This window comes from Oncorhynchus tshawytscha, linkage group LG28 (assembly GCF_018296145.1).
Source record: "Oncorhynchus tshawytscha isolate Ot180627B linkage group LG28, Otsh_v2.0, whole genome shotgun sequence".
NCBI lineage: Eukaryota > Metazoa > Chordata > Actinopteri > Salmoniformes > Salmonidae > Oncorhynchus > Oncorhynchus tshawytscha.
Window position 1 is genome coordinate 31,448,758 of NC_056456.1, and position 67,442 is coordinate 31,516,199.

The 67,442-nt window shown below is 41.3% G+C and overlaps 2 protein-coding genes across 6 annotated transcripts in view; both read right to left on the bottom strand.

The window, feature by feature from the left end:
* Positions 1-220: 220 nt before the first annotated feature.
* LOC112244626 (phosphatidylinositol 3-kinase regulatory subunit gamma) lies at positions 221-56,010 on the bottom strand. 4 transcript variants are annotated; one of them, XM_024412354.1, is made up of 16 exons: positions 55,770-56,010; positions 47,130-47,891; positions 30,469-30,561; positions 18,006-18,080; positions 17,517-17,654; positions 16,859-17,078; positions 16,119-16,204; positions 15,691-15,790; positions 15,308-15,406; positions 14,881-15,061; positions 14,157-14,282; positions 13,546-13,688; positions 13,162-13,338; positions 9,538-9,609; positions 8,092-8,265; positions 221-7,378 (listed from the first exon to the last, which is right to left on the bottom strand). In XM_024412354.1, exons 2-16 carry the CDS (start codon positions 47,446-47,448, stop codon positions 7,195-7,197), a joined length of 2,187 nt encoding a protein of 728 aa, XP_024268122.1. In that variant the 5' UTR covers positions 47,449-47,891; positions 55,770-56,010; the 3' UTR covers positions 221-7,194. The 4 variants fall into 4 exon arrangements, with proteins under 4 accessions (XP_024268122.1, XP_042164271.1, XP_042164272.1 ...); XM_042308337.1 differs by having other exon boundaries at positions 17,421-17,654; XM_042308338.1 differs by lacking the exon at positions 55,770-56,010 and adding an exon at positions 52,239-52,369 and having other exon boundaries at positions 17,421-17,654.
* Positions 56,011-60,161: 4,151 nt separating this feature from the next.
* Positions 60,162-67,442, bottom strand: part of LOC112244659 (microtubule-associated serine/threonine-protein kinase 3-like) — a 58,667-nt gene continuing 51,386 nt past the window's right edge. For both annotated transcript variants that reach the window (XM_042307900.1, XM_042307898.1), the window contains one exon: positions 60,162-63,880. In XM_042307900.1, coding sequence (XP_042163834.1) covers positions 63,075-63,880 — 806 coding nt within the window. In that variant the 3' untranslated portion in view covers positions 60,162-63,074. The remainder of the gene's footprint in view (positions 63,881-67,442) is intronic.

Below are 67,442 nucleotides of genomic sequence, written 5' to 3' on the forward strand. Positions count from 1 at the left end.
AGTGAATGGAATGGTACAAACACAAGGAAATTGTGTATGTGTGATGTGTCAGTGCCATTCCATTCGTTCCATTTCAGCCACTACTAGGAAACCGTCCTCCCGAATTAAGGTTCCACCAGCTACCTGTGCTGCAGCTCTATCCCCATTTATTCTCATCATAGGTTTGACTGAACTCATGGCTACATGTCAAACTTACTGAAAAAATACACATGGAGACCTCTTTCTTTTTCTTACATATTTTATTATTATTTTTTTTAAATCATTGCATCATCCTAAGGAAAGAACCGTACAGAAGTAAGAGTACCTGTTTGAGACAACTCCGAAGCAAGCTGTACACAGAAAACAAAATAAAAAATGTTGCATCTGAATTATCTAAGACAAACTGGAAAAAGATGAGAAGAAGAATAATCTTCCATACATATAGATTGTGCACACCACAACCAGGAGAGAAGACTCCCACTGGTTCACCAACAGTGCTCCCTCTGAGTTCAATTGCACTTTGGTGTAGAGTAGCTTTATCAGACAGTCTGGTTCATGTCCATTTTACCATTTTGAAAAAAGGGGAAAACATGACGCCAAATCTCGCTACAATAAGAATCATATTATCACACTGTACTTTGATTTCTCCAAAGCAAATAAAGGCTTGTCAAAATGTACTGTACCGGACGTGCATTCTACAACTGTCACATGATCACAAACACCACCTAGGATGAAATCTACATTGAAGGGTTGCAGAGATAACAGAAGTAAACGAAAGCATCATTTTTAATTGAGTCTGTTTTGAATGACAGAGAGCAAGTCAACGAATGTACTGCATTTCTCCATCTTAGTGAGACGAGGATGACCTCTTAGTGCAAAATTGAAACCCATGCCTCTTCTCATTTCCAATTTCCAAATTAAAATGTACTAGTTGGCTAAACCTCTCTCTCACTCTTGAAAAGTAGTCTGAAAACTAAAGCCTCCCAAATCATCTATGGTGTAATCTACAGCCAAAACCTAACTTGAGATTTGCGACTAACTCCAAAAAATGAATGTATTATTATAATTTTTTAAATCTCCCATTGATATCAATGCATGATGTGCAAAAACGCTAAATTAAGATTGTCTAAAGTTAGGATTTGTGTCATCAATATGTGTCAGAAACATTTATTCTAATGTCAAAATTTACAACAAAGTGTAAATAGGATAATTTTTGTCATAGGGTCAGTCTGGTCTAAAACAGAGTTCGGAACATCCGTGTGTCACAACAGGTAAATTAATGTTGGGTTTTGATTCGACAATGTCCATTTACCCACTAACATGGGATGAATAGCTGCGGTGATTTCTCTCTATCCAATAGCATAGACAGTAAGGCAGACGTGCTCAGCAGCTCAGACTTTGTTAACGTAAGACAATGCGTCTCGGATTTTTTTAAACTTGAGAAATACTGCACCAAACACCTTAGTCAGATTTCTAATTTTGCAACTAAAACATCCTCGGCCAAAAAGTCTAAATGAATGACAGATTTCTTCTTATCCTAGATTCATTCTGGGATTTTGAGGAGGGGAAATAGGCTTCCAGTCTCTAATGGGGGACAAACATTATTAACCAAATGAGGAATCGGTCAGGAAACACACCTCCAAGACTGAAATCTACCTTTTGTCATGAGAAACAGAAAAACACATGCATACCGGCCTATTCAGCATCTCCTTAATGATTCTAAGCCACCCAGGGACCATTCTGCCCTGGGTGCCTTTAAAAAAAGAAAGAAAAATATTTTGTTCTAAGCAGACGATGGTAACAATTCTTCTTTTGTCATATTGAGGGAGCACTGTTTGACAAGTAAAAAACAACATCTAAACAAAAGAATAAGCAGTCATAACATCTTCAAGTTTAAAATGACAGAGGAAAGAAATAAATCAAATCAATCGATCAGTCATTTTTAGTGACAGACTGATTGATTCTCAAACGCATACTTGCTATTTGGTTAATTAGATATCGTAAACATTTGTACTTTTCTGTATGGAGGAAAATATTCAAGCTAGCTTATTTGATAGATTCTGTACGGTTATCATTAACAAACAAAAACAAACAAAACAAACACTTGGACAGACAAATCAATTAGCTTAAAAGCCTAATTAAAAACAAACCTCTACTCAGGCACCTTAAAGGAACACTTTCTAATGCCATCATTGTTCCATGTACAAAGGTCTGTTATTCTCCGAAGGAGTGTTTCTGATCCATCTACATTTGTACCTTAACTATTGTTGTTGGCAACATGTTTGGATGGTATAAAGTATGTGTTTTCTAGTGCATTTGGGGGGACTTTATCCAATGATTAATAAATGCCCCGCTCTTCGAATTATACATTATTTTCATACCATCTCAAACACTCCCCTGGTGAAACTTTCAAACGGCCTCCTTTTGCTAAATAAAAAACAACCAGAATCTCAGACTGAGAATACATGTTCATGTCAAAATAAAAATAATTGCCACCATGATCTGAAATAAATGAAAATAAAAAAGGTGCTTTCCCCATTCTATGGACAAAGCAGATCTGTATAGGAAACTATTTTCTGCTCAGAAAAACAATCTTATCATCTTAAAAATATACAGGCTGTAGTCTAGATAGCAGCTAGTCCCAGTGTTGGTCAGCTCTGTTGTCACCACCCTTGGTAGGATAGTAACAATGGAGCTTTGCTGAAAGACACTGGTGTCAAGGCTACTGATAATCTCGACTCAGACTTGATACAAACACATATGTGTGAGTTGGTTAAATGGGGCCAAGGTTGACCAATCAGTATGATATCATCATGGACAACTAGATTGAGAGCTGCATTTTAAACATAGATGAGCCTGCCTCCTCTTCATTATAATTATTGTGGGTCAATTAAAATCAATAGAACCACAATCAAAAAAGAAGGAAAGCTTGCTGTTGATTATGATAAAGCTCAGTTTCTGGAAACTAGATAACACTTGGCCCACTGATGAAATGCTGCTGTGGCACGTCAATAGACGTGTTACCATCTAAGCTCTGATTAAATTAGCTTCTGTTTCTGATCCGTTTCCAGCATAATTAAATCGGAATATATAACCCAAAAACAATATGTCAAGATATATTTCAATATATTTCTTCCAAATATGATTCAAACCTAAATATTCATCAAACGTAATAAATGTTAATTACTTGTATTCAGTAAATGATATGGTAGAAGTATGATACCTTATTACAAGTATTTTGTACCAGAGATAAGCAATAATGGGTCATTCATCTGATCATTTTGGAGGGTGCTTGGACACATGCTGTTTCACGATAACAGGGTAAAGGACAATTCAAAGCAACTTCTGCTCCAAGTCAAAGCACAACAATGGTCAACTCACCCTCATCCCTCTTCCGCAAACCAATCTCATTGGGCACGACCACTGAAACACGATCACTGCACAAATGTTAACATTAATGTTAATGCACGTGACGTTAATGTGACTCCATGACATTCATGTAGCATTAAAGAGCTGAGGACCGACCAATTATACCGATTGCATATTAGCTAGCTTCCCTTTCATTTGGTTTGAAACGGGTCACCCATTTTCAAATGGGAAATGGGTAGGCCTGACACAATCAAAACCAGACACGGAACACAGTTTTATAGTATATACAGTTAAACAATTGAATCATGAAAAACAGCAATAATGGACATTAGTCCCTCTTGCCTCAATGTCAATTTCAAAACAGGTTCAGAATACAGGCTACTATTTCAAAGTTTGTCATGCCTCCACCCTATGTATTGTGTAAGGGGACAACAACGTTTTTTTTTTCACTTTGATTCACAAAGAAAGTCAGATAAAACATCCCTGACATGAGACGCTTAATAAAAAAACACTATCATGGCTTACTGAGCTTCACTGACATGGTTTAGGATTAATTCATACTTTGTAGACCTAGACACACTCAATTAAGGAGTGTGGTACAGGAAAGAGCACATTCACAAAATGATGGTCCGACGGACTGTAAATAAATACGTCAGTAGCTGGGTAAACTGGATCTGAATTCACAGGGTATTGATGTGAAAACACAGAAATACTGCATGCATTCAATTGAGTGCTTATCGAATGAGATTCGGCTTATTAAACAAAACGTGGTGTTGGGCTACGACTGTGTATTCACATTTCTATCCACTCTAGGTTTGATTCAATATACAACAAACCCCAAAGGAAACTGCCTCGCTCACTGAAGAGCACCAAGCAATAGCCCCAGTCACAAAAAAAATAACAAAAGAGAAGCATAACTAAACAAACAACCTCCATAACTCGCAACACACACACACACACACACACACTAAAGGAAAGACGATAACTATGCTCATTTGTCAGTTCTCTTCAGGGGTTGACATTAGTTGCCTGGCTACTCAGACTCCTTGCTCCAGCCAAACACTATGCCACACCCCCGGACGTTAGTTTCTTACGCAATAGCTCCCCGACCCGTCACCGAATGCAAATATATTCAGGGCCACCTGATTGGTCCAGAAACCGATGGGTTGGGCCAGAGCCAGAACACGTGGGTAAAGCGACGGTTTGAAAATTCCTCATTGGCTTTGACACTAATTGGATAGAGACAATCTAATCGCTGATTACTTTATTTTGCACAACGCCCCTCACCACAAATGACTTCAATGATGGTAGTCTCGGACTAAAGTATGTAGTGAACAACAGAGAAGTGGAAGAATTTAGTGCGGGTCGTCAGGCTATGACATTGGCAAATGCTTTTTAAACAAAGACTACAGTACACTGTGGCTCTTTCTACAGGAGAGAAGCTCTTCTGACATAAAGACAAGAGCTAAGTAACGCAGACAGAGAAGGCACTTCTTAACTTTGTGATTCACACTCTTTTATATCCCTCTCAAGACACCCAACTAATGTCACTTTGAGTTTAATTCTTGTCTAGTCTTCTGGCCAAGAACTGTGCAAAGCACCATTAAACAGTACCAATGTATTTATCCTTAACATCATTTTTGTCTCCAACCAACATTTGTACCATCTAATTTCCCATAACTAATGAACCAATCCACTTGCCATATTTACGCATCATACTTAATCTGTATTACCAAAAGAGCGAGAATAAATCACACTTTGAGCAAATGATCATGTTTAGAACTGCCCAAAAAGGAGTGGCCATCATACTACAAATGTTCTCAACGAATCTAAACGCAGCACTTAAATCAAGTCACCAAACTTAAATCCTCAATATCCTCAGTTCCATTACATGATGTTTCTTTAAAAGGGAAAACCATTCAATAAAATTGTTTAGATTTTTTTCTGTTGATACAGTCCTAAAATGTTTTGGGACTGTATCAAGTGGACTAATGAAAAAAAATATACCAAAGATAGTTTGGGTGGATTTTCACTTTAAGTCAAGAACCAAATTTTGGCTGAAGTGTATTCACACAAACAAAGTCTATACTATGGAAAAGGAATAGAAGCATTGGCAGAGTAAGTCCCTGAAGCCACACAACAAAAGTACTGCTCAGTACCCGTGGAGGGATTCACTCGACAGTGAGTGTGTCTGTAAATCTCCATGTATTCTTATTCACTTACTATTGTTTGTGCATTATACTGGTCTACGACATGAGACGTACACACTTAAAACAGCACGAGTACTAGGGCTAGTGTCTAGGTACTATCCAAAAGAAGGATTTACATGCATTCTGTACTTATAGAAAATCTCTCGAACCTCCGTGGTCATGCTCAAAACGGATCAGATATTTTATTTGCTACATGAAAGACATCCTTCATTTGGCTCAAGTTTAGCTGGATACTGTGCATCCTCCAGCAGTTTCCCCTGCGGGGGGACACAGTTGGAGAGGAAAGCATTCAATACTTTCTGTTTGCATGGTTACGTACAGCAAATACAGCTTTTAGACTGACAGTCACACTGCCTGTTACTGTCTGTAGATATATGGGTCATATAACATTCATCTGGGGTTTTTCTTATGTACAACAATGTTCTACAGCTCTGTGAATCAAGCTTGTGTCAAATTAAAACAACAGTCAAGCTCAAAGAGGAAGTACTGTGAGTAGTAGTAACGCTGTGACAAAAGCAAACGCTTGTGAGAAGAACATTGTACTAGACAGGCTTCCTAGAGACTAAGCCATACAGCACCGAGAGTTAAGATCCAATAGATTGATGCTCTGTGAGTATATTCACGTAGAAATAAAAACACCAAGAATACTAACAGTAATACCATAGTCAATCATGGCTACAGGCTACAGTATAAAAGAAAGCACTGGAAGCAGAGTTGGGGTCAATTCCATTTGAATTCCACTCAATTCAGAAAGTATATTAAATTCCAATGTAAAATGTTCCTCATTGAAAAGCATTACAGATCATTGGAATTGGCATTTCAGTGTGCTTCCTGAAATGACTAGAATATAAATGGAATTGACCCCAATCCTGACTAGTACAGAAATATAGAAATAAGCTTGGAGGGATTTCTCCACTAGCCATAATTAAATGAAAAAGGGAAACTTGAATCCCTTTAGAAACTGTATTCATCAATACACTATATATTTGATCTATTGTGAATATCATCTATATATTCACAATAGATCAAATATATCACATCTCTTCATAAAGAATGTATATCTTACAACAAACTGGAGGAGAGCCCACGGCAGTTTCATGGAAATTGGACTTAAAAAACAATATCTATCTATCTATATATATATATATATATATATATATTTCTAAAGCTGTAGTTTGCTCTCCCTCCCAGCACCAACCCACCCACCCCACAGTCCCCTTCTTTCCCTACACAGGCTTGTGGTCAATCAAGGCTCTCTATGGCACTTAAGCAAGCTTTTTATAGAATCTAACAGTTTGACCCTCCACCCCAGCCCTCCTTTTCAGCACCATGCATCTGAAAGCTGGCATCAACTTCCCTTCCCCAAAAAATCTATTCTACATCCAGTATCTTTACCCTCCAGACTCTCTCCTTTCCTCTCTCATTCCCTCTTGCTCTTCTAACTATGGTCTGAAAGCTTATATCATAACTGTGTGCTTATGTTGTTTTTCGTCTACGAACACGTCTATGTTTTTTGTCTCATGTTTACTGTGGCTGGTACTGTAGTACATAGTGTGCTTGATTTGCCATGCTTTAGAAGCTCTGGTCTCCATTGGGGGTCGTCATGCCATGCTGCCCCTCATCTGGGGTGCTGCTGCTAGGTCTGGGTGAGGACCGGGTAGGCCAGGGTTACATTCAGCTGGTCGTTGTGTTGGACCAGGGACTCGTGCTTGTAGTGGAGCACCAGGTCCTTCAGGGAGCCGTAAAGGTTGTAGGGCTCGGCGAAGCCATAGCCTTTGTCCGTCTTGTAGATGACGCAGTGTTTGGTGTCGCCGTCCACACTGGGGGAGACAGAGCGATTACAGTTTTATGCAAACAAACAGAAGGTCAAATGTCAAATGTTTCCTTAGTAATTAAAAACAAAAACAACATTTTAGGTTATACGTTAGGGTTGGTCTGAAGCCAAAAAATAAAGGAAATTCACAATCATCACAAGCCCCAACTTCACCCATGCGCTATTAAGGTTTCCCAGGGCACAGCTTTGACCTACTCCACACTGTAAAAAACATCCTGTTGTTTTTACGGTAACTTACTGGCAGCCAGTTACCTGTAAGTTACTGTAAAAAGGGTACAATATATTATGTAGAATTACAAAGCAACTGTAAAGTTTAAAATGTACTGTTAAACCAAAGTTTCAATGGAATTTAAGGTAGAATACTGTACTTTTTATTTTTCACACAAACTGTCTGACAATAAGTTACCGTAAAAATGACACAATTGTTTTTACAGTGCAGTAGCTATGTGGGTCTCCCCTTTGTTGTCTACTGGTGTCCCCTGAAATCAATGGCACAGTATACAATTGTCATTTGAGGGGATGCCAACAACATTACTTAAAATTGGCAAGTAAGAACAGGGATAATGTATGTGGTTTTAGTTACAACCACATACTATATTCCTACTTGCCAATTTTTCAATAGATCAACCCATCAATGAATAATCTTAGCTCTTTCGACAGACACAAAAGGCCATGTAACACATTGAAATAAACACTCACACTACAGAGCAGGCATAGGAGCCCTTCTGCGTCTGGCTCTCTCGGATGAGGAAGGTGCCGTCACACTTGTCCCTCAGCAGCTCCTCTGCCTGGGTGCGCTTGATGTCGCCCATGTACCAGGTGCCGTCGTCGTGGTGGGGCGAGCCTTCGTCCTCCTCCACCAGCCAGTAGGAGCTGTAGGAGGGAGATAAAAAAAGAAAACAGATTGAACCTTTATTTAATTAGGCAAGTTAGTTATTAAGAACAAATTCTTATTTACAACGACGGCCTACCCCGGGCCAAACCGGACGACGCTGGGCCAATTGTGCACCGCCCTTTTATTTTTTTATTTCACCTTTATTTAACCAGGTAAGCAAGTTGAGAACAACTTCTCATTTACAACTGCAACCTGGCTAAGATAAAGCAAAGCAGTGCGACACAAACAACAACACAGAGTTACACATGGAATAAACAAGCGCACAGTCAATAACACAATAGAAAAAAAAGAAAGTCTATATACAGTGTGTGCAAATGGTGTGAGGTTAGCAATAAATAGGCCATAGTAGCAAAGTAGTTACAATTTAGCAAATTAACACTGGAGTGATGATAGATGAGCAGATGATGATGTGCAAGTAGAGATAATGGTGTGCAAAAGAGCAGAAAAGTAACTAAAAACAATATGGAGATGAGGTAAGTAGATTGGGTTGGCTAGTTACAGATGGACTATGTACAGCTGCAGCGATCGGTTAGCTGCTCAGATAGCTGATGTTTAAAGTTAGTGAGGGAAAAATAAGTCTCTAGCTTCAGCGATTTTTGCAATTCGTTCCAGTCACTGGCAGCAGAGAACTGGAAGGAAAAGCGGCCAAAGGAGGTGTTGGCCCTATGGGACTCCCAATCATGGCCGGATGTGATGCAGCCTGGATTCAAACCAGGGAATGCAGTGCCTTAGACCGCTTAGCCACTCGGGAGCCCTAAAGATGGGGGGGTTAATGACTCATCGTCTTACTGGATGTCTTTCTAAATTCTTTATAACAGTTTTAGGTTTATTATTAGATGTATTTTGGTGCTGCAGACATTTGGGGAGATGGTGCAAAGTTTAAAAGCCTTTGGCCTTATAGGGAAAGACAACATGATCATTGTCAGTGGGCAGAATTGGTTGCAATTATGTAACTATGTCATTTTATAAAATGTATTTTTACAACCAGAATATGACATAAATTTGACAACAGTTTCAAATTCAACATTTACAGATGGTCAGATGTGTAAATGCCAGATGGGCTGGTTAATTTTTTGCCTATTACGGCCTGTCCAACAACTTTTTTTTAGCAAAATTATAATGGGGGTAAAATGGGCGGGTGTATTAGAAATGCCAGAACCAATTTCTGGTTCCAGTCTGCTCCTGCCCATGTACGTAGCTCTTAACAAGCGATCTAATCACTTGCCAAACATTCCTTCTTCATCACTTACTCTTCTGCCTCATTCTTTATGCCCAGCCATTCATTAATCTTCTTCTGCCTGGTCCCCTTCTGTGTCAACCACCTGCAAGACCAAAGAAAGAGAATTTGACTCTTTGACTCATGTGGACTATAACATAGGTCCCAAATGGGCCCTTACCATTTATAAAGGGGCCCTTACCATTTATAAAGGGGTTTTCTGGTGTGAATATGGCCAGGGATTGTCTCTGGGACCCCGTTGGGCATAGCACCTGGGTCGTGCATTAGAAAACCTGTCTATGGAGAAAACCTCTGTGGGTTATAGTGTGGGTCCAAAATGGGCCCTGAATACTTTTTAATGCGCTGTAAAAACGCCAACTAAATGAAATGTGGAGAAGCTAAAATAACAATGTTGTGTTAACATTTTCATGTTAGTGCAGGTTTAATTGTTTAATTGATATCATGCTGGTGAAATTCCTCTCAACATAATGTTTGCCTGAAAAGCCATTAGCTAGTGCGTGCTGTCATATTTTCTTTAAAGACTCATGCACATTCAATATTTTGAGGAGCAAGGGCATATGACAGAACTTCAAAATTCAGGCACTAAACCAAAGACTGTACAGTAAACGTTGGGGTTCTAACTCTATGTCAAGGCAAGACAACGGGAGCTGGGGATCTACAAAGTGATTTGACCGGTAAGTGGAATGGACTATATGTTATGTTTTTTGTGTGGTTAGCTAGCTAATCAGTTTTGGTATTTTCTGATGTTGCCTGGCTGCAGACTTGTTATAACTAACGATAGCTAGCTAGCTAGCTAATGCTTGGCATTGTTTCTAGTAAGCTAGCTAACGCTATGTTTCTAACTCAAGACGAGCTGAAACAATGTGGCTAGCTAGCTCAAAAATCCTCCTTGTTGTCGAGGTAGCTATCTAGCCCCGTCACGAACATACTGGGTCTTGGTTTATTGTTGAGCTAGTTCCTGTCAGTGTTGCCAACTCCTCAGTAAGGAAAGTAGCTATTGGCTGTCCTAAAAGTTGCTAAATGATGTCATCGCCTAATTTGCATAATTGGCCATGTGCATGTAATTGTGATGGACGCTGTAGGAGAGAGGGATAACGTCGTGGGAGAGACAAAAGTGAGTAAAAAACACCCTAAATATGTTTAGAACTACAAATGAGCAAGCTGCAGAGAGTGAACAAGAACCAGATATGGAGGCCATACTCCTCCTTCAGCACTTTATGGACCCCATTGTTAATCCCCGTCATAACAGAGGCATTGTCAGTCCCTATCTCCAGGAGTTTCTCTTTTTTAAGAAAACACTTCTCGAGGAAAGCCACAACAGCACAGGCTTTAGATTTGGCATCTCCTCCCTCCAACTCAACAAGCCCCAGAAAAGTTGATACAATTGTCAACTTGGTGTCAATAAAGTACCTTATCACAACCCCCAGGTACTTAGAAACCCTTAAATCCGTGGACTCATCGAGGAGGAGGCTGAAACGCTGGTAACCCACATCTGCGACCAACTTTTTCAGAAAGTATGGTGCTAGAACACCATTAATCATTTCTGTGCACTTTGAAGTGGGAAGCAGCAGTGGAGTCTGAGAAAGCAGCTCTACATACTTCTCCAGTGTGATCACATGCCAGCATGGAACAGTGTTATAGCTAATGCCATGGTGGCTTCAGACTTTATTGCAGAGTCAATTTTTTAAACCATAAATGGCAACTTGTTTTGGGTGGAGCTGTTATAAAGGCTTTGCATTTTGACTATGTTTTTGAATTGTCACGTGTTTTTTTACATCACTAAGTTTGGCGTAGAAATCAGCCTTTACAATACAGGCAGTATGCCCGGGTATCATCTCCAATAAACGGCTTCAACCAGCCTTTACAATACAGGCAGTATGCCCGGGTATCATCTCCAATAAACGGCTTCAACCAGCCTTTACAATACAGGCAGTATGCCCGGGTATCATCTCCAATAAACGGCTTCAACCAGCCTTTACAATACAGGCAGTATGCCCGGGTATCATCTCCAATAAACGGCTTCAACCAGCCTTTACAATACAGGCAGTATGCCCGGGTATCATCTCCAATAAACGGCTTCAACCAGCCTTTACAATACAGGCAGTATGCCCGGGTATCATCTCCAATAAACAGCTTCCACCAGCCTTAGAATTCAGGGTTTGATTCCCACCCCTTTCTGTATTTTTGAGTGTACAGTTTACACTGAGACATGATGAGCTAGCCAGCTAGATGTTTAGCTTATGTCACAGAGAGGCACACACACAGTGGATAAGGTGAGTAAGTGACTGAGGCTGTCTGTGTGAGTCAAATGCAGTGATTTATTTATGTGCAGTGATTTATTTTAGACAAAGAACATTTTACATTTCCATCCCGCCCTGAATATAAGCCAGGGCGGGATCAGCCAGCAGCGGCTTCCCGCATGCGCAATTCATTTGCAGTCTGGACGCGGAGGGGTGAACATCTCCTGCTCTGACTGCAGCTGGAAGGGACTGCTGTGCGAGGACTGGGTCGCCTGTGACTTCTTTGGGACGGGGATGGGGCCCACAGCAGCACCCGCTGCTCGTTGAGAAGAGTAAGAACGATACGTGCTTTCACGTCAGAGTCTCCAAAAGTCTCCAACACCAGAAAAAGTTTCTAGATTTGTCGCTAGTCGATTTTTGGAAAATGTGTCGCTACAGGGGTCTGAATAGTTGATAAATATAGCAACAATGTCGCTAAGTTGGCAACACTGATTACTGTTAGCTAGCTCGTTTTGCATGGGAGCCAACAAAAATGGCTTGCTTGCTGAACAAGCTTGCGTTAGTAGTAAAGAAACACTCATGACATGTTTGAACCACTGAGTTGACTATGTCGTTTTTTGTGAGTGTACATTTCTCAGTAGCTAATTATGCTGCCCTCGCTGTATTTATCGTCTGTTGGCTTATTCGGTCCAAGTTTCAAGCCATGTTAATTGCTACCCAGGCAAGTACAATCTGAATCAGAATGACGGCTGCCATTTGTCAGAATGCTGATGAATTGTTCAGGAATTGCTTGGCAAATGATTTGCGATTCACATGCTGTAATATGCTGGGAATGTATTATTTTTAAGGAATCAAGTATTTTGTTGATTGGAATCAATTTAAGGACTCAAGTGTTGTTTGTGGAATTTTTAGTAAAATGAAACTGAAATGAGAAATTTGGTCTCCTGCACTAACTGAACTAAAATGAATACCATGTGTAATTATTGAGCTAGATAAAATCGGCTTGTTAGAAAAGACTGTCCAGAAAACATATTCTGAATGGTCCAAAATATTAAAGAGTCTTCCAAATGAAAAACAAATAAGATTACTGTAGCCCTGTAAAAATGGTAAGGGGTCCACTTGGCTGCATTTACACAAGCAGCCCAATTCTGATCTTGCCCAATTATTGGCAAAAGTGCTGATCTGATTGGTCAAAAGAAACAGAAAAAAGAAACAGAATTTAACTGCCTGTGTAAATGCAGACATAAGGACCCATGTTGTAGCCCACGTGGGTTTTTTCCATGTCTGTCCCAAAAGGTTAACCCAACTAGGTTCTAGCTAAGAGTCCTTGGATAAAGACCGAATATAAATGTAAGGGCTGGGATAGTATAGCATTGTACAGCATAGCGTTTTCTTACACCAGGTACTGGTCCCTGATCTTCCTTAGCTGCATGAGGTCTGGTTTCAGGCTGTTCATCCTCTTGTCAATCTCTCTGTTGTCGGTTGCCTGCTGTTTCAGGTCCTGCTCCAGCTTCCTCTTGCTGTCGTGGATCTCTGTCACCCGAGACTTCAGACGCTCCGAGTTGCTCTGGATCCTGAAGTGAGTGGGAAGAAAGCTCCATAACAGTTTTTGCTCTGGGGTTCATTTGTAGTGGTCTGGTTTGGTTTGACTGTTCTTTACAATACATTGACTGAATGTTGTTTTAAAATGGTCTTAAAATACATGCTACATACATAGGTACTAGTTTGATACAGGCTGTGGTATAAATACCCATGTCACTATGAATAGGCAAAATGCTTACTTCTGGATCTCTTTGTCGTTGCCTTCACGTCGGAACTTCTCGATGGTCTCTTTGCTGTAGCGCTCCTGAGTCTCACACTGCTCTTCGAAGATCTTGATGGTCTCGTTGAAGGCCTCGATGGCTGTGCGCTTCATCTGGAGCTCCTGACAGAGACACAAACGGGATCACCTCATGACAGTTAGGAGGCATGTGATTTTCCATCATGCCATTTTCACCAGTTCCTTCACATCATTATTTAGAGGAAGGATACAAAAAAGACAAATACAAGACAAATCGTTTTGTGACAGAGCTTGAGAGGGGTGGTCCAGAAGTCAGTAGTGTGGACTAATAGTCTCTATACAGTATAGTAAAGCAATAAGGCCCGAGGAGGTGTGGTATATGGCCAATATATTACAGCTAAGGGCTGTTCTTAAGCACGATGCAATGCAGAGTGCCAGGATACAGCCCTTAGCTGTGGAATATTGCCAATATGCCACAAACCCCCGAGGTGCCTTATTGCTATTATAAACTGGTTACCAACTTAATTAGAGCAGTAAAATAAGTGTTTTGTCATACCCGCCAATCAGCATTCAGTGCTCGAACCACCCAGTTTATAATAAGCAACATAGGACCTGTGAGGTACGTGTGTACTCCTCGTAGAGCACGTCGTACTCCCAGCTCTTCTCCTGGTACTGCTCGTGGTACACCTTCAGCTGCTCGCCCACCGCCTCAGTGCTGTCCTCCTTCACCAGCTGCTCCTGAGGAGAAATGTTAGCCAGGGCCATATATTTAGAGAGTTGGGACAACTTTTAAAACAGTTCGTCATGTTAGCGCCTTTGAGCATTCCATTTATACATTCATGACGAGAATCTTGAGCATAGCATTGTTAAAAATTCAGAAAATTCAGTGAACTGCTATTGGTCAACATTGCCCATGGGGAGCTAACATGGCTGACATGGAATGTAGTGTCATGTAAATGGATCATAATGCAGAAACCTCAATATCCTAACTCTCCAAATATATGGTTCTCACGTCAGCCAACAGTCAGTGAGAATACTCACCAAGCAGCCACTCAGGATGGAGGACAGCAATACAAATTCAGCAGGAACTGTTTTCTCCATTTTGGTATCAAAAGTTCAATGAAAAGGCCATTCCAACTTGCATTCTAAATTAAATGCATTATCCTGGAACTTCAGGTGCCTAAATGGCAACCCCTCAGATATTTCACAAATATGACCATAGTATCAATTACAAGAGGGTTTTGTGTAGCCTCAAGAGAGGTGGGCCAGCAAAATAATTTTTCATTTTCATGGACAATTATATGTTGTTCAGTTGTTGTTCATGTAGTGTATGTACCTGCTGGAATTTGGAGACGGGGTAGAGGAGCCGGGTGTCCAGCTTGGCGTTGTACTGGGCCAGGGACTCATGGCGGTAGTGGTTGATGAGCTCCACCACCGTGATAAAGGTGAGAGGCTCTGAGAAGCCATAGCGACCTTCCCGGTGGCAGACCTTGATCAGCTTGTTGTTTCCGCCTTTCCTGTGGAACGGTTGAGAAATCAGTCTTAAGTCCTTTAGAAAGTAGTTCCAGTTCTTTCCTTAATTTTTCTTTTTACTCTGCTGAGCTACAAGGGTCCCAACTATCGCAATAGCAAACATTCCACATTCAAAAAGGAGATAGAAAATGATACACAGAATCAAGTATTCACAGAGGTTCAGGAATGGTAATGTTAATGGTCCTGTTGACATAACATCTATATATAATCTACTGGGGGCAGCCTCTCACCTGAGGGTCAGTGTGTACTCTCCCTCCAGTTTGCTGGAGGCGTCACGGACCATGAACGTCCCGTCAGGGGTGTCTCTCATCTTCTCATTCACTTCCTCCCTGGGAACACAACGGCACAGTTAGAGGCATTTGGGAAGTCATGAAAGCACCACATCCTTCACAATACAACTTAATCACTTGCACGCAATTATAATAGGCTGTTCAATGTGTGCAGAGTATCCTATACTACAATCCACAATAATGTTTACTATAATCCTGTTTTAATCCACCCCAAAAATAAGTACTATAATCCTAAATACTAAACTATAGGCCTACTATTTTGTTGATGTATTAAATGATTTCATTGATGTAGAAATGCTATTGTTACATGAATGGCTCTTCACCTGGAGATTTCACCCCAGTACCACTCCGAATCACTCAGTATGCTGCTCTCAGTCATGGCTGGAGTTGTATCTTTGACCTTTACTGGCATGGCTGGTAGAGCTACACATAAACAGAGATGTTCATTAGTTAGGAAAGGTTTTGACAAGCATCACAGTTAATTAAAATAATACATTTAATTCAAACCTACAGATCCTAACATATGAAACACACAACTTTTTGACGGAAACATTTCATCAGTCTGCACAAATCAGCACTAACTAATTAAATGACCAAACAAATGCAAACTACCATTGCAAAACAATTGAAAACAAGTTAAGCCAACAGTAAATACATTCCATTCTAGAAACAGTATTTCCATCCATTCTAGCTTCTATATTTATTTCTATGGAGCCCTCCATTTTGAAGCACTGCATCTATCCATCAATACCTGGGTGCGGGACTTCCTGTCCTATGGCCATCTCCATCAGAAGCCTCTCCAGTGCCAGTGCAGGGAACTCCTCCCCCACCTCCCACCTGTCAATCAACAACGGCAGGGAGTCAGACACATGGTCATAAGATGCTCAGTCAACGGCAGGTCATTCAAACACATGGTGCTGTGCAGGAAGAGGAAAAGCACTCGACTGCAATCTGTAGTAACAGCATTTGGCCTTATGGATTTCCACTGGAGTCGCACGAGGGAGCGAGGTCTAACGGTCACATCCTTCACTCACCCAGTGACGTTAGATCTCATCCTCGGTCTCAAGAGGATATCGCTGGCTATGTGGTAACTCAGCAATCTGACACAAAATGGCTGCTGTATATTACCAAGTTAGGTGCAAATACACAATGGTGGGGTTTGATGTTACAGTAGTTACCCAATGCAATGTAAAGTGCTTTGAGACCTAGCTGAAAAGCAACTAAAAATAAGCAATCTATTAAACTGCTTGCACACCGCACACACCACCAAACGCTGATTGAAAATGCCAAATTGGACAACAAACACCAACCAACACAGACGAGCAGAGGCCACAGACTCAACTCTGTTCGTTGGTGTTTGTCTGGGTGATGTGAAAGTGGCTTTATAACATTGTAAAAACAACCAACTTAAGAATGTTGAAGTGTGTTGGGCTTGTTGACAGTGTGCAACCTCCTTTACTCTTATGTTAGATTAGGGATTCTCCTACTCACCCAGTGGCAGAGCTGTGCCGGATCAGCAGCGGCCCGAAGACCAGACCCAGGGTGTGAAGGTCCAGGCCATTAAGATGGGAGGTCTGGATCACCTTACCCAGGTGTGTGAGCAGGTAGTGCAGGGTGAGGTGGTGATGCAGGGACATGCTGGTGGCCCTCTCCAGGACCAGGCTCAGCTCCCTGCCTCCACTGCTGCTCGCCGCCACAGCCTTGGACCAGTCTGTGGGAGGACGGACACCACATGTGTTATGGCAGCCCGTTACACACACACACCTGCAAGTGCACACACAAACAGGAACTCTCTCAACACACACACACACACACACACACACACACACACACAACACCCCGTTCTCTTTCTCTCATATGCAGACAGGCATGCACACCGTCCCTGACATCACCAGGGAAGCAATACATGTTACAACATTTCTGGGATGCCTGTGACTAGCTCATCCCCAGCACTCCACACTGGGCCTATTTCCTCAGGCAGGAGGGGGGCACGTGATTGACTCGCCATACAATTTATCTGTTTGCTCGTTCGGATTTGATGCGATTCTGTTACTTGCTATTGCCTGGGTCTGTTTCGTCGGGGCTGGGGATGGGTTGGTGGGGGGCACTGGTTGCGCACAAGCAGGGGTGAGTGAAATGTGGCATGTACCCGCGGCGCCCTGCTGCAGCACAGCCTGCAGGTCTGGGTAAACACCGGGGGGGATGACGGGGGACGGCAGCTCCCGCAGGTAGCGGAGTAAACACTCCGACACGGCGCCCACGTCACTACCAGGCCCCGACTCCACCTCTGGGGAAAGAGGTGAGAGAGAGAAACAGTCAGCGGGTCTGACCAAATGGATTTAATTCAATCAGATTTGTCACAGATTTGCTCCCAATGCTTTCCCTGGCATTTTGAACGCATTGCATGATATTCATACATTTATATAGGATACTAGCAAGTTGTATCCATTCATACACTGGGTGTGAGAAAAGTATGAACGTGCATTACTTATACAAGTAGTACAAAGAAAATGTTGTCACTGCAAATACCCCCACAAATGTAACAGTCAGTCAAAGCTCTTCATTTCAAGGATTAATGACACATCACTACTAATTCTAACAGAACAAATACAACTGAAGAGTGATAATAATAACTCACCCTCTCTCTGACTCTGTGTTAGGCCATCTGAGGCAGATGCGAGACGTGTCCTGTACAATGTCTTGCAGTCCAGACCTGCAGACGAATCAAGATGATTTGAGATGTTAGCTCATCGTCCTTCTAAAAGAAACCCTCTACAGTATGCATGACAGACAGACAGGTCACATTAAATGTAAAGACCCTAGGGATGTGATTATGAATACACTCTGGGGAGCTAAGATGGAGGAAAGCGGAAGAGAGACACCTGTGTGGAAGAAACGGTCGCAAGACGTTTCAGTTTGAGGAACTGTTTTAGTCTACATCCCAAATGGCACCCTATCTCCTATATATTGCACTACTAAGTGTCATGACTTTGGCCTGGGGGTAGGTTTATGACATTCATAAATACCTCTTCCCCCCCTTTTTCCTCTCTCTACCCTACTGATGTGGAATTTGAAAACCCCTTGGTTAACATAGAGATTCTGGGAACATTAGAAAGTGTGGGGAAATGAACTATATTCTGGTAATCCGACCAATTGAACATATGCGGTGGTACTTAATGAATATGATGTCAGTTCGGTTGTCATCTGAGACATTCTCATCAATTATAGGATGACATAAACTCTACAGTGGAAAGTCTACACATCAGAGTTATCGGATTCACATGGAATTGTTGTTCAATTTAAATGTTTGAATATAAAATGATTGGTGAAGAGATGAAATGTAATTTTAGCTTCCAAATGAGATTTGGGTTTTCATAAGGTTAGGGCTCTGCTCAATCAGTGAAGAGACATGGGTTAGAAAACTTTTCAAACACACCGTTCTCGCTCCACTATATAAAGCCTTGACGAAAATGTAACCTCCTGTTCCAAGTACGTGAGGTCTGCAGCCTTTGCGTTAAAAAGGACTAACATGTCAACTACAGAACTAAGCCAACCTCAGCGTGAGCTTTGGTTGCGAATGGTATGAACTTTGAACTCTTATTCACTACAGAAGTGATACCTCCTAGCCGTTGAGTTAGCAACAGCAGCTGCAAACGCGGGCTAGGAAAGAACAGACAGAGTATTCCGTCTACCACACAACGACGTTACTACAACGTATCCAATTGACCACCAGAGACATTCTTCAAAGGACAAAGGACTCGGTTTGGCAACACGGCCTTCCATCTATCACCAACCTACCGAAGCGCAGCTCAGAGTAAATATTTATTGCATTTTCCTTTTCCAAATGGGCGGTAATTTAGAATGCATAAGATACTGTATTTACAATAGCACAGCTTCTCCCTTTGTCCGTCAGTCTTACCGCTCTTTCACTCAAACCCAGCCCCTTTTCTTTTGTGTAACCAGCTGTCATATCTGTTCCGCCCACTAGGGACGTTTTCCTTTATGACGTAATTTGTAATCTAGGTACAGTGCCTTGCGAAAGTATTCGGCCCCTGTCACGTTCTGACCTTTTATTTCCTGTGTTTTGTATTTAGTTAGTATGGTCAGGGCGTGAGTTGGGTGGGCAGTCTATGTTTGATTTTCTATGATTTGGGGTTTTCTATGTTTCGGCCTAGTATGGTTCTCAATCAGAGGCAGGTGTCATTAGTTGTCTCTGATTGAGAATCATACTTAGGTAGCCTGGGTTTCACTGTGTGTTTGTGGGTGATTGTTCCTGTCTCTGTCTTTGCACCAGATAGGACTGTTTAGGGTTTCACACGTTCCATGTTTATTGTTTTGTAGTGTTCATGTGTACATTTACATATTAAAAGAACCATAGACACTTACCACGCCGCACATTGGTCCTCTGATCTGTTTCGCCTCTCCTCTTCGGAAGAAGAGGAGGAAATCCCTTACAGCCCCCTTGAACTTTGCGACCTTTTGCCACATTTCAGGCTTCAAACATAAAGATATAAAACTGTATTTTTTTGTGAAGAATCAACAACAAGTGGGACACAATCATGAAGTGGAACGACATTTATTGGATATTTCAAACTTTTTTAACAAATCAAAAACTGAAAAATTGGGCGTGCAAAATTATTCAGCCCCCTTAAGTTAATACTTTGTAGCGCCACCTTTTGCTGCGATTACAGCTGTAAGTCGCTTGGGGTATGTCTCTATCAGTTTTGCACATCGAGAGACTGAAATTTTTTCCCATTCCTCCTTGCAAAACAGCTTGAGCTCAATGAGGTTGGATGGAGAGCATTTGTGAACAGCAGTTTTCAGTTCTTTCCACAGATTCTCGAAAGGATTCAGGTCTGGACTTTGACTTGGCCATTCTAACACCTGGATATGTTTATTTTTGAACCATTCCATTGTAGATTTTGCTTTATGTTTTGGATCATTGTCTTTGTTGGAAGACAAATCTCCGTCCCAGTCTCAGGTCTTTTGCAGACTCCATCAGGTTTTCTTCCAGAATGGTCCTGTATTTGGCTCCATCCATCTTCCCATCCATTTTAACCATCTTTCCTGTCCCTGCTGAAGAAGAGCAGGCCCAAACCCTGATGCTGCCACCACCATCTTTGACAGTGGGGATGGTGTGTTCAGGGTGATGAGCTGTGTTGCTTTTACGCCAAACATAACGTTTTGCATTGTTGCCAAAAAGTTCAATTTTGGTTTCATCTGACCAGAGCACCTTCTTCCACATGTTTGGTGTGTCTCCCAGGTGGCTTGTGGCAAACTTTAAACGACACTTTTATGGATATCTTTAAGAAATGGCTTTCTTCTTGCCACTCTTCCATAAAGGCCAGATTTGTGCAATATACGACTGATTGTTGTCCTATGGACAGAGTCTCCCACCTCAGCTGTAGATCTCTGCAATTCATCCAGAGGGATCATGGGCCTCTTGGCTGCAACTCTGATCAGTCTTCTCCTTGTATGAGCTGAAAGTTTAGAGGGACGGCCAGGTCTTGGTAGATTTGCAGTGGTCTGATACTCCTTCCATTTCAATATTATCGCTTGCACAGTGCTCCTTGGGAGTGTTTAAAGCTTGGAAATCTTTTTGTATCAAAATCCGGCTTTAAACTTCTTCACAACAGTATCTCGGACTTGCCTGGTGTGTTCCTTGTTCTTCATGATGCTCTCTGCGCTTTTAACGGACCTCTGAGACTATCACAGTGCAGGTGCATTTATACGGAGACTTGATTACACACAGGTGGATTGTATTTATCATCATTAGTCATTTAGGTCAACATTGGATCATTCAGAGATCCTCACTGAACTTCTGGAGAGAGTTTGCTGCACTGAAAGTAAAGGGGCTGAATAATTTTGCACGCCCAATTTTTCAGTTTTTGATTTGTTAAAAAAGTTTGAAATATCCAATAAATGTCGTTCCACTTCATGATTGTGTCCCACTTGATGTTGATTCTTCACAAAAAAATACAGTTTTATATCTTTATGTTTGAAGGCTGAAATGTGGCAAAAGGTCGCAAAGTTCAAGAGGGCCGAATACTTTCGCAAGGCACTGTATAATTCATTCTGTGTATATGTAATTATGTGTGATTAGTTAGGTATTTAGTAAATAAATAATTAAACCCAATTTTGTATTGCTGATTCAACTTGTTAGCCAGGGTTCGTGAAGATAACCAAGAATTTACAACTTTCAGATGAGACTGAATTAAGGTGATGATTAATATTGACTGGTATTGATGTAAAATATTACTAGGTCTTTAAAAGTTTATTTGGAAGATAACAGCTCTATAAATATTATTTTGTGGTGCCCTGACTCTCTAGTTAATTACATTTACATGATTAGCTCAATCAGGTAATATTAATTACGGAGAAAGGATTTTAGCATGTCATATCACTTAATCTGGCAAAGCCAAAGACACGACATAATGCACTATGTAGGGAATAGGGTGTTGTTTGGTACACAGCTAGGTGATTCTTGATAACTTGGTATTACTCTTGGTCAAGACAAAAACTATTTATTTTGTAATGGATAAAATCTCAAATGATTGACTGTTAAATTAATCATCAGATACATTTTTACATATTTTCCAAGACCTCGCATTTTTTAAAATCTCATTACCGCAACGCTTGTAAAGTAAGAAGAAAAAAAACATTGGATGGTGAAAATGTTGCAAATTGCCTAGATACAGGAGTTATTACGACTCGAAATGAAAATATACTTAATAGATTTACTTTATTTTTTTATGACATTTTTGTTATTTTCTGTTTTAAACTTAGTCATATTTAAAGTACATAAATATAAAGAGCAAATTACATTTTTTGCACAGCTCAAATAATTTGGATTTTGTAATATTATTCTAGGATTATTTTATCATTGATGCATTTTGGTAATGAGATCTGTGTTACGGTAGATGAGACCGCATTAAGGTAATGAGCAAATGGTACTTCATTAAGAGCAAAAAATATCATTTTTAACCATCTGAAGAATTAATAAATTAATAATTAACTCCACACCACATCCCAACCCCCTCCCAGTACTTCATGTTTTTTGTGTTCTTTAGGAGTTAAGTCTGCCAGAGACTTAATTACATTTCTATTTATTTTTTTGGTACATGTGAAATATGGAAATTAAATCAAATTCAATTTCATGAGTCACTTACATACAGTCCCTCCCTATTTGTCTAATTACATAAACAGCTAAACTCCATTAGTATGCAATTACAATGCAATAGCATGATTACTGTGTTACTAGTGTAGGCTAACTACAGTGTTACAACCAGTGCCTAAAATAATGCTAATCACTAATGCTAATTGCTAACTAAATGCCACTTAGCTAAATAGCTACTAGCTAGGGCAAAGCAAATGTTAGCTCGAATACAGGTTGCTACTCATGATGTAGATCAGCATGTTTGTGCAACGGCATGTTCTGAATCAGATAGTCAATTCTACAATTTTTGTCTAAATGTTATTCAAATATGATTAGGGTCCTCTGGGAAACACCAACCAACACGTTGGTTCCCACCCTTTCATAACTCCTACCTGGCTTTTTCATTTGTTGTCATGCTAAACACCAACCATAGAATGATTATTATAATCCTATCTCTATGATTACAACAGTTCACTCAAATGTTTTGATATATATCGCAAGTCAAATCACGATCTTTGATTTAAAAATTGCCCATATCATGCAGCCCAACTAATAACCTGGTAACTTTACCAGTTTATGCAAACATTTTGTGGCACAGAAAGGAAAATGAATATCTTCTTCAGGAGATGCACTTAAAAGTAAATAGGTAGGCTATATATCTTAAAAATCTATTTTTCTGCTGCTTGTAAATTGTATGTGGTGCTTCTAACTTTTCTACCAATGAAACACAGTGCTACCAATTACATTTTTTAAATTTAGAGCCCAGGTTTCAACACAGGTATAAAACCAATGTCATGTGCATTGTTATCAAACCTTTCTGTAAGGGCACAGGAGCCATCAATAAGAATCACCCAACACACAGCTGGGTGATTCTTGCTAACTTGGTATTACTCTTGGTCAAATTTGAAAAGACCCAAAAACATTTTTTTGTAATGGATAAAAAACCATCTCAAAATCGGGTAATGATTTTTTTAATACACATTTTCTAAGACCATGCACAAAATAACATCTCATTACCATAATGCATGTAAAGTTAGAAGAAAAACAACATTGCACGGTGAAAATGTTAAATTGTTTTAATTTCCTAAAGATACAGGAAAGTTATTACAAAACATTATCAGAAAAAAAATCGGACATTTTGATGAAGTATATTTTCATTTTAGCCCGTTCTCATTATCGTAACACAATGAGAACTGTACTCCTCAAGCAGCTCTGGATTTCTGTTGCTCTTTATGCTTTTCCACTGTAGCTTTTGATGCAGTCCTCTTTCTTTCCTTATCTGCCAATCTTAATAACTAGACATTTAGATTAAATCACATTATGTTAATTAGACTACATTATTAAAACAACCCCTAAAAGGAGCATTACACAAAAAAATGTAGTTGGTTAGATATTTTCATACCTCAAATGTAGTTGTAATTCACCCAAATTACATTGGCACATTGGTTTCCTTACCCTGTAAGCAGTTGATGGACAAGATAGCAATGCATGCTTTGATTTTGTTTAGCATTCATAGCACAAAACCAATGCAAGTGGATATCCCTGATAAGCAAGTTCACGTTCCATGTCCAAATCATCCCAAAGTGTAAAATGGATTGTACAGCTCAATAAAGATACTTCAAGATGATTTGGAAACTAAATGCGAAAAAATGCTAATATCAAGGATATTCACTTACATTGGTTTTGTGCTATAAATGCAAAAAAGTTGGAGACAGTGACCAGATAAACAAAACCCAAGCATGGATTGCAGTCTTACCTCGTTCATAGACTGCTGACAGGGTAAGAAAACCAATATGTCCATTGTGTGAACTATCCCTTTAAGTCCACATGCCAGGCCATTCATTGTGTAGCTACATCTATATGCATGGTGTTGAGGCATACAGCTGGCTCTACACAAATAACTGGCATGGGGTGTGTGTTTATCTAGTGAAAAGCATGAGCTGGCGTACACCCAAAACAGTTAGTAGAGATGCTGACTAACAGTGAGTAAACTGTAGGTTATACAAATAAATAGAGTCTCACACTTTATATGAGCTCCCAGTAATGTATTGGGTAAACCACCAACAGTTAGGCATCAATGTTCCCTCTAAGCTAGCCCGAGACCGCCGCGCAGATCCCCCGGGAGAGAACTTCACTCAACTTTCTTGTACTACATTCCTAGTCGATCATCAAACATTTCTGTAAAAAAAAAAAAAAAAATGATAAAGCCTTGTGTTCCAATTTAAAAAACGGATGGCTCATATGACCATGTCTGCAGTAACGTAGCAGGCATAAAAGAAAGCTACAACAAAGTTTATACTGTAAGATGTCAAAACGTTTAAAACCATGGCTAGAGAGAGACTGTCAACAAAAACAGCAGAGATGCTGTTTTTATGAGTGAGTTCATGTTTAAAGTTCTTACTCAGCACTGTCAACAAGCCATAAAATATGCATTCTTCCTATTTCCACTCAGTGCTACAACAAGCACTGCAGCAGTAATGAATGAGTAAGAGCGTATCTATGGGCTTGAGGATGATATTATTAGCGGCTTGGGTCTTTTTTTTAATATCAAGGAATATTTCACTTTCTCTGCTCATAGGAGTAACAACGTGAATTTGTTCATGAGGCAGAAAAAAATACGGTGGGACTCGAGTTTTGCCATCAGCTGGAAGACGGTGTCCCTTTAGTCAGTGGAGGAAAGGGAGAGCGGAGGGATATTAAGAAGCGAACCCTCAGTCTGCTGCTCTCGCCGTCCCCTGAGAGTGACCATCAGCTGGAAGACGGTGTCCCTTTAGTCAGTGGAGGAAAGGGAGAGCGGAGGGATATTAAGAAGCGAACCCTCAGTCTGCTGCTCTCGCCGTCCCCAGAGAGTGACCATCAGCTGGAAGACGGTGTCCCTTTAGTCAGTGGAGGAAAGGGAGAGCGGAGGGATATTAAGAAGCGAACCCTCAGTCTGCTGCTCTCGCCGTCCCCTGAGAGTGACCATCAGCTGGAAGACGGTGTCCCTTTAGTCAGTGGAGGAAAGGGAGAGCGGAGGGATATTAAGAAGTGAACCCTCAGTCTGCTGCTCTCGCGTCCCCTGAGAGTGACCATCAGCTGGAAGACGGTGTCCCTTTAGTCAGTGAAGGAAAGGGAGAGCGGAGGGATATTAAGAAGCGAACCCTCAGTCTGCTGCTCTCGCGTCCCCTGAGAGTGACCATCAGCTGGAAGACGGTGTCCCTTTAGTCAGTGGAGGAAAGGGAGAGCGGAGGGATATTAAGAAGCGAACCCTCAGTCTGCTGCTCTCGCCGTCCCCTGAGAGTGACCATCAGATGCAGGCACCGTCAGTAAAATAAAAAGCTAATTATTTAAATGTACAGTACCAGGCAAAAGTTTGGACACACCTACTCATTCAAGGGATTTTCTTTATTTGTACTATTTTCTACATTGTAGAATAATAGTGAAGACATAAAATAACACATATGGAAATAAAAACCGAAATACCTTATTTACATACAGTACCAGTCAACAGTTTGGACACACCTACTCATTCAAAGGTTTTTCTTTATTTGTCCTATTTTCTACATTGTAGAATAATAGTGAAGACATCAACACTATGAAATAACACATGGAATCATGCCGTAACCATTGATTCCATGTGTTATTTCATAGTGTTGATGTCTTCACTATTATTCTACAATGTAGAAAATAGGACAAATAAAGAAAAACCTTTGAATGAGTAGGTGTGTCCAAACTGTTAACTGGTACTGTATGTATCGAGTGGGACGAAAGGTGTGTGTGCCCCACCTTTGTGCCTGTGCATTGCTGTGTGTGCACGGTTATTTGTGTGTGTGTACGTCTCTGTGTGTGTCCGAGTATGTATGAAGGGGAAAACTGGGACAAAAGGAACACGTTATTTCCCCTAATTACTCAGATCTATGCATTTAGCGATACCATATCTTATGACTAACAAGTTATATGTCCTCTACCATTAGCAACTGTAAATTCAGGTAGTTTCGCGAGCCAATGCTAACTAGCATTAGCACAATAAAGAAGTCGAGTAGATTCACAAAACTATAACTTCCTTCACACTGAGTATAGACAAATAAAAATGTACATACATTTACTGTACATAAAGGGCCTCATTGCCAAAATCCCGAAGTATCCCTTTAAATGGGAATGTATAGTATGTTTTTCACCATTTTCAATGATCATTCAGGTGTGCTCCAGCTGTCCTTGGCGCACTCCTCGTGTCTTGATAGAATTTAAAAAAATATTCTCATCATGCTTATCACATTTCCATGGCTTGACACATGGTAATTAACCCCCAGAATCATAAATATATATTTTTTACCACTAACCTCTCGACAAAAGCTTATGCGAGAAGCTGATCGATCAAGTCAATTAATTAAGGCATCATTCTAATGATGTCATATAATTTTCAAACATTCAGTCATTTGTTGATATTGTGCTAACATTTTAAAAGCAATATAAACTAGAGGAGACAATGGCCTGTGCTTAAATGTTTATTATATTTTATTCAAGGTCCCTCAGTTAACATTGTGTTACTTTCGTCCCACCAGTCTCTCCTGTAACTTCTCCCAGGCTAAGACCCAAGACTAGCTGGCATGATACTTGAAACCTATGATGGGTTAACCTCTCTTGGGTAGGGGGCTGTATTTTCACGTCCAGATGAAAAGCATGCCCAAAGTAAACTGCCTGTTACTCAGGCCCAGACGCTAGGATATGCATATAATTGGTAGATTTGGATAGAAAACTCTCTAAGGCTTCTAAAACTGTTACAATTATGACTGTTGGCATAACAGAACTGATATGGCAGGCGAAACCCCAAGGACAAACCACCCCCCCAAAAAAGAATTCAGCCTACCACTGTTTTCAATGGCTGTCACTTTTATTATAAGGCGAAATCCTCCCAGATTGCAGTTCCTAGGGCTTCCACTAGATGTCAACAGTCTTTAGAAAGAGTTTCATGCTGATTTTTTGCAAAATAAGCCAGAAATTGTAGTTTTTCTAGGTGGCTCCCATTTTGGCTGTAGTGTTTCCAAGCGTGTGGAAGAGAGTGCGTTCTTTGGTATTTTTATCCAATAAAGACAATAACGATTCTCTGTCTTAAATTTGATCATTTATTTACGTATTAGGTACCTAAGGTTTGGTTATAAACATTGTTTGACTTGTTTGGAAAAGTTTATTGGTAAAGTTTGGGATTCGTTTTGTATGCATTTTGATGGAAGGAAACTGAATTGACTGAAGCGCGCCAGTTAAACTGAGTTTTTATGGATATAAAGAAGGACATTATCGAACAAAAGGACCATTTGTGATGTATCTGGGACATTTTGGAGTGCCAACAGAAGAAGATCATTAAAGGTAAGGCATACAGTGCCTTGCGAAAGTATTCGGCCCCCTTGAACATTGCGAACTTTTGCCACATTTCAGGCTTCAAACATAAAGATATAAAACTGTATTTTTTGTGAAGAATCAACAACAAGTGGGACACAATCATGAAGTGGAACGACATTTATTGGATATTTCAAACTTTTTTAACAAATCAAAAACTGAAAAATTGGGCGTGCAAAATTATTCAGCCCCCTTAAGTTAATACTTTGTAGCGCCACCTTTTGCTGCGATTACAGCTGTAAGTCGCTTGGGGTATGTCTCTATCAGTTTTGCACATCGAGAGACTGAAATTTTTTCCCATTCCTCCTTGCAAAACAGCTCGAGCTCAGTGAGGTTGGATGGAGAGCATTTGTGAACAGCAGTTTTCAGTTCTGTCCACAGATTCTCGATTGGATTCTTGTCTGGACTTTGACTTGGCCATTCTAACACCTGGATATGTTTATTTTTGAACCATTCCATTGTAGATTTTGCTTTATGTTTTGGATCATTGTCTTGTTGGAAGACAAATCTCCGTCCCAGTCTCAGGTCTTTTGCAGACTCCATCAGGTTTTCTTCCAGAATGGTCCTGTATTTGGCTCCATCCATCTTCCCATCAATTTTAACCATCTTCCCTGTCCCTGCTGAAGAAACGCAGGCCCAAACCATGATGCTGCCACCACCATGTTTGACAGTGGGGATGGTGTGTTCATTGTGATGAGCTGTGTTGCTTTTACGCCAAACATAACGTTTTGCATTGTTGCCAAAAAGTTCAATTTTGGTTTCATCTGACCAGAGCACCTTCTTCCACATGTTTGGTGTGTCTCCCAGGTGGCTTGTGGCAAACTTTAAACAACACTTTTTATGGATATCTTTAAGAAATGGCTTTCTTCTTGCCACTCTTCCATAAAGGCCAGATTTGTGCAATATACGACTGATTGTTGTCCTATGGACAGAGTCTCCCACCTCAGCTGTAGATCTCTGCAATTCATCCAGAGTGAACATGGGCCTCTTGGCTGCATCTCTGATCAGTCTTCTCCTTGTATGAGCTGAAAGTTTAGAGGGACGGCCAGGTCTTGGTAGATTTGCAGTGGTCTGATACTCCTTCCATTTCAATATTATCGCTTGCACAGTGCTCCTTGGGATGTTTAAAGCTTGGGAAATCTTTTTGTATCCAAATCCGGCTTTAAACTTCTTCACAACAGTATCTCGGACCTGCCTGGTGTGTTCCTTGTTCTTCATGAAGCTCTCTGCGCTTTTAACGGACCTCTGAGACTATCACAGTGCAGGTGCATTTATACGGAGACTTGATTACACACAGATGGATTGTATTTATCATCATTAGTCATTTAAGTCAACATTGGATCATTCAGAGATCCTCACTGAACTTCTGGAGAGAGTTTGCTGCACTGAAAGTAAAGGGGCTGAATAATTTTGCACGCCCAATTTTTCAGTTTTTGATTTGTTAAAAAAGTTTGAAATATCCAATAAATGTCGTTCCACTTCATGATTGTGTCCCACTTGTTGATTCTTCACAAAAAATACAGTTTTATATCTTTATGTTTGAAGCTTGAAATGTGGCAAAAGGTCACAAAGTTCAAGGGGGCCGAATACTTTCGCAAGGCACTGTATATTATATCGCTATTTCTGACTTTTGTGGCGCACCTGCCTGGTTGAAATATGTTTTTCATGACTTTGTATGCGGGGTGCTGTCCTCAGACAATCGCATGGTGTGCTTTCGCTGTAAAGCCTTTTTGAAATCTGATACAGCGGCAGGATTAACAAGAAGTTAAGCTTTATTTTGATGTAGTACACTTGTGATTTTATGAAAGTTAAATATTTATAATTCTATAGTTTGAATTTCACGCTCTGCAATTACACCGGACGCTACCGTCCCACCTGCCCATAAGAAGTTAAGAAAATTACATTGTTGCAACCTTAATCTAAACACCTCCACAACCTAAAAACCTTTCCAGGTCCGTTTTTTTTTAACTTACAGAAACATGTTTTGTGGATAACTCTGCAAAACATTGGGCTGTTTTTTTGCAGGGAGCTTGTCCTCTGCATTAGGAACGTGCTGACTTCACTACATCATTCTAGCTTCAGTGTCATCTGAGAAAATGGGCGTGTTATTTCGCCCTGTGTTACTTTAGTAACCCGGCTCTCCCCTACGGGCACTGAAACTGTGAAAGAAGACCTCCTCCTGAGTGGTGTGAATTGGTAATACAGTGTGAATGAAGACATTCCTCCTGAGTGGTATTAACTGGTAATACAGTGTGAATGAAGACCTCCTCCCGAATGGTATTAATTGGTAATACAGTGTGAATGAAGACCACTGTCCTGCATGACACCATGAGTACACAGGTGAGAATAAATATCAGGGACAAATAAACACTACAGTGTAGGCTGTATAGTGTCGTCTGAGGAGATATGAGACAGGATTTGGACTAACTATCTGAGTAATATAATGTATTCCCATTGTGCCTCTCCTCTGAATGGCGACTACTAGGATACCGCTGTATATTTCAATTTACTGTGTATGTATGTTAATGTTTGCGTTGTGTTGCATTGCCTTGTGTTGTGTGTGAGTGCGTACCTTTCTTCTCAATGGCCTCCACTAGGTTCACCAGGGTAGGGGGAGCAGTTTCTGGCGGTGTGAACTGCTCAGTCAAATCCAGAAGAGAAACAGCTGAAACAACAACACAAACCATGGTTACATTTTCTGGAAAAACCTTAAAAACTGGATTCCAGAAGGCCTCCATTGACAGAGAGCTGCACGACCGGACTATCGCTTGTCCTTTAAAATGTGAATGCATGTGCTTTTCATTTCATATTTGCTCAAGGAAGACCACATATCCCATAAACAGCAGTTGGAGGCAGCCAAAAACACTATTGTCTAGACTCCAGAGACTGAGTCCCTTATACATTACATTTACATTGTCCAAAAATAGAAATAATCCCAGACAAGCAATGTACCATTGAGAAAGGAAAGGGGCTTAGTGAACAGAAAGACGATACACAACCAGAGCCAGCCGGTCTGTTGAGGGACAAAAACTTTTCACCTCACCACAACTACCCCATACAGTAAATCAAACATCTTTTCAGTCACAGAGGGAAAGCGAGGTAGAGAGTGAGGGAGGGGTAACAGAGAGAAAAAGAGATCCCATTTCCCTTCTCTCTCCTCACTCTCCTTTTCCACCCCTCCAGTCATTTCTCTGCGCTTGTTTCGCCTTGGACCTTTGCGTGAGTGGAGCACAATAAAGGATTTAATCAAAAATCCTGAACAAGCAAAAGCCCTGTGTCCGGCTGCCAGGGCCTCCTTTTCGGGCCCACCGCACCCGAGGCCAGAGCTTGGCAGCCTCCTGCTCCTGGCAGTGCACGGCTGAACCGCGGCTGATTATTCATTTGGGGAGTTCAGACGAAAGCGCAGCGTCAGCACATTCTGCCCCTCTCTCGCTCTCTCCCTCTATCCGTTGCACGTTAAACATGGGAACTGCTTTTCCGGAGTGATGAGCGGTAACAGCCTGTGCTAGCATGCAGCAGCAGGGTCCATTTTTGGTGGGTTGATTTTCGCAGGGACAGACTTAGCAATTTCAAAATGTCGTTGAGGGGACCCTCCACCGCACAATTGAAAATGTTTATTTAATCTATGTTTTTAATTTCTGTAACTATAAAAAATATATAGGGACATGTAAACAACATTACACAGGGGGAGGGCAACTGGGGCTCAATTTCAACTGACTCCTTTCAAAAGTCCACCCATGCATGTCTGGTGTTTAATAAATTAAAATAAAGGAAATAAATGACCTATCGATAAATACAGACTATGCAAGTCATACTAAAATCATGTAGTTATTCTGTTTAACAGCATAGTACAGTGAATATTCAATTCAACAGGACTGAAGGCAATCCACAGACATGCAATCTAGCATGGAACTAATATGCACTTGGGGTTGGGGTGGGCCGCAGCCAATAAAATAGGGAAATCAAATCCAATAGGCAAATAAGCAAAAATATAGACTATAAAAAACACAAAACAAATGTATTCTAATACTTTGGAGGTGGGTGGCAGGAGAATCAAATGCCATATACTCCTGCGGAAGAATAACTCCATCCCTCGCTCTGTCACACACGCGCTCAGAGTAGCTTGGGTTTTTGTGCAAATGAGGAGGCGGGTGGGGTGGGGGGGGACAGCTGTGGCCCTGGAGTCATCTTTGGGTTTTTGGAGAGAGCACCAACTCATCATTACTCAATTAGAACCACCTCGGCGGTCTGTGTGCTGGCAGGCAGGCCTGCGACTCAACATGCCCTGGAGAGAGAGCAGAGAGAGAACACAGGCAGAGAGAGAACACAGACAGACAGAGACAGAGAGAGAACAGATGGAGGGAGGGGAGAGGGAAAGAGCAGTATAATCATGTGATAACCGTAACCAGCTTTATTCACGCTGGGATGGGCCGTCTGTGTGGAAGTTTAATGGTCTGCTTTGGTTAGGGCTGTTGCGGTCATGAAATTTTGTCAACCGGTGATTGTCAAGCAAATAACTACCGGCCTCACAGTAATTGACCGTTAATTACCATAAAAACATTTAGCATCTCCTGGCTTCAACGCATAGTTTACAAGCCACTGATGCAGACATTTGGAACATCTACATCTGAAAATGTCTAATAAATCCATGTAATATAGCCTACACCATCACAATGAATCCATGATTCATTTTAGACAGGTCTAAAGAAACATGATATGAAGAACAGAAGAACAGTATAGCATAGCATACTCTGAGTTGTCCTTATGTTAGGCCCTGATCTGGCTACACTAGTTCATTTAGATAAAATGTTCTTAGAATTACGTGGCATTATCGTATAGTATGAAGAACACAATATAACATAGCTGGATAAAATCAAAAGGATATTTTCTCCAAACCATTTGAGGGAGTAGGCACATCGGCTATTCTGTGTTCAGCAGATACCAAAGAAACAGGTCCTCCTATATGCTTAATTTAGAGTTATTTATGTAACATTAGTTGTGATACAAATGTTGGGCTATATGGTGCTGCATGATGCCACTCTAATGATGATTTGAAAAAAAAGTTGGATGAAAGACATGAGCTCTGGTTTGCTTTGTGCGCAGGCTGTACACACTTCATCAGTCTCTCATTCACAATTTGACAAGAACTTGATAATGTCTTGAATTTCCCAGCTGCATCCACGTTGTGTGGCCGTAATGCCGCCCCCTCAACGTCAATCTCTCCCTCAACGTCAAAAAAACAAAGGAGCTGATCGTGGACTTCATGAAACAGCAGAGGGAGCACGCCCCTATCCACATCGATGGGACTGCAGTGGAGAAGGTAGAAAGTAGAGGTTGACCGATTAATCGGAATGGCCGATTAATTGGGGCCGATTTCATGTTTTCATAACAAGCGGAAATCGGTATTTTTGGACACCGATTTTGCCAATATACATTTTTTTTAATTATTTTTTTTACACCTTTATTTAACTAGGCAAGTCAGTTAAGAACACATTCTTATTTTCAATGACAGCCTAGGAACGGTGGGTTAACTGTCTTGTTCAGGGGCAGATCAACAGATTTAGTTTTTGCAACCTTCTGGTTACTAGTCCAACGCTCTAACATTGCACTCCACGAGGAGCCTGCGTGGCAGGCTGACTTCCTGTTACGCAAGAGCAGCAAGAAGCCAAGGTAAATTGCTAGCTAGCATTAAACTTATAAAAAAACAATCAATCAATCTTCACATAATCACTAGTTAACTACACATGGTTGATGATATTACTAGTTTATCTAGCATGTCCTGCGTTGCATATAATCGATGCAGTGCCTGTTAATTTCTCCTCGATTCACAGCCTACTTCGCCAAACGGGTGATGATTTAGCATTGTCGTTGCACCAAACCTAACCATAAATATCAATGCCTTTCTTTAAAATCAATACACAAGTATATATTTTTAAACCTGCATATTTAGTTAATATTGCCTGCTAACATGAATTTCTTATAATTAGGGAAATTGTGTCACTTCTCTTGCGTTCTGTGCAAGCAGTCAGCAGTCACAAAGCAGCAGTTTGGGCCGCCTGGCTCGTTGCGAACTGTGTCAAGTACATTTATTCCTAACGAAGGAATAATTAATTTGCCATAATTGTACATAATTATGACATAACATTGAAGGTTGTACTATGTAACAGCAATATTTAGACTTAGGGATGCCACCCGTTAGATAAAATACGGAACAGTTCCGTATTTCACTGAAAGAATAACCGTTTTGTTTTCGAAATTATAGTTTCCGGGATTCGACCATATTAATGACCTAAGGCTCGTATTTCTGTGTGTTATTATGTTATAATTAAGTCTATGATTTGATATTTGATAGAGCAGTCTGACTGAGCGGTGGTAGGCAGCAGCAGGCTCGTACGCATTCATTCAAACAGCACTTTCGTGCGTTTTGCCAGCAGCTCTTTGCAATGCTTCAAGCATTGAGCTGTTTATGACTTCAAGCCTACCAACTCCCGAGATTAGGCTGGTGTAACCGATGTGAAATGGCTAGCTAGTTAGCGGGATGCGCGCTAATAGCGTCTCAAACGTCACTCGCTCTGAGACTTGGAGTAGTTGTTCCCCTTGCTCTGCAAGGGCCGCGGCTTTTGTGGAGCGATGGGTAACGATGCTTCGAGGGTGGCTGTGGTCGATGTGTTCCTGGTTCGAGCCCAGGTAGGGGCGAGGAGAGGGACGGAAGCTATACTGTTACACTGGCAATCCTAAAGTGCCTATAAGAACATCCAATAGTCAAAGGTATATGAAATACAAATGGTATAGAGGGAAATAGTCCTATAAATCCTATAATAGCTTCAACCTAAAACTTCTTACCTGGGAAAATTGAAGACTCATGTTAAAAGGAACCACCAGCTTTCATATGTTCTCATGTTCTGAGCAAGGAACTTAAACGTTAGCTTTTTTACATGGCACATATTGCACTTTAACTTTCTTCTCCAACATTATTTGCATTATTTAAACCAAATTGAACACGTTTCCTTATTTATTTGAGGCTAAATTGATTTTATTGATGTATTATATTAAGTTAAAATAAGTGTTCATTCAGTATTGTTGTAATTACATATACCTTCTTTAAAAAAAAAATCGGCATCAGCTTTTTTTGGTCCTCCAATAATCGTTATCGGCGTTGAAAAATCATAATCATCGACCTCTAGTAGAAAGCTTCAAGTTCCTTGGCGTACACATTAATGACAATCTGAAATGGTCCACCGACACAGACAGTGTGGTGAAGAAGGCTCAACAGCACCTCTTCAACCTCAGGAGGCTGAAGAAATTTGGCTCCGAAACTTTTACAGATGCACAATTGAGAGCATCCTGTCATGCTGTATCACTGTCTGGTACGGCAACTGCACCGCCCACAAACGCAGGGCTCTCCAGAGGGTGGTGCGGTCTGCCCAACATATCACCGGGGGCAGACTGCCTGCCCTCCAGGACACCAGCGGCACCTGATGTCACAGGAAGGCCAAAAAGATCATCAAAGACATCAACCACCCGAGCCACAGCCTGTTCACCCCGCTATCATCCAGAAGGCAGGGTCAGTACAGGTGAATCAAAGCTGGGAAGAGAGACTGAAAACAGCTTCTATCTCAAGGCCATCAGACTGTTAAAATAGTCATCACTAGCCGGCTACCACTCAGTTACTCAACCCTGCACCTTAGAGGCTGCTGCCCTATATACATAGGCATGGAATCACTAGTCACTATAATAATGGAACACTAGTCACTTTAAAAATGTTTACATACTGCTTTACTCATCTCATATGTACAGTTGAAGTCAGAAGTTTACATACACTGAGGTTGGAGTCATTAAAACATGTTTTTCAACCACGCCACAAATTTCTTGTTAACAAACTATAGTTTTGGCAAGTCGGTTAGGACATCAACTTTGTGCATGACACAAGTAATTTTTCCAACAATTGTTTACAGACAGATTATTTCACTTATAAATCACAATTCTAGTGGGTCAGAAGTTTACATACACTAAGTTGACTGTGCCTTTAAACAAAAATTCCAGAAAATGATTTCATGGCTTTAGAAGCTTCTGATAGGCTAATTGACATAATTTTAGTCAATTGGAGGTGTACCTGTGGATGTATTTCAAGGCCTACCTTCAAACTCAGTGCCTTTGCTTGACATCATGGGAAAATCAAAAGAAGTCAGCCAATACCTCAGTAAAACAATTGTAGACCTCCACAAGTCAGGTTCATCTTTGGGAGCAATTTCCAAATGCCTGAAGGTACCATGTTCATCTGTACAAACATTAGTACGCAAGTATAAACACCATGGGATCACGCAGCCACCATACCGCTCAGGAAGGAGACCTGTTCTGTCTCCTAGAGATGAACGCACTTTGGTGCAAAAAGTGCAAATCAATCCCAGAACAACAGCAAAGGACCTTGTGAAGATGCTGGAGGAAACAGGTACAAAAGTATCTATATCCACAGTAAGTGGAGTCCTATATCGACATAACTTGAAAGGCCACTCAGCAAGGAAGAAGCCATTGCTCCAAAATCGCCATAAAAAAGCCAGACTATGGTTTGCAACTGCACATATGGGGACAAAGATCGTACTTTTTGGAGAAATGTCCTCTGGTCTGATGAAACAAAAAATAGAACTTTTTGGCCATAATGACCATTGTTATGTTTGGAGGAAAAAGGGGAGGCTTGCAAGCCGAAGAACACCATCCCAACTGTGAAGCACTGAGGTGGCAGCATCATGTAGTCGGGGTACTTTGCTGCAGGAGGGAACTGAAAAAGCGTGTGCGAGCAAGGAGGCCTACAAACCTGACTTTGTTACACCAGCTCTGTCAGGAGGAATGGGCCAAAATTCACCCAACTTATTGTGGGAAGCTTGTACCCAAAACGTTTGACCCAAGTTAAACAATTCAAAGGCAATGCTGCCAAATACTAATTGAGTATATGTAAACTTCTGACACACTGGGAATGTGATGAAAGAAATAAAAGCTGAAATAAATCATTCTCTCTACTATTATTCTGACATTTCACATTCTTAAAATAAAGTATTGATCCTAACTGACCAAAGACAGGGAATTTTTACTAGGATTAAATGTCAGGAATTGTGGAAAACTGAGTTTAAATGTATTTGGCTAAGGTGTATGTAAACTTCCAACTTCAACTGTATATACTGTATTCTATTCTGCTGTATTTTAGTCAATGCTACTCTGACATTGCTCATCCTAATATTTATATATTTCTTAATTCCATTATTTTAGATGTGTATTGTTGTGAATTGTTAGATACTACTACGTGTGTGACCAATAAAATTTGATTTGAATATAATAATTATAAACAATCTACCGGCTGCGTGCCGAAGAACCTCTCACTCACATGGCTCTCTGTCACGTGATAAGGTCTTTCTCACAGGCTACACGTGAAGACAGACATATCGGGGACGCAACTGTGCAAGTCCTTTTCCAATTCCGAGGCGCATATTGAAAATATTGGAAGAACTGTCCACATTTACTTCTTGTCAGCCAACAAGATGAGTAGGCCTAACAAACAGCAAAAGCACTAGCCTGTATATCTACTATCCCCCACAGTACAAATGTTGACCTATTATATTCTGTGTGAGATATACATATTCCAAACATGGTCTGGGACAGTTGTGGGATGCAATAGATCCCAAATTATTCCAACCAAAAACCTGTTTTAATCAATGAGCCTGACGCAACAGATGAAAACATTTAGCTTAAAATGTTGATAAACTATTAGGCTATTTCTTCACATTAAAAGTGCTGCAATGCAAATGGCAGTAGGCTATAAGTGCAAATGTTCCATTAGCAGGAAAACACCACAAATGTGATTATGCATGTAATGTTTTTACTATAAAAGGTGCACTTATATGGTGAAAATTATCTTCCACAAACTTGAACCTCACGTGTTGCATACGTGTGCCAGTTAGGTTCTACACCCGTTGTAAATTAAATTAATGTGCTTCATTTTAAGAAAGTTATTTGGCCACTTTAGTTGTGATACAAACCTTATCAAAACATATAGGCCTATGGGCTAGCCTACATGAGGTGTGCAACTTTGATTTGAAAATGTCGCCAAAAAAAGCATGTGTTTCTTGATAGGCTAATATTGTTACCCATCACACTATTCTTGATTTAATTGTGTCTTTACATATACTAAATAATATATATATGTGTGTAATTTATTTGATATAGAAAGGTGCAGGATAATGGTCCAGTCTCGAACAGGGGCAGTGGTAAAAAATACATGTCATCTATGCACTTAAATAGCGAATCAAGGACACTTTTCCCATGGTTCATTTTCATGTCAACCAGGTAGGCCATACTCCTGTTGTAAAGATAAGAAATGTGCTTAATGTTCGGAAAGTAGAGAAATAAATATAATAGGCCTAGCCTATAGAAAGCTGATGGGACCCTCCTCTTTTTAATAGAGGCCATCACTCTGTTTTCTCACACAATTGCATAGCCTATAGAAATGTTGCGCAACATGAGCTCATGGGAACTCATGAAGTGTTTGATTACATTTCTGATCACATTTGCATTGATGACAGCATGATTAGAGGGACAATAGAGTACTGATTACCAGGTAGTTAGCAAGTTGATAAGCTACTAATGACCATCAGCAGCATCAGAGCTTGGAGAAGCCTAATTACCGTGACTAAACGGTCACGTGGAATTTGGCTGCCATCATGACTTGTGACCGCCGGTGTGGCAGTAATATGGTCAACGAAACATTCCCTTGCTCTGGTTAATGCCTGTTTCCAGACTTCTACAGTGAGAGAAGCTCTGACATTTAGCCATGTTCATCTAATTGTGAGATTGTTCAGCAACAATTCTAACATTTGCTTACTATCTTCTCACAGTGGATTGTGAAAAGCGGATGGTAGCACAAGCGAAGCAGATTGGATAAGGCCTTGCTATTTGAACCTAAAATATTTGCACTGCCTCGCGATCAGTCGGTGGAAGACCAGGCTAGTTCTCCCACATTCTGTTCTCCTCCCTACCTCTCTTTTGGTCTCCCTCTCACAGTCTCAACTCATGAGGGCTTTCAAGCCAGTCATCAGAGGATATTTCATGCAGTGAAATGGAGATTCATTCATAAGATAGCATTGATCGGATTTAACCTTTGAGAATTTCTTCACATCATGACTGATGGAGATGCAGTGCAAATATTTTAGCTTCAAATAGCAAGGCCTTATCCAATCTGCTTCGGCTGTGCTACCACACAAAAGGACTGATTATTTGGTTCAAACATTTCTTGTTAACCTATGGCTATGAGTTCGCTAACGCCTTCAAAACATTGTGCAATGTAATATGTAAAGACACAAATGTGAGATTCTGGCAATCATGTCAATTATTTAGAGAAGTTTAGAGTTTGTAATGATTTTGTTCTGTCGCCAAACTGTTGTAAAGCCTGTTGCATGCATCAGTCAAAACAGTTGACTCAAGTTTGTTTGGGTCTTTGGCAGGTACATTTTTGGGGGGGCTGTTCGCACACCATTTTTGTGTTGTTGAGGCAAGTCGAAGTTTGGTAGCTGAAGTCTACACCCCTTTGTTGGTGATTGGTCAACAATTGTGTGTGTGTGGGGGGGGCCTACTGTCTGCAGTGCACCACTAGTTTTCATGCACATTGTTACACTTGAGAAGTACTGCACTACACATCTTAACTAGATGTTAAATTGCGCGACTATTCTGATACAAAAACGTTTATATTCATGACGGATTTCTTGATTTATCTTCAATTAATTCAGACTTATTAGGCACAGTCGGTGCACTTCTTTGTATTTGGTCTCCGTTGTTAAGGGGTGTTTCATAGTTTATCGAAAACGTGCATTTCTATGCTAATTAAGTTATTAACAATTTTAGCATTGGCCATTGTAATGTGAATTGTGCAACCAAATCACCATTCAAGTTATACATTTCTGACAGCTATTTTTCCCCACTTGTATATGTTGTATGTACAACCTCTGGATTCAGTCTTCTCATCACCTGCACTGTAAAATAAGTTCCATCTATTTTTGCACCCGAAACCTCGATCTCAACTGTTGCTGCTCCACACCAACTAAATAGGCTGCTGGGTACCCTCTCTTAACACCTAACTACTGCAGGCTAATGTTAGCATTGTACTATACACCAAAACAATGGGGTTCAAGGTTGCCCATTGTCTGAATATCTTGGCAAACTCAACTCAAAGTAACTTCACACCAATTCCTATAGAGAAATCTACATGTGTTTATCGAACACTTTTCTCGGGATCCTCCTTATAAAACTGTTCATAGTTGATCAAATAATGTGCCGCGTGTATAAAATATGTGGATTGTCTTTTAAAAGTCACGTCAGAATTATGCACCTAAAAACGTATACCTATACCTCATTCCACCTATCAAAGAATGCATCTGTTATCTGCACAATACATTATGCAATGTAGAACAAGGCAGGAGATTCTGCTAATGACGCGTCAACAGCTCTGTGATGTTATGCAGTAGTGCTGCTCTTATTGCATGGGCTACAGTACATCTGTAGTTCTGAACAGTGCATCCCAGCAATGTAGACAGGCCGTGTATTAAGTACCATATCACCCCTTGAGTCAAAATGTGCTTCAGACCAAGATTACATTGATGCAGCCCAGTCTGAGGGGGCCAGGCTACTACGAAGTTTTAAAGCTCAGTATTTACATTGCATTGGTTTGCTTGACCACTGTGTTTCGATTTGTTTGATTTTACCCCCAAAATCTGTGCTTTTTACTGGGGCATGTAAAAACTAGCTCAAGCAGAAACAAATCCACAAGTGGCTGCCCACAGTTCTCCAGTCACAAAGAAATATATTATATATATATATATATATATATATGTCTTAAAAGCAAGCACAGTTCCAGCTGGTTCCTATATCTGCTGCCTGAGACTGGGAAGGCCTCACTCCCCTTCCCTTCATTGGATTCTTTGAAAACTGGTTCCTGGTAAGGGGCAGGGAACAGAGAGAAAAGGCCTATCCTTTCTGAGAACTGGGGCGGGTAGATAGTTTATAGCTGCCTGGAGACAGTATCAGAAGAGTATGTGAACCAGGGGGATGAGGAGGAGGCAGAGGAGGAGTTTGCAAAAATGCCAAGCCATGGTTCACTTCAGCAGGCAGTAAAAGTGAGGCCAGGGAGAGGAAGGAGAAAAAAAAGCCTCCCTCCTCACGAGCAATGCTTAGTTTTAATGTCAAAGGAGAACTGTTGGGACTTTAGCCTGATTTTGATTTAAAATCTGGTGTAATTCCCCAAAGTTCCTGGGTTTCTCTGGCAAATAACACAGATTGATAGGAATGGAAGCATCTGTAAAAGCTATCTGAAAAGATTATACCTACTTGTCAAACTGGCAGGACCAAAGTTTAGAGCGAATCTGAGCGAAAACATGTACTTATGGGACTCTTCCAAGAAGCCATTTTATTCTAAGTTAGGTTTCCTGTGAAAATGTAAGGAAGAAACTAGTGTACTCATTGCATTATGCCTACACTGAGCATTCTAGAATACTTATACAAAGTCAAGACAAAGCCATGTTCAAATGCATGAACAAATCAGCCCATTGGATAAAGTTAGGTTTGCCGTTTTAACATACAATGCATATCAATTCAACCAAATATTAAGGCCAAATGCTAAATCTGTAAAATGCTAAATCTGTCACACACAACAACTAGGGCCTCACTATCTTGAGGGAGATAGAAAGATGATATCTGTACAAATCTGGGCCTACCCATTCCTAATCTACAATGCACTATTGGTGCTAGGCCAAATCAACCCCCTGCTCCCTCCCTCCCCTCTCCACTGTCTCTCTTGGCAAAGCATTTTGCACGTCTCCCCTGCTCTATCCAAATCAGAGAGACCTCTGCTACCCAACTGGTTTCTCTCACCAAACATCAACTCTGAGGAGCTCCCCCTCCCACCCACCCACCCTATTCTGGCCTAGGCCTATACGTTCACTTCAGCTTACCATTAAACTCTACCACTGGTTCTTTCCAGGTAAAATATTTATCATGTTCCTATCCAGGTAGCATAATCAAGACTTGCAGAACTCCAGTTAGTTCTAATGAGTTTGGTGCAGGCCTGTGCTTAATAGGCCTGCACTGGAGTGCTTACCAAATGAGTAAACATGAATTACAATGAGCCACTGTATAAGTGATGAACTAGAGGTAATTCAAAGTTCATAATGTGCTTAGCTTACCTGTCACTAAAGGGCAGAATGGAGCTTTGGGGAACATTACCTTTGACAGAGGAGGAATGTGCATTTTCAACCCAATACAAATCACATAAGTAACTAGATAAATAATTTTTTATCCATTTTGGCCCAATGAACCACTGGCCTTCCAAAAAAAAGAAAGCCATAAATGAGATCTTAGGGCTGAATGCGAGGGAGTGAGAGTGAGGAAGAGAGAGAGAGAACTAGGAGTACAGAAGAAGGCAAAAGCCAAGGGTATATTTGGGTTGGAGAGCACCACAGTAAAAATACTTCATGAATTAATCATCCATATATTTATGCAGTTATATAGTAGTTCAGAGATTAAAAGATTGGACAGGTTATCACTTGGTGAAACAATGTGATAGTGTTTCCTGACAATCTGACTTATTCATAATAAATAAACTGGAACATTTCTCTACTCAGGGGTAACCCGTTAGAAATGCAGTAAAGCAAATCCACTATTTACGTCTCACAGGTTCAGTTCCTAAGTTCCTTAATAACCTCTCATATGTGTACAGGGAGTTTAGCAATACATGTGTAATAGGTATGTAAAAAGATTGCAGCACATCTAATGTGTAGCACTCACTAAAGAACTCTTAGACACAACCTTGTACAACACGATTGAATGCAACTCACCCCTATCCTTTGCAGGAGAGTTGAATGGAGGGTCAAGGCAATAATATACGAGACATTGAAGAAAACCTGACCAAGAGTCAGGTCAGTAACTGGATTAGGTTCAAATTAGAAATTGCTTAGTTGCGTTTGGAATGAGAGAGGTTTATGACAGCTCTTTAGTCTTTACGGAAGATTAGAAGGGTCAGTTTGCGGTCGGAGCAAACCGTGAAAGCCTTGGACAAAACAATATAAATCAAATCAAATCAAATTTTATTTGTCACATACACATGGTTAGCAGATGTTAATGCGAGTGTAGCGAAATGCTTGTGCTTCTAGTTCCGACAATGCAGTAATAACCAACAAGTAATCTAACTAACAATTCCAAAACTACTGTCTTATACACGGTGTAAGGGGATAAAGAATATGTACATAAGGATATATGAATGAGTGATGGTACAGAGCAGCATAGGCAAGATACAGTAGATGGTATCAAGTACAGTATATACATATGAGATGAGTATGTAAACAAAGTGGCATAGTTAAAGTGGCTAGTGATACATGTATTACATAAGGATGCAGTCGATGATATAGAGTACAGTATATACGTATGCATATGAGATGAATAATGTAGGGTAAGTAACATTATATAAGGTAGCATTGTTTAAAGTGGCTAGTGATATATTTACATCATTTCCCATCAATTCCCATTATTAAAGTAGCTGGAGTTGAGTCAATGTCAGTGTCAGTGTGTTGGCAGCAGCCACTCAATGTTAATGGTGGCTGTTTAACAGTCTGATGGCCATTGCGATAGAAGCTGTTTTTCAGTCTCTCGGTCCCAGCTTTGATGCACCTGTACTGACCTCGCCTTCTGGATGATAGCGGGGTGAACAGGCAGTGGCTCGGGTGGTTGATGTCCTTGATGATCTTTATGGCCTTCCTGTAACATCGGGTGGTGTAGGTGTCCTGGAGGGCAGGTAGTTTGCCCGCGGTGATGCGTTGTGCAGACCTCACTACCCTCTGGAGAGCCTTACGGTTGTGGGCGGAGCAGTTGCCGTACCAGGCGGTGATACATCCCGCCAGGATGCTCTCGATTGTGCATCTGTAGAAGTTTGTGAGTGCTTTTGGTGACAAGCCGAATTTCTTCAGCCTCCTGAGGTTGAAGAGGCGCTGCTGCGCCTTCTTCACGATGCTGTCTGTGTGAGTGGACCAATTCAGTTTGTCTGTGATGTGTATGCCGAGGAACTTAAAACTTGCTACCCTCTCCACTACTGTTCCATCGATGTGGATAGGGGGTGTTCCCTCTGCTGTTTCCTGAAGTCCACAATCATCTCCTTAGTTTTGTTGACGTTGAGTGTGAGGTTATTTTCCTGACACCACACTCCGAGGGCCCTCACCTCCTCCCTGTAGGCCGTCTCGTCGTTGTTGGTAATCAAGCCTACCACTGTTGTGTTGTCCGAAAACTTGATGATTGAGTTGGAGGCGTGCGTGGCCACGCAGTCGTGGGTGAACAGGGAGTACAGGAGAGGGCTCAGAACGCACCCTTGTGGGGCCCCAGTGTTGAGGATCAGCGGGGTGGAGATGTTGTTGCCTACCCTCACCACCTGGGGCGGCCCGTCAGGAAGTCCAGTACCCAGTTGCACAGGGCGGGGTCGAGACCCAGGGTCTCGAGCTTGATGACGAGCTTGGAGGGTACTATGGTGTTGAATGCCGAGCTGTAGTCGATGAACAGCATTCTCACATAGGTATTCCTCTTGTCCAGATGGGTTAGGGCAGTGTGCAGTGTGGTTGAGATTGCATCGTCTGTGGACCTATTTGGGCAGTAAGCAAATTGGAGTGGGTCTAGGGTGTCAGGTAGGGTGGAGGTGATATGGTCCTTGACTAGTCTCTCAAAGCACTTCATGATGACGGAAGTGAGTGCTACGGGGCGGTAGTCATTTAGCTCAGTTACCTTAGATTTCTTGGGAACAGGAACAATGGTGGCCCTCTTGAAGCATGTGGGAACAGCAGACTGGTATAGGGATTGATTGAATATGTCCGTAAACACACCGGCCAGCTGGTCTGCGCATGCTCTGAGGGCGCGGCTGGGGATGCCGTCTGGGCCTGCAGCCTTGCAAGGGTTAACACGTTTAAATGTCTTACTCACCTCGGCTGCAGTGAAGGAGAGTCCGCATGTTTTCGTTGCAGGCCGTGTCAGTGGCACTGTATTGTCCTCAAAGCGGGCAAAAAGTTATTTAGTCTGCCTGGGAGCAAGACATCCTGGTCCGTGACTGGGCTGGATTTCTTCTTGTAGTCCGTGATTGACTGTAGACCCTGCCACCTGCCTCTTGTGTCTGAGCCGTTGAATTGAGATTCTACTTTGTCTCTGTACTGACGCTTAGCTTGTTTGATAGCCTTGCGGAGGGAATAGCTGCACTGTTTGTATTCGGTCATGTTACCAGTCACCTTGCCCTGATTAAAAGCAGTGGTTCACGCTTTCAGTTTCACGCGAATGCTGCCATCAATCCACGGTTTCTGGTTAGGGAATGTTTTAATCGTTGCTATGGGAACGACATCTTCAACGCACGTTCTATTGAACTCGCACACCGAATCAGCGTATTCGTCAATATTGTTATCTGACGCAATACGAAACATATCCCAGTCCACGTGATGGAAGCAGTCTTGGAGTGTGGAGTCAGCTTGGTCGGACAAGCGTTGGACAGACCTCAGCGTGGGAGCCTCTTGTTTTAGTTTCTGTCTGTAGGCAGGGATCAACAAAATGGAGTCGTGGTCAGCTTTTCCGAAACGAGGGCGGGGCAGGGCCTTATATGCGTCGCGGAAGTTAGAGTAACAATGATCCAAGGTTTTTCCACCCCTGGTTGCGCAATCGATATGCTAATAAAATTTAGGGAGTCTTGTTTTCAGATTAGCCTTGTTAAAATCCCCAGCTATAATGAATGCAGCCTTCGGATAAATGGATTCCAGTTTGCAAAGAGTCAAATAAAGTTCGTTCAGACCCATCGATGTGTCTGCTTGGGGGGATATATACGGCTGTGATTATAATCGAAGAGAATTCTCTTGGTAGATAATGCGGTCTACATTTAATTGTGAGGAATTCTAAATCAGGTGAACAGAAGGATTTGAGTTCCTGTGTGTTTCTTTCATCACACCATGTCTCGTTAGCCATAAGGCATACGCCCCTTCTTACCAGAAAGATGTTTGTTTCTGTCGGCGCGATGCGTGGAGAAACCCGTTGGCTGCACCGCCTCCGATAGCATCTCTCCAGTGAGCCATGTTTCCGTGAAGCAAAGAACGTTACAGTCTCTGATGTCCCTCTGGAATGCTACTCTTGGTCGTACTGATGGTGAGTTGACGCTGATCTTATATTCAGTAGTTCTTCTCGACTGTATGTAATGAAACCTAAGATGACCTGGGGTACTAATGTAAGAAATAACACGTAAAAAAACAAAACACTGCATAGTTTCCTAGGAACGCGAAGCGAGGCGGCCATCTCTGTCGGCGCCAAGAGCAGCTCAATTAAGACAGATTATTAGTAGTCAATATACTAAAACTTTCCAGCAAATATGGACTTCGCATTCCAGGATTTATGTTCTCTTCAAACACAACACCGCTGGAGTTTTTCATAACATTCTTTACAATGTCATGACTATGTTGAGAGGAATGCACAACTCTCCTCAACGTTGAATGGCAACTTCATTGGTGTATTAATAAACATCTCCATTTTATTTTTTAAAGGAAGTAGTAAACAAAACTATAATGCTTGGTAACATATCTCTGCAGAGACAATCAATCAACAGAATATAAATATCTAAAGTGAAATACACTGAGTATACCAAACATTAAGAACACCCGCTCTTTCCATGACAGACTGACCAGGTGATTCCAGTCCATGACAGACTGACCAGGTGATTCCAGTCCATGACAGACTGACCAGGTGATTCCAGTCCATGACTGACTGACCAGGTGATTCCAGTCCATGACAGACTGACCAGGTGATTCCAGTCCATGACAGACTGACCAGGTGATTTCAGGTGAAAGCTACATTATGATCCCTTAATGATGTCACTTATTAAATCCACTTCAATCAGTGTAGATGAAGGGGAGGAGTCCGGTTAAAGAATGTTTGAGACATGGATTGTGTATGTGTGCCATTCAGAGGGTAAACTTGCAAAATAAAATATGTAAGTGCCTTTGAATGGGATATTGTAGAAAGTGCAATGCTCTTGGGTTTTTTACGCTCAACTGTTTCCCTTTTGTATCAAGAATGGTCCACCACCCAAAGGACATCCAGCCAACTTGACACAACTTTGGGAAGCATTGGAGTCAACATGGGCCAGCACTCAATATTAGGAAGGTGTTCCTAATGTTGGATATAATCAGGTCTTACCTTGCTGTGACAGCTCAGGCCCTGGGGCTGCTGGGAGGATTCTTTGGGAGCGAGGCTGACTGGATGGCGGTGACATCCTCACGTAGCCCACAAACTGAACGTATGTCCCCGGGAAGTCCCCCCTCTGTTTGGTCCGCTCGTTGAAGCCCAGCAGCCAGCCTAGGAGCTCGGGACGCTCCTCGTCCCCCTCCTTGAAGTTCAGGGAGAGTAGGGAGGCCTTGCTGACGGTCAGAATGTCCCCGGGCTGCAGATCAACATCTTCCTCCAAGTCCTTGGTGTACAAGTAGAGGGCACGGTACTGAAAACCCTCGACCGCCATTTTGGGAAACCGAGAAAAGCTGCCGAAGACGCTGAGAGAATGCGAATGTCGGCCCGATGCTACGGCAACCCAGAAATGTACAGGCAGTAGTGGGTGATGAGTAGTGGCCGTTAAGAACTATTAACCGAAGCTAAGAAGCATTGCTAAAATGGCCGAGTCTATGGAGGAAGGTAGGTAGGATGCTGCTGCCTCAGAGCAGGCCGGTGTTGGCGCTGTGGAGCACTTTCCTCAGCTTGATACCCCGGTTTAACCAAATGATGGAACAGAGGGACAGGGTTGGCAACATGCTCCTTCAAGTGACAAAAACTAGCTGGACAGGCTCTAAACCTACCTAACCGAGGCAGTCTACCTGTGTAGTCTGTGGGGGTGGATGGGGGGGCAGAGTAGGACACTAGAATAGTCCTTGATTCTTTCAGGCTCCTCCCGATCTGGACGGTGACAACCTACAGAACACAGAGGGAAAAAAGGAGAAAAACAAGTGGGTTTAAGGGTTAAATACATAGACAATGTAAAAATAATAATTTAGAATATACACTACCATGCAAAAGTTTGAGGTAACTTAGAAATGTTCTTGTTTTTCAAAGAAAATCACATTTTTTCCCCATGAAATTGATCAGAAATATAGTGTAGACATTGTTAATGTTGTAAATGACTATTGTAGCTAGAAACGGCAGATTTATGGAATATCTACATTGGCGTACAGAGGCCCATTATCAGCGATCATCACTCCTGTGTTCCAATGGCATGTTGTGAGCTAATCCAAGTTTATCATTTTAAAAGGCTAAATGAGCATTATAAAACACTTTTTCAATTATGTTAGCAGATCTGAAAACTGTGCTGATATTCTTTTTTAAATCAATAAAACTGGCCAGCAGCCCCAGGGCCTGAGCTGTCACAGCAAGGTAAGACCTGAGTATATCCAACATTAGCAACACCCATCAGCATTTGTGGGTTCGATTACAGGCTCAAAATGGCCAGAAACAAAGAACTTCCTTCTGAAACTCATCAGTCTATTCTTGTTCTGAGAAATGAGGGCTGGAAACTGTTGTGCTGATTAAAAGAGGGCAGCATCACGGAGTCGCCTCTTCACTGTTGACGTTGAGACTGGTGTTTTGCTGGAACTATTTAATGAAGCTGCCAGTTGAGGACTTGTGAGGTGTCCGTTTCTCAAACTAGACACATTAATGTACTTATTATTTTGCTCAGATGTGCACCGGGGCCTCCCACTCTTTCTATTCTGGTTATAGCCAGTTTGCACTGTTCTGTGAAGGGAGTAGTACACAGCTTTTTACTCAATCTTCAGTTTCTTGGCAATTTCTTGCATGGAATAGCCTTCATTACTCAGGCCAAGAATAGACGGACGAGTTTCAGAAGCAATTCTTTGTTTCTGGCCATTTTGAGCCTGGAATTGAACCCACAAATGCTGATGCTCCAGATACTAAACTAGTCTAAAGAAGGCCCGTTTTATTGATTCTTTAAATCAGCACAAAGGTTTTCAACTGTGCTAACATAATTGCAAAAGGGTTTTCTAATGATAAATTAGGCTTTTAAAATGATACACTTGGATTAGCTAACACAAGGTGCCATTGGAACGCAGGAGTGATGGTTGCTGATAATGGGCCTCTATATGCCTATGTAGATATTCCTTTCTTTTTTAAATCTTCCGTTTCCAGTTACAAGAGTCATTTACAACATTAACAAGGTCTACACTGTATTTCTGATCAATTTGATGTTATTTTAATGGACAATTAATTTAGCTTTTCTTTCAAAACAAGGACATTTCTAAGTGACCCCAAACTTTTGCACGGTAGTGTATATTTCTTTACCACTCAACAGTTTGGACACACCTACTCATTCAAGGGTTTTTTCTTTATTTTTACTATTTTCTACATTGTAGAATAATAGTGAATACATCCAAATTATGAAATAACACATATGGAATCATGTAGTAACCAAAAAAAGTGTTTTATATATTTTATATTTTACATTCTTCAAAGTAGCCACCCTTTGCCTTGATGACAGCTTTGCACACTCTTGACATTCTCTCAACCAGCTTCATAAGGTAGTCACCTGGAATGAATGTCAATTAACTGCTGTGTCTTGTTAAAAGTTCATTTGTGGACATTTATGTCCTTCTTAATGCGTTTAAGCCAATCAGTTGTGTTGTGACAAGGTAGGGGTGGTATACAGAAGATAGCCCTATTTGGTAAAATACCAAGTCCATATTATGGCAAGAACAGCTCAAATAAGCAAAGAGAAACAACAGTCCATCATTACTTTAAGACATGAAGGTCAGACAATCTGGAAAATGTCAAGAACTTTTAAAGTTTCTTCAAGAGAGTCGCAAAAACCATCATGCTCTATGAAGAAACTGGCTCTCATGAGGACCGCCAGGAAAGACCCAGAGTTACCTCCGCTGTAGAGGATAAATTAGAGTTAACTGCACCTCAGATTGCAGCCCAAATAAATGCTTCAGAGTAACAGACACATCTCAACATCAACTGTTCAGAGGAGACTGTGTTAATCAGGCCTTCGTGGTCAAATTGCTGCAAAGAAACCACTACTAAAGGACACCAATAAGAAAAAAAGACTTGCTTGGGCCAAGAATTACAAGCAATGGACATTAGGCCGGTGGAAATCTGTCCTTTGGTCTTATGAGTACAAATGAGAGATTTTTGGTTCCAACCGCCATTTCTTTGTGAGACGAGTAGGTGAGTAGGTGAACGGATGATCTCCGCATGTGTGGTTCCCCTGAAGCATAGAGGAGGTGGTGTGATGGTGCTTTGCTGGTGACACTGTCAGTGATTTATTTAGAATTCAAGGTACACTTAACCAGCACGGCTACCACAGCATTCTGCAGCGATTCGTCCTCCTACCTGGTTTGCGCTTAGTGGGACTATCATTTGTTCTTCAACAGGACAATGACCCCAAAGCACACCTCCAGGCTGTGAAAGGGCTATTTGACCAAGGAGAGTGATGGAGTGCTGCATCAGATGACCTGGCCTCCACAATCACCTGACCTCAACCCAATTGAGATGGTTTGGGATGAGTTGGGCCGCAGAGTGAAGGAAAAGCAGCTAACAAGTGCTCAGAATATGTGGGAACTCCTTCAAGACTGTTGGAAAATAATTCCTTATGAAGTTGTCATCAATGAAAAAGGTGGCTACTTTAAGAATCTAAAATCTAAATATATTTTCATTTGTTTAACACTTTCTTGGTTACTACATGATTCCATATGTGTTATTTCATAGTTTTGATATCTCCACTATTATTCTACAATGTAGTAAATAGTAAAACATTTAGAAAAACCCTTGAATGAGTAGGTGTGTCCAAACTTTTGTCTGGTACTGTGTATGCATGTGTGTGTGAGATTATATATATACTATATAAGTAGTCGCCTACAATAATCGAAGCATCCCTGTGTCACGGCCACAAAGCATGAAAATGGCGAACTGTGGCAGTGCTATGCGTTTGTGCAATCTTGGTTGGGATGATGCTACTGCGTCATAATGTACCACAGACTCCCCAAGTCATACTGCATCACATTTTCAAATCTCTATTTTGATTAAAAGTCGCATATACTATACTACAGTTCTCAACCATTCCCTGATGCTCTGAATGGGATAATACAGATACATGCAATAGCAATGTTTGAAACACAGAAAAATATGACCAGCCTTACAGTTCTAAAGCATCCGAATTAAAGAATGCGGTTTCATTAAGACCATTTTCTATAAAGGGAAATTGGGGTATTATGTCTCACGTAAGACTGTTCTGTTGCTCCAGAAATATTTTGTCAGGCTTCTCAAAAAGTAGCATAATCATGCCAAAACCCTTCAATACAACAATATTGAAAGAAAGTCCTTTCGATGCAAAACGCTCCTTGCTCTTATAATCGAACATGATTCATTGCAGAAAAACATCTCTACCTTAAAATCATTCACATTCATACAAGCTTGCTATATAAATGTTAGTCAAAAAGGTCCTCAATGGCTATGTAGACTCATTACATCATTGTTTTTGAGATGTCACCTAGGCCTAATAAACTAGTCAAGACCAGTTCAGTGACAAAATCATCATCTGACAGTTTTGAGAGGTTACTTCTCATTAATAGGACTGTCTCTTCTCAATCGATTTTGTCGCTTAAGTCAGAGCCACAGTAGGAGAATTGGAAAACACGAAGACTACTGTATGCACGGTCAAAGATATTACCTTTGTTTTTACTGTAGCTTCAGCAAGAGGAGTGAAGCAACCAAATAAAAAAGACACCAAGTTGACCATCAAAATGGCAACTGCGCCTCAGAGAGAGATTAGGCTTTCAAACTAGTGTTTGGTCCCACAAAGTAAGGCGAGATGAAGTCTCCTTTTCCCCCTCTGTGGGTGAAGTGATGACCAAAAGGAAATCAGAGATAGAGATGTAATGGAGGGGTTGGGCTTGTGACTCGGGACATAAGAGCTTAGAAGCCCCCAGAGTTTTTTGGAGCATCTCTCGAAACGTCCAAATCACTACTCTTTGTGATGTCGCTTACGACATGCTCGTCCAATAGGTTTGTTTTTGACTGGATATGATAAGTTGCTGCTAAAATCTAAATAAGCCAAAATTCGAACTGTACACTTCTCAGTGGCGCATCTTCAAATCCGGGTATACGTGCACTCGAACCTCACACAACCCCCCCATTCAAAAAGCAAGCAAACATTCTCGTGATCATCTCTGAGTTCCAATATCACCGCTATAAAACGCTAAATAGTTATCATGATTACAGGCCGTACCATTGGGCAACACTACTCACCCCACTTCTGAGGAGAGAGGAACTGCACAGACTCACCAAGGCTCTCTGTCCGACATCCTCCGTGTCGAGAAAAGAGGTGCCAGGGTAGACACGTGGCACTGGCATACCCAACCACAGCCCGCAATCCTCACACCACCAAACACCCCCCACCCCTCTCTCTGCCTCCCCCCGCCCTCACCCGCCAAAAAAAGTCCATTCCACTTTGCCATTTTTTGTTTGTTTATATTCACAACCTTGCAGAAGAAAGCTGCAATCGTCCCGCACTCTTTGGTAGTCCCGATTCAGCATTTTCCCCCCACAGCAATATAAATGCTGCAACTAATACGAGTTGAAAGGAGAATCATCTCTGTTACAGTCCTGCACATTGAAAAAAAGCCTCCATTTCAAGGCAGCAGCTTGCAGGCTTGTCGTCACTGGAGCCATCCTTTTTTCCTCACTTTTATTCAGTCAAGAAACGGCACACTTATCAGGAGAGCCCAAACGGCTGAGGGAGACCACAAAACAATTATTCATGAATAAAAGGCAAGAAACTCACTGTTGCTAGAGAGAGGGAAACTAAGCCTGGCCTCCCATTGGCTGCTGTTTGGCCATGTGCTCCGGAGTCACCAGAGAAGCTTGGGCAAATCAAGGAAATGTTCTAATATTAGAAAATGTATCTAGGCAGTGATCAAGCTCCTGACCCAAACAACTCCACCTTTTTTACATTGCACTTTGCATCCTCAAAGACTGACTCGTTTTTTTGAGGAGGACATTGAAATGTATGCAGTATGATAATAAAACAAATGTATTTATGAAAAAAAACGGATTATACAGATACAATTCATGTCTGGTGCTGCAATATTAGGTAAGATATATTTTACAATTACTAGGAATGGACCATTAAAATTAACAGATAACTGAATTATCAAAACATGGATGACAAATTTATTAAATTCAAAACAGAAGGTTCCTTTACAGCATCAGAGGCACCAGCCACTCAAACAGCGAGATCTTAATTTCTTCTCTTTTATTATTATTTTTTTGACATTTTTGCCACACCGTTAGGAGCTAGTGACAAGCATTTTGCCACAGAGTTAGGAGCTAGTGACAAGCATTTTGCCACAGAGTTAGGAGCTAGTGACAAGCATTTTGCCACAGAGTTAGGAGCTAGTGACAAGCATTTTGCCACAGAGTTAGGAGCTAGTGACAAGCATTTTGCCACAGAGTTAGGAGCTAGTGACAAGCATTTTGCCACAGAGTTAGGAGCTAGTGACAAGCATTTTGCCACAGAGTTAGGAGCTAGTGACAAGCATTTTGCCACAGAGTTAGGAGCTAGTGACAAGCATTTTGCCACAGAGTTAGGAGCTAGTGACAAGCATTTTGCCACAGAGTTAGGTGCTAGTGACAAGCATTTTGCCACAGAGTTAGGAGCTAGTGACAAGCATTTTACCACAGAGTTAGGAGCACAGAGTTAGGAGCTAGTGACAAGCATTTTGCCACAGAGTTAGGAGCTAGTGACAAGCATTTTGCCACAGAGTTAGGAGCTAGTGACAAGCATTTTGCCACAGAGTTAGGAGCTAGTGACAAGCATTTTGCCACAGAGTTAGGAGCTAATGACAAGCATTTTGCCACAGAGTTAGGAGCTAGTGACAAGCATTTTGCCACAGAGTTAGGAGCTAGTGACAAGCATTTTGCCACAGAGTTAGGAGCTAGTGACAAGCATTTTGCCACAGAGTTAGGAGCTAGTGACAAGCATTTTGCCACAGAGTTAGGAGCTAGTGACAAGCATTTTGCCACAGAGTTAGGAGCTAGTGACAAGCATTTTGCCACAGAGTTAGGAGCTAATGACAAGCATTTTTCTGCACCCGCTATAACATCTGCTTAACTGTGTACACAACCAATAAACTTAGATTTTTCTTCATTTTAAATCAAGATTAATATAACTAGAAACTCAAATACACCATTTGTATTCTTTGCGGGGCCACCAGTCATACAAATACTGTTCATTTGTATGAGGTTGTATCAACAGGAATAAGCTGCAGGGTTGTTAAGAGTATCTGCAAGCCAAGATATTTTGGTATATAATCATTGCAACTTTCGAACAATTTTGCAATACCTTTTTGTCCTAAGTAAAGTAGTGAAACATAATTCCACCATGAAGTGGTCCTGAACTTCTCAAATATGGGTTGCTTTGTTTGGCTGAAGCTGGAGCTGGCTAGCTTTTAACGTCGATACAGCAAAATCTCTGTAAAACACTTGCTACAGATATTGTAAATTTGACACATTGTGTTAATACGCCCAACGTGTTTTACTGTAACCACGATATAGCCTAGCGGAAATTACACAGGCCCACTTAACATTTTTACAAATAGTTCATATTTTATGAAATAAAGAAATAGAAATATACATGAGCCATTCCAAGGTAATGGACACAGACTCACATTTTTCACATTAAAAAGTATGTCAAACAAAAAACAATACATTTTCAGCAAAATAGCAAAATTGTTAAACGCTAATGATGAAAAGTTAAACTGAATAAAATTGGCATGCCGTACCACCTCTCAACACACCTCAAGTTGTTCCTATGTTTTGAAAAAGAGATACGATAGACGTTCGAGGATGTCCTAACTAGAAGTCTATTCAACATTAGTGTTCATATGTAGGCTAGTTGTTTCTCTTATATTTCTAAGTTGGGGGGGGGGTATTACAGTGTAATAGTTATTCATCGCTACCCTTTACATAAGCAACCCTACAAACCATACATTACCCTAACCCTAAGTACAATGCACAAAGAAGCTAACGAGTTAATACAACAAACAAACAAAAACTACATTACACTGAATTTACATCAATTATTACACAGCAATAGCGACTGAACAGACACGTGAACAGGCATTGTTACCACAGACATTGGTGAAGTTTTGGAATCAATCCAAGACCAATCTGGAGATATAACTTTGGCAGTGTCCTAAACCAATGCACATGTGCAGAATACGCTTAACTGTTAAACAACAAAGCGCACTAACTGTGTAATAACAATATTAGAATGGTCCAAAATATAGGGGTGCTGTCAACTACAGCAAAGTTGCCCATGTTGCAACAATGTAGCAAGTAAAACTCGCACATGAACTTGCAGATGACGTGTTCGAGAAATTCGCAACCTTTGCCATTATTTTGTCTGTTAAGCACAATGTTGCTACATTGAGTAAAAATGTAGCCAACAAAATAGTGCAACATTCACCTGCCGTTTGGGAACTCCGGAAAATATGGTTACAGTAGCTAGCTAGCTCGACTTGGTAGATTTTTAGATGTCAATAGAGAGGCGCACGTTAGTACTGCAAGTGGCAGACATTATGCAACTAACTAGGTATTATTTTAACATTTAGCGTAGTTGAAAGAAAACGACTTGTTGCAGTGTCCTCGACAAGTTTATAGACCTGTGCAAGTTCGTACTGCCTTGTGTGCGTAGGGCACCTAGTTGAAGATCTTCCACCATTTTCCCGTTCAGAGGCTATAGCACTGGAAATGTGCACCAACTTAGGAAAAACTCACCCGCAGACGCAGATACTTCTTCCAAATATCTCGCTGTGGCAGCACTTTAAACACGTCGAAATGCAGACAGCGAGTTTCCTTATCTTTCACCTGTTCTTTTCCTCAATACTTTAAAGTCTTCCACCTCCTTTTTTACTTCTAGTCCGGTTTCTTTCTTTCTCCCTTTCTTTCTTTTGCTGCACATGACTCTCAGCTCCCTACACAGCCATTTTCCAGCACAGCACCGCGCAGAAAAGGAGAGTGCGTGGGAACTAATATGAACAGCACGGGAAAAAACGAACCCAGTCGGAAAAGCACGAATCATTGCAGGACAGGAAGCATATGGCCATTTCCATGTAAAGGACCCATGAGCACCAACCTGTGAAGTTTATAGGATCATGTCAAATTGGGTGTCAAATGAAAGCTAAAAGTCCTTTTCTTTTTTAAATTAAGGCATATATCCATTTATCAACTATTTTTCATTAAAAAAAAATAAGAATAAGAGAAGGCTTAGATTTTTGGTCAGTTGGAAAAGAGTTCTTAGAAAACATATATTTCTAATTTCCATCCCTCATGAGGAGGGAGGATAATGAGTAGGATAACAAGTAGTTGGTGTTTTTACTGATATCTATTCTGTTTATTAATTATTAAGTTCTGTGAGCAGGCCTTTCTAATCGACCTGGCCCGGGTATCCTGGAAGGACATTGACCTCATCCCGTCAGTTGAGGATGCCTGGTCATTCTTTAAAAGTAACTTCCTCACCATTTTAGATAAGCATGCTCCGTTCAAAAAATGCAGAACTAAGAACCGATACAGTCCTTGGTTCACCCCAGACCTGACTGCCCTCGACCAGCACAAAAACATCCTGTGGCGGACTGCAATAGCATCGAATAGTCCCCGTGATATGCAACTGTTCAGGGAAGTCCGGAACCAATACACGCAGTCAGTCAGGAAAGCTAAGGCCAGCTTCTTCAGGCAGAAGTTTGCATCCTGTAGCTCCAACTCCAAAAAGTTCTGGGACACTGTGAAGTCCATGGAGAACAAGAGCACCTCCTCCCAGCTGCCCACTGCACTGAGGCTAGGTAACACGGTCACCACCGATAAATCCATGATTATCGAAAACTTCAATAAGCATTTCTCAACGGCTGGCCATGCCTTCCGCCTGGCTACTCCAACCTCGGCCAACAGCTCCTCCCCCGGCAGCTCCTCGCCCAAGCCTCTCCAAGTTCTCCTTTACCCAAATCCAGATAGCAGATGTTCTGAAAGAGCTGCAAAACCTGGACCCGTACAAATCAGCTGGGCTTGACAATCTGGACCCCTTATTTCTGAAACTATCCGCCGCCATTGTCGCAACCCCTATTACCAGCCTGTTCAACCTCTCTTTCATATCGTCTGAGATCCCCAAGGATTGGAAAGCTGCCGCAGTCATCCCCCTCTTCAAAGGGGGAGACACCCTGGACCCAAACTGTTACAGACCTATATCCATCCTGCCCTGTCTATCTAAGGTCTTCGAAAGCCAAGTCAACAAACAGGTCACTGACCATCTCGAATCCCACCGTACCTTCTCCGCTGTGCAATCTGGCTTCCGAGCCGGTCACGGGTGCACCTCAGCCACACTCAAGGTACTAAACGATATCATAACCGCCATCGATAAAAGACAGTACTGTGCAGCCGTCTTCATCGACCTTGCCAAGGCTTTCGACTCTGTCAATCACCATATTCTCATCGGCAGACTCAGTAGCCTCGGTTTTTCGGATGACTGCCTTGCCTGGTTCACCAATTACTTTGCAGACAGAGTTCAGTGTGTCATATCGGAGGGCATGCTGTCCGGTCCTCTGGCAGTCTCTATGGGGGTACCACAGGGTTCAATTCTCGGGCCGACTCTTTTCTCTGTGTATATCAATGATGTTGCTCTTGCTGCGGGCGATTCCCTGATCCACCTCTACGCAGACGACACCATTCTATATACTTTCGGCCCGTCATTGGACACTGTGCTATCTAACCTCCAAACAAGCTTCAATGCCATACAACACTCCTTCCGTGGCCTCCAACTGCTCTTAAACGCTAGTAAAACCAAATGCATGCTTTTCAACCGATCGCTGCCTGCACCCGCATGCCCGACTAGCATCACCACCCTGGATGGTTCCGACCTTGAATATGTGGACATCTATAAGTACCTAGGTGTCTGGCTAGACTGCAAACTCTCCTTCCAGACTCATATCAAACATCTCCAATCAAAAATCAAATCAAGAGTCGGCTTTCTATTCCGCAACAAAGCCTCCTTCACTCACGCCGCCAAGCTTACCCTAGTAAAACTGACTATCCTACCAATCCTCGACTTCGGCGATGTCATCTACAAAATGGCTTCCAACACTCTACTCAGCAAACTGGATGCAGTATATCACAGTGCCATCCGTTTTGTCACTAAAGCACCTTATACCACCCACCACTGCGACTTGTATGCTCTAGTCGGCTGGCCCTCGCTACATATTCGTCGCCAGACCCACTGGCTCCAGGTCATCTACAAGTCCATGCTAGGTAAAGCTCCGCCTTATCTCAGTTCACTGGTCACGATGGCAACACCCATCCGTAGCACGCGCTCCAGCAGGTGTATCTCACTGATCATCCCTAAAGCCAACACCTCATTTGGCCACCTTTCGTTCCAGTACTCTGCTGCCTGTGACTGGAACGAATTGCAAAATCGCTGAAGTTGGAGACTTTTATCTCCCTCACCAACTTCAAACATCAGCTATCTGAGCAGCTAACCGATCGCTGCAGCTGTACATAGTCTATTGGTAAATAGCCCACCCATTTTCACCTACCTCATCCCCATACTGTTTTTATTTATTTACTTTTCTGCTCTTTTGCACACCAATATCTCTACCTGTACATGACCATCTGATCATTTATCACTCCAGTGTTAATCTGCAAAATTGTAACTATTCGTCTACCTCCTCATGCCTTTTGCACACATTGTATATAGACTCCCCCTTTGTTTTCTACTGTGTTATTGACTTGTTAATTGTTTATTCCATGTGTAACTCTGTGTTGTCTGCTCACACTGCTATGCTTTATCCTGGCCAGGTCGCAGTTGTAAATGAGAACTTGTTCTCAACTAGCCTACCTGGTTAAATAAAGGTGAAATAAATAAAAATAAATAAAAAGTGATTTAATCGAAATTGTTAATGGAATGTCAGTCAAATCTGTAACAGAATTTCTGCTATTGATTTGGCTACAATTGGAAATCGTAGTAGGCACAGACCACAAGTTTGGACAGTACAGTAAAGCAAAGTAGAGTATAGTTCACTACAGTAGAGTACACTAGAGTTAAGTACAGTATAATGTATTGTACTGTAATGTTTTGAAATATACTATACTCTACTGTACCCTACTCTACTGTACTGTACTGTACTCTTCTGAGCTCTACTGTGCTGTACTTTGATGTCCAAACTTGTGAAATATAGATGTCTATGATTGGTTCAGATTTGGTCCGGACCAACCAAATGTCTTGTTTGAGGGCAGATTTCATTAAAATAATGGTCCGTGTTTAGAATAATACCAAAATATGCAAATTAGGATATTGCATATTTATACCTTTGTGTAACTATTTAAGATACATCACCATGTAGAGAATGACATTCATATCCATGCATTTCTGTGCAATACAGATCAGGGACCCATGATGAAATTCCTTTACTGGGTATAGATCCACTTCACTTACTGTTGTTCAATAACCAAAATAGACTCCTTCAAAGTCAATGTGTCATGTCATAGCTGACACCCCATTCTTTCTGTAATCGTCAAATCTTATATCGGAGCATATATTTAACCATTTTGGTCAAACGTGGACACAAAAACAGTGGGAGATTTTGCCTAAATTATGTTGCCAAACTTTACATCTGCACAGTTCTTCCAGTAAATGTTTTTGTAAAATGTTTTGGGTAAATTGTTAAAAGTAGTCCTTGTGCATAGCTGTATGGTTTGTTAAACGTCTTTTTGCTCCCGAGTGGCACAGCGGTCTAAGGCACTGCATCTCAGTGCTAGAGGAATCACTACAGGCCCTGGTTTGTTTCTGGGCTGTATCACACCTGGCCATGGTCAGGAGTCTCATAGGGGCTGCGCACAATTGTCCCAGCGTCGTCCGGTTTAGGGGAAGGTTTGGCCAGGGTAGGCCATTATTGTAAATAAGAATTTGTTCTTAACTGACTTGCCTAGTTAAATAAAGGATATATAACATAATGTACCTGGCCTTCAGATTTGAAGACTTATTGTTACAGACTATATATATATATATGTTTTGAATAGAGAAATATGCATTTGATCACAAGAAGCCTCTATAGTTGTTAGTGTTGTGAATGTGCTTCTCCAAAATGTTGTAAGATGTAAGTCCCAAAAAGAACTGTACACTTTATATTATTCTTCTGCCATTCATTTATTTCAAACAGTTAGACAATTGAGAGAAAATGAATTTCACACCAACTTTCACCAGAAACCAGTTTGGGAAATATACAATGAAGTTTGAGGGCCACCAAGGTAAGACAAAACAAACATTAATTATGTTTATGGATTACAATTGACCATTACAGATATCCCATTTATCATACATCAGGAACAAATCTGAGAAGGTAGTTGTAATCAGTTGGTTATATTCTGCGTGCACCTCAGGCTTTCACCCCGTTGTATTATTGAAGTTGAATCAAAGACCACTAAATGAATACATTTCAACTATGTAAAACTACACACTAATTTGGGTGCATTCAGAACCAGTGTCTTTTTTTCTTGCGTTACATTAAACAGTGTAAAAGTGCAGAATGGGTCATATATTTGCAATCAAAGAATCAGATAAATTCTCTAGCAAGCAAGACCATGAAAACAACATCGGACTAATATAACGACTAGTTATCCAGTTCAGTGAAAAATGTCTAGCATGAGGACACAGTATTATTTCCAATAAAGGGACCACACTTTGACAACATCAAGATCTGGGAAATCCATTTTGAATTGAATGCCCTATTTTATTATACCCTCACAAAAATCACACTTATTTGTTTCAAGTACTAATAAAGTATATCAATTTTAAAAAGTAGACACGTTTTAGATTTCTGACCTTCTGTTATCCTGTCTCGTTCCAGTTGTTCAAGTATTAGTTGGTAACAAATTATTATTTGTGTTTTAACTTGGTCAATATTCCCATATCCCCGGCCAACTGTGAAACACGTGTTCCTAACATCATCTGACATACAGTAAGACAGTTCATCCTAATATAACAGTTTATCTGATATAACCACGAGTGGAAGAATTTTGGTTGTTCATTCTATAGTTGCAGAAGAAAACAATGACAGTATACAATGTTGTCAGCCAAACCATTGCCTACATCTCATCTTCAATCTCTCACCATTCTATCAAGTCTGTTGTTCTTGATTGCCAACTTCCGTTTAGGTTAGTTATGGTGTTCGTAAACAGCATAGGCGTATCAGCAACGCAACAAGACTGCTTCCATATCAAAATATACAAAACACAGTTTAATTTCTCTGTCCTTCAGTTGGAATCCTGCTGATCCCCGTCATTAGTTGTTCAGAATCATTTAAAGGGGGCCTCCCGAGTGACGCAGCAGTCTAAGGCACTGCATCACAGTGCTTGAGGTGTCACTACAGACCCGGGTTTGATCCCAGGCTGTGTTAGAACCGGCCGTGAGACAAGATCGAAATTGGGGAGGAAAAAAGGGGTACATTTTTAAAAAATAATTTAAAGAGCCAATCAGCAGTTGAAACAAAGCATACTCTTCTCCCCGCCACTGTTTTTGTAAAAAGCTGAGGAATGGGCTGGAGAAATGCAACCACTAAAAATCATGATATCAAAAAAATATATTGTTTTAACCATGTTTTGAGGCTTTACAGGGTTTGTTTACATTTACTTTGTTTACAACCACTGGAGAAAAACAAGTTTATATTTTGGGTTCTGATGGGGAACGACTGTTGAACGAAGCTCATGAGGCTTTTATAAATTATAATCATCAAGAATCAATGGGTACATATAATTAAGTCCAAAAATGGATGGAGCAACTGCAGATTGCCCCCTTTAACAGTGAAGATGAAAAAAGTTCACATACAGTACACATCTGACATCAAACAGCACAGGGAGCCAGATCCTACATACACTGCACAATTCTTAAAATGCAAAAGGAAAACAAGAGTTCTGAAAAAGGATGAGAACAGTGTTAAGGGAAAACGCCTAACCTGTGCAAATACACTCAACCGCTAGATTACATTGTAGGGTAGCTTGCTTCAACAAGCAGGTCAGTATGGTATTGCAGGATCACAAACAATCTAGTATCAAAAAGGTAGCAATGACAGAACGAAGCGTCCTTTATTTTGTGTCCCATCAATCATTTTGTGATTTAAACCAATGGAAGAAATCGGTGGAGTTGATCCATTTGATGACATCACTGGAATGATTGACAGGGCTTGGCAGCAGGGCTCAATCCTGAAGCTTCCTATGTACAGTACCTCTTATTTAGAAGGGCTCTTATGAGAAATCCATGCTTTGGCGCATTGGGGCACTAATTTCACTATCCCTGTGACCATGAATCATTACTACCACATTATTGTTCTAGTGTGTTAAAGACAGCACTGAATTAAAGGGCTTGGACACACTAAGTACATAAACATTCAACGTATGTTTGAAAGGCCTATTTTGATCAGACAAAATCAGCAGCCATATTTCATGTCATGAAACACTTTTGGAATACTAATAGAATGTTAAACAGTTTAACAGATTTTGGAGAAAACATTTTATTCATCAGCTGTCTGCATCTATAAGCCACATCCAAATCTTTGTTCTTAATTTAGTTCATTAACTTGGCGATTCCTCGTGTCTCTATCCATTCACATAACAGAATGGGCGCATCAAATTTGTGACATTGTCACAAATAAGGGCCAATAAATGAAGTTATATTTAGCCCGAAACAAATAAAATGAACATAAAAAGTAATAAATAGGTTATTTCATAAAAAAATGATGTATTTACAAAGTACAAAAATGTTACAGGTGCTACAGTGAACCTAAAACCAAAGGTGGGAGGGATTAAACCAATTTTGGCTCAACAGTTTCGAGTGTGGTAAGATGCATACTGTAACTCCACCCTGTGAAGTCTTCTTTTTTTTGTACTCTCCCTCCAGTTGCCTCAATTGGCTCAGGCTTGAGTATACTCTCGCGGATAAACATGCAAGCCCTTCATATACGGTACAGTAGCCGGTCAGAGAGTATGTAACCTTAGTCTAGGGTGTGACTCTACCTAGACCTTTCACCTTATTGGAGCAACGCTAGGCTAATACCCCTCCTTCTCCTTTGGCTTGGATTTCTGCGCTGCTGTACCCTGTGCTCCTCGCCCTGCCACCTCCAGACTCCAGTCGGACTGAGCCGAGTTGATCCACGACGCCTTGAAACGCGGCTGCCTGATGGGGAGCGCAGGGCTTTGGGCCTCCTTTTCCTCCGGGTCGTCAAAGCTCACCTCCTGCACCGCCTCCTGCTTCTTAAAGGAGTCCCTCCTCTCAGACAGGGCCAGTTTCCTCATCACCACCACTTCATTGGAGCGGTGGTCGCTGCTGGCCGACTCCCTGTGGCTTCTCTGACCGCCCAGATAAAGTCCCTGGCGGCCATGTTGTTCTCCCACACAGACAAACCCTGTGGTGGTATCCTCCAGGTCCTCTAGCCCCTCCCCCTCCGACAGGGGCATCTCCATGGTGTGTCGGCGGGTGGCGTAGGCCTTCTTGTCGCCGTGGTACACCCCTGAGAGCTTCTCAGCCGACTGCACCCTCTTGAGGAGGGGCGAGCGGGGCGGCTCGGCGCTGCGGGGGCGCACAGAATGGCGGGCGATGGTGGGAGGGGACAGGGTCTTGCCGTGGAAGCCGTGGAGGCCCTTTGAAAGGCTGGGGAGGGAGGACGGAGAGCACTGGGGGGAGAGGGGCTGTGGAGGGGGATACAGGCCAGCGGGGAGGGGGATGCTGCTTGTAGACTTGCAGCGACCTGCCTTGGTGTAGCGGCCCAGGACGTGGAGGGAGCTGGGACGGGCCTGGGGGACGGGGGAGTTGGGAGAGCTGGAGCAGGGAGAGGAGCTCTGGGGGGAGTTGGAGTCTGAGAGGGAACAGAAGAACATGATGTCGATAAGCCTTTGCTTTGTAATTGCAGAAATCAAACAAACATTCTCACTTTAGTGCTGATAACGGATTGATAATAACTAGAATTAACATTATCCTAAACTTTTTCTGTATGACATGCAGTACAGAAATGTTATTTTAATGGAGAAAAACAAGGACATTTCTAAGTGACCCCAATCTTTTGCATGGTAGTGTATATACAGTACCAGTCAAAAGTTTGGACACACCTACTCATTCAAGGGTTTTTCTTTATTTAAAAAAAAGAGCTATTTTCTACATTGTAGAATAATAGTGAAGACATTAAACTATGAAATAACATATATGGAATCATATAGTAACCAAAATGTGTTAAATCTAACTATATTTTATATGTGAGATTTTTCAAAGTAGCAAGCCTTTGCCTTTGACAGCTTTGCACACTCTTGGCATTCTCTCAACCAGTGTCATCTGGAATGCTTTTCCAGTCTTGAAGGAGTTCCCACATATGCTGAGCACTTATTGGTAGGGCTGGGCGATATGGCCAAAATATCATATCATGGTATTTTTCTGTTATTGATTAATAAAAGTTCTACATTTGTAGTGCGTGACCCTAGGGTGGCAACACATACACTACCGTTCAAAAGTTTGGGGTCACTTAGAAATGTCAAATGTCAAAGAAAAGCAAACATTTTCGTCCATTAAAATAACATCAAATTGATCAGAAATACAGTGTAGACATTGTTAATGTTGTAAATTACTCTTGTAGCTGGAAACAGCATATTTTTTATGGAATGACTACATAGGCGTACAGAGGCCCATTATCAGCAACCATCACTCCTGTGATCCAATGGCACGTTGTGTTAGCTAATTTTATAATTATAAGTTTATAATTTTTTAAAGGCTAATTGATCATTAGAAAATGTTAGCACAGCTGAAAACTGTCTCTAACCAGAATAGAAAGAGGAGTGGAAGGCCCCGGTGCACAACTGAGCAAGAGGACAAGTACATTAATGTGTCTAGTTTGAGAAACAGACGCCTCACGAGACCTCAACTGGCAGCTTCCTTAAATAGTACCCGCAAAAGACCAGTCTCAACGTCAACAATGAAGAGGCAACTCCGGGATGCTGGCTTCTAGGCAAAGTTCCTCTGTCCAGTGTCTGTGTTCTTTTGCCCATCTTAAGCTTTTCTTTTTATTGGCCAGTCTGAGATAAGGCTTTTTCTTTGCAACTCTGCCTTGCTTTTCTTTCAAAAACTAGAAAATTTCTAGGTGACCCCAAACTTTTGAATGGAAATGTATATTCTAAATTATTTCAATGGGTCTTTCTCTAGTCGGATTGTTTTATACTATTCAATTCAACTTCAACCTAAAATAATTTCCTGCATTTCCATAAATTTCTGCACTTCCTGCACTCATTTGAGATCATTTCCACACTGCTACGATATGGGGGGAAAATACTAGGCCTTATTTTAAACCAAATGTTGCAATTGTGATTTAGATCAAAACACTTGGGTGAACTTTTGGAATCATGGAAATAGATTGTTTATTATAATTATATAGTTAGAATATAAATATAATAGTGGGCACTTTGAATAGTGTTGTCTGACATGACAATGAATGAAAATGCCATGGATGAGTTATTGTAACAGGGTAGGAACCAAAGTGATGTTCAGTGTTTCCTAGGGGACCCTATAATCTTTGGCTACATTAAATCTTTATTCATATAGCCAACATATTCATGCTTCGCCTATTCCTCTTTTATTTAGAAGATAATGTTGCCTCCACCCTTATTGGTATCAGGCTGTATTAGCTAGCTACGTTTGCTCTGACTCAGCGATTAGCATTAGTGGCTAACACGATGTATAACACGATGCGCTTATAAATCCAGGGTCGTTACAATGATTTAGCTTAACTTGCAAAGAAAATACAAACTAGCTGTTTGCAGATGTAAGAAACACAAACTAATATTGTAATTATATAACACTTGTGGATTTATATTAATTTCAAAGTGGAAACAACATCGTTGTCATCAACATTGTTGCATGTGCTGCATTGACCATGCAGACTGAATGAAAGTGTCTCGTGGTCAAACAACAACAAATGCGCTCCTTGAGTGACAGGGGGCGGGACTAGGTCAGTGTGGAAAGCGAGAGAGAGCAGAGAGGGATGACTCAAGTAGCGCAGTAAACAATAAAAATTGTTTACCCCGTTATACACGGGGTATCACATTTAACAAACCAAACATTCAAATACCGTTATAGAAGGTCAAGTAAAATCCCAAACTGGTCCGTGCATAAATACCGGTATATAGTAAAATACTGTATTCCGTCCAGCCCTACTTGTTGGCTGCTTTTCCTTCACGCTGCAGTCCAACTCATCCCAAACCATCTCAATTGGGTTGAGGTCAGGTGATTGTGGAGGCCAGGTCACCTGATGCAGTACTCCCTCACTCTGCTTCTTGGTCAAATAGCCCTTACACAGCCTGGAGGTGTGTTGGGTCATTGTCCTGTTGAAAAACAAATGATAGTCCCACTAAGCACAAGCCAGACACCTCCTCCATGCTTCACAGTGGGAACCACACTTGCAGAGATCATCCTACTCTGCGTCTCACAAAGACACGGCGGTTGGAACCAAAAATCTCATATTTGGACTCATCAGACCAAAGGACAGATTTCCATCGGTCTAATGTCCATTGCTCGTGTTTCTTGGCCCAAGCAAGTCTCTTCTTCTTATTGGTGTCCTTTAGTAGTGGTTTCTTTGCAGCAGTTCAACCATGAAGGCCTGATTCACGCAATCTCCTTTGAACAGTTAATGCTGAGATGTGTCTGTTACTTGAACTCTGAAGCATTTATTTGGGCTGCAATTTCTGAGGCTGGTAACTCTAATGAATTTTCCTCTGCAGCAGACGTAACTCTGGGTCTCCCTTTCCTGTTGCGGTCCTCATGAGAGCCAGTTTCTTCATAGCGCTTGATTGTTTTTACGACTACACTTGACAAAACTTTCAAAGTTCTTGAAATGTTCCAGATCGACTGATCTTCATGTCTTAAAGTAATGATGGACGGTCGTTTCGCTTTGCTTATTTGAGCTGTTCTTGCCATAAAATGGACTTGGTCTTTTACCAAATAAGCCCATCTTCTTTATACCAGTCCTAACTGATTGGCTCTAACCCACAAATTAACTTTTAACAAGGCACAATCTGTTCATTTAAATGCATTCCAGGTGACTACCTCATGAAGCTGGTTGAGAGAATGCCAAGAGTGTGCAAAGCTGTCATCCAGGCAAAGGATGGCTGCCTTGAAGAATCGCATATATAAAATATTTTTTGATTTGTTATAGTTTTGATGTCTTCACTATTATCCTACAATGTAGAAATAAAGAAAAACCCTTGAATGAGTAGGTGTGTCCAAACTTTTGACTGGTACTGTAGGCCATTAAATCCAAAGCTTTGGTATAACACACGTTTCCTCAAATACAAATTTACTTGGTCTACCACAAGGGTTGAAACATTGTCAAATGCCCACTTACCAACACAAAATTATGCACGGCACAAAATTGTAGCCCA

Coding starts and splice junctions, on each gene's coding strand:
- LOC112244626 (XM_042308337.1), bottom strand. CDS start 47,448: ATGGCGGTCGAGGGTTTTCAGTACCGTGCCCTCTACTTGTACACCAAG. Junction 18,081..30,468: donor GGAGGCCATTGAGAAGAAAG/GTACGCACTCAC, acceptor ATTCGTCTGCAG/GTCTGGACTGCAAGACATTG. Junction 15,407..15,690: donor TACTGGGGTGAAATCTCCAG/GTGAAGAGCCAT, acceptor TTGTGTTCCCAG/GGAGGAAGTGAATGAGAAGA.